Source organism: Anopheles stephensi, unplaced genomic scaffold, assembly GCF_013141755.1.
Source record: "Anopheles stephensi strain Indian unplaced genomic scaffold, UCI_ANSTEP_V1.0 ucontig26, whole genome shotgun sequence".
NCBI lineage: Eukaryota > Metazoa > Arthropoda > Insecta > Diptera > Culicidae > Anopheles > Anopheles stephensi.
The window spans coordinates 1-63,053 of NW_023405191.1; the positions used below are offsets into that span (position 1 = coordinate 1).

Genomic DNA, 63,053 nt, shown 5'->3' on the forward strand with positions numbered 1-63,053 from the left:
ATGGGATTTGAACCCCGGTTCTCTACTTTTCGAGTAATAAATCGAAATTACTTACCATATACGTTTTTTCAACTTCCTCTCTAATTGTTTTTTACAAAATAAACTCGGCTCCCGAAGCATTAAATTTTTTAAGTATACCTACTCGACATCATAACGTCCTGTTTGTCGGCGTAGATCGATTGCTACTTTTTGCGGTACGGCGTACGAGGTGTCGGGCTTTCTTAATCTTAACATCAAAAAAGCCGTGCCATAATTTCACCTCTTTTTCGATCTTCCTTTTGACCTACCGGGGCATCATTATGCAGCGTTTTTGCTTAAGCAGGAAGCAATATTTTTCGTACATTTACGCGCTAAAGTCACTTCAAAGTCTGTAGGTTTGCCGAAAAGGTAAGGCTGCTTAAGGCCGTGGAAAGGATAGAGAGAGAGAGAGAGAGAGAGGCGACGAAAATCTCGTTCGGGATGAACTTGTTTATGATGGTAATTATCGATTGAAAGGCTCTATCGCTACAGGATTTAGACCAAAGGGATCTGAGTGTCTGTCAGGTTGGCTTTCCGGTCCGTCTGCAGCACGCAACACGAACGGGACGTAATAGTCATCGTATATGTCTGTGTATGTGTGTGTTGGTTGTGTTTGTGAACCTGTCTCACACGATTGCACCAACCGGTGCAGTGGTTTTATTTTTAATATTTTCCTCCTTTTTTCCCCGACATTCCGTAACGCAAAGGAACGGGAAATGGTTAGCTCGCTTCCCGGCAGTGCCTAAACCGCCTGCTGATTTTGTTTTGAAAAATCCTCAACAATCCGACCGGTACCTATCGCTTCCTCTACCTGTGCCTGTCGGCCTTTTGGGATGAAGTAACAAAAACAGAAACCGGGAGGAATGGAACAGATAATCAACAAAGTCATCAGTCTATTGCGCTGACTGGGACTGCACGGGGACTGGCGTAAAAGGCCCTGCGGAAGATATGTTGAACCAAAACAAGAATGGTAAGCCAGCCAGCCAGTATCAGCAGGGCAGCAGCAGCGTTGATGGAGATGATGCGTGGCAATAAAAAAAAGGATCATCCGTTGCATGATAGATGGGCTGGGCTGGCGAAGCGGTGCCAGGTGAACGGTGAAATCAATTTACTTTTGGGCTCTTCAGGTGGCAAAAAGGGATTCGGATTGTGAGTGCCTGTGTGTGTGTGTGTGTGTGTGTGTGTGTGTGTGTGTTTGTTGCCCCGTGGCTCGGAAATGATTGCTCAGTTTTTTCTGTTTACGGTTTTGGGGTTTTTGGGTGTAGAAATTCTGTTCGGTCTTGGATCTTGGGGTAAGTGTGTTAGTAAGGTTTAATCCTTGGAAAGCAGCACCTAATGTTATGACTCAGAAACGAAGAAATCTTATTAGAAGTTTGACTGTTTAGTTTTGTTTGGCCATGGGAATTGTTGAGTGAGTTGGTCCGTGCTGAGAATGCCCTAGGAAAGAATTTTGAAATTGGAATATTTGTTTTTATAGCATGTGATATGGTTTTTATAGCCAATTTCGACAATCTGAACTTTTGATCATTTAAATTCAAATCTGATAGAGTATTTTTCGAGCTTCATTATTAAGGTTTCAAGTCATTTAAGTAACCTTCTTTATTTGAACTTGAAAAAGTTAAAGTCAGTAAAATAAACTTATAAAAATAACGACAACTTCGTCACGATCGTTTGGTGAATCAGAAGATCGGGAAAGGATGCGACATTTGAAAACCTTATTTGCATTAGACTACAAATTTGGGATGCATTCGAAAACGTTCACAGCACGAGATGGTTCGCTTCATATGATCAAACGCTTCAAGCCACCTAAAAGGTGTCCGAACGAAGGCCACACGAAGGTTTATATCGTCTCCAATATAGCATTCGAACAAAACAAAAAAAAACAGCATCCTAACACCAAACTATCACGCTGCTAATGCGCAGCAACCAATCTGCGCCGCGAGTTATGAGCCTGAACCAGTGAGCCGATAGCTTGGGGAAAATGCTTTGACAATTTTGCGCCTCGCACATAATAGCGAAACATTCGCGACAAACGATCATGGTCAGCACATGCAACTGATCAAACCGATCGGGTGACGCTTTTAACGGTCACTTTTAACTCTGGCTACTCGCCTAGATGATGCAGCGAGCAGCGTAGGCTATTTCTTCTGGCGGCTTCGAACGCTCTTCGGGGTGTAATATCGTTCATTAGTGTTTCACCTTGGACCGACGTACGCGGCGTACGAACGGGGGCCATTTTTACTACAGTGGCGTTGCCCGATATGGTGATGGTTCCAATTTGACCGCAACGCAACGTAACCTAACGGCCATTTGATACGACACAACACGGCGGCGTGTATTCACACACTAGAATGTGCGCGCGCGTGTTTAAACATTGGTAAAATACGCACGCAGGCGCCTCACTCTCTGAACACTCCACAGACCCAAAACGCAGTAGACCTGCCAGCTATCGGGCAGTATTTGTGTGTGTTGTGTGTGTGTGCATGGTTCTTTTGCTTGAGAAATCACCCCGTGTTCTTCACTGTTCTTCACTCAGACGATTCAGCTCACGGGCGATTTGTTGTTTTATTACCTCGTATGCTGCATCTCGTCAGGCACGGCCTGCTGTTATGACATTCTTCGCGTGGGGATTTTTTGTCATTATATTTCCCATTTTTTTGCTGTGCAATTGTGTGACGAACACGATGACGATTGCTAGTGGCCGTTTGAGCTGAGAGAGAGAGAGAGAGAGAGAGAGAGAGAGAGAGAGAGAGAGATGGAGAGCAAGTCGGTAAAGATGTTAGTAAAACAAAGCGAATAAACTAACGAGTAGAATGGATACGTTACGGTGCGTTACCGTTCGTAACGCAGTATGGTGCAAATAAATTTTGCGCTTGAATGTTCGGATGTTGGCATTTATTGTCTTTTTCGGAAATCCTTTCACAATCTTATTATAAACAGTAGACCTTGTATTCAATATAGTTCTACTGCGAAGTTAAAATACATGCAGCTTAAGCTTTAACTATTGACAATTATTAATTAATATTTAATACATTTTTATGCATGAGGACTCATTAAAAAAGGTATAAATCAGTCATATTGTGTTGATGATAGTAATTTCCCAAAGTTTTGTATATTTTCTTCTTTTTTATCATTACATGGTAGTATGCATCAGATCGATCTAATTTGATTGTTGTTTTAGTTTGAGTAGCTCATAATAAATAACAGTAAGATGCTCCCACCGTATGCAAATTATCAGCTTATTTGCGTAGATGCTCCAGTTTCGCTCAGCAATTGGAGACTTTTCTTAAAAAAAAGTTTCTCACCATACCTTTCATGATCATCACCAGGAGCTTTCTCTTTCCATTGTTTCCATGTTTGAGCCATGATTTTCTGACCGTTGTGTCTGATCCTGCTAGCAAGATCAGCGAAATCAATAGCTGTGATCTCAAACTTCTTGCGATTGTCTGGGGCTGTTTATGACCTTCCCAGTTGAAATCTTTAACCTCGAAACTTGCAAACCATGTTTACCTTGTCATAACATATTCGCTTTAAATTTTCAGGAGAATCTGTTGATGACAATTTTCCTTGTCTTCATGAAATGCATGGTATCAGTTACGGCTCTTTCTCTAATAATTTCTAGTTGAAGCTCATTAGTCAGTTCCCATTATTATCTAGAACTTAGTGAGAGTGAATTGTATTGTGTTACATTGCTGAACATTGTAATATAATCCCGTTATAATACTTGGTACTTCTGAAAAGATATCCACATTCGAAGGATGTTAATTCTGAATTATCTAAACACCTTCACTGCGGCTGTGAAGTCATCACGCCCTCCACGCCAGTAGCATCAATCAAGCAGCCATTGTTGATTTTTGCTGTTTGACCGGCAGCACACGACGGCACGCTGGCCCATGAACTAATTTCCGGTCCGAAACGAAAGAAAGCAAAACAACCCCGGTACCTTCGAACCGGACCCCGGACCGGACAGGTTTTGACGCGGGAGGTTTCCTCAATGAAAGCAAAAGTGACATCCGAAATAACAGGATCGCCTCCTTCTCCTCCCCTCCTCTCCTCGGTGTACACGAAGGTTTTTGTTTTGGATGGGGAGGGACGCAAAGGCGACAGGTAGGCAAACAGGTCTTTGGCGTGAGCGACATGAGCATGTGTGTTTTGTGTTTGCTGGCTGTGGTTTTGAACCTGTGAAACTGATTGTCCAGTTGTTTGGTGCCGAAGTGAAGAACGGTCGCCGATGACCCGTGCACCGTCGGACGACCCCCGGAGGCTAAACCCCGTGCGGAAGAACACAACACACACAACCCACGAACATCTAACCTGTCCGTCCGTTTTGGAGGTTCGGTCGGTTTTGCGAATGGCCGGGTTGTTGCGTTTGGGGCCGCTCGGAGCAGTTTTGTCGGATCCGGTCGGACCTGTTGTTTGGGGCTGGTGTACGTGCCGGCCAGAAGCATCATCGCTAACGTGGTGGTTGATCGTTCGCGATAGTGGTGATCCGAAATGTATCCTCACGACCTCGGGATTCGGGCGTCCGCTACTGGTGAAATACTGGTTCGTTCGATAATGCGGGCTTGCCTGCCTGTCTCTGTACATTAGGACGGCAAGATAAGATGGCGCGCGGCAAGGTAGATTCTTGGCGATTGCCGTTGCCGTGATGGCAACGTGATGAAAATTCGTCCGAAGGTTACCCCGAAGCGAGCGATCGTGACGCTCCAATATTGCGAATGTGCTACTGCAGGCTGTCAAAAGTGACATGTTGCTCCCGGCGGCTACCGTAACGTTTGTCTACGTTCTCGAGATCACTGATCGGTGATGTGGCGGTAATGGAAATTCATTAAAGCACGCAACGCGCGAAGAGGTGCGGAGCCCGGTTGTCAGAGAATTATTTCGCCGTGCTCCGAAAGACCTCCTCGGACTTGACGCTAAACAAGTCGAACGCTCAAGGTGACATCGGCAAACTTCACGAAGAAACGTAACGCTTAACACACAGCTTTTGGGTCGCCGTTTAAGCGGCTCGATTGCCGTTTTGACCTTTTTTTTTTCGTTCGTTTGATAAAAGTAAAACATAAATTAATCTTCAGCGTCCGTCACAAGCTGCGGCGGACGGTGGTGTGTGACCTCCGGTTTGTGCGGTTGCTGTTGTTTGCAAAAAGGCGCAACACAGCGTCCGCATATATTACGCACCGCGCGGTTGCGTCAATAAGGAAGCACGTAACCGTAACGCCGCACCCGACCCGTGCTGGAAAATGGTGCGACTTTTGGGATTTTTGAATGTCGCTTTTTTCGTAGTGGTTTTTTTGTTGTTTTGTTCGGAGAAGGCCACAGGTGGCGGAAGATGAATAAAACGCTGGATGCTGAATCAGAGAAGCGTCTTAAAAATTCCCCACTATAAAATAATCAAATCCATTCCGGTTCTTCATCCCCCGCCCCCCGCCGAGAGCTAGGGGAGAGGACACCGGTGGAGATTATGCTGATAGTTTGATGATGGCGAATGGGAAGGTAAATTTAAATTGCTAATCGAAGACTCCACTGGCAGCTTCGGCCGTATGCGTGTGTGTGTGTTTTTGGGGATTTGTATGAGACTTCGATACAGGCAAAGAGTTTATTTCGAGTTACCTATATTATTTTTTGTTTCGTTTTTGGGTAAATCAAACCGACGTTGGCTTTTGTCTCTTAGCCAAAACTCATATGAGAATTAATGGGCAATCGGTGGGTCGGTTTGGTGGGTCCGTTTCCAAGCGGAAGATTCGTAAAATTAAATACAACCCGGTCGTAAATTTTATCCCGCGCACCATGTTGTGAGCGTGTGCGGTTCGTTCTCCTTATCAATGTGATGCTTGCGTGAAGCTAAAGGATGAAGCGTCTTGATCGTAATGCCAAAAATAGGGGGAAGGAATAAGGGGAGGAAGGGGGGGGGGGGGGTTGGGGATGCTAAACGAATGTTTTAAAATAATTATTATTCCTTTAGCAGAAAACTTGTTTGAAACGAGCGAAGTGCCTGTGATTTTTGGACAACTTTGTAACCCTATTGGTCCGGTGTATCGATCGCGTGGATTCTATTTTTAGCAACAGTTTTACATATTTATAAATACGAATATTCATTTTACGCCTTTTTAATTATAGAACCTTGAAATGTCCTTGGCGTCCCTTTAGGGCTGCGTGCTCAAGGTTCGTCGCTTGTACGCATCGCATTGAAATCTTTCCCGTTTCCCGCTCGATCATGTTCGATAAGTGAAACCCACAACTTTTTCATTGATTAGATAAATTTTCGCTGCAAACAGCGTGGAAGCAGCGCGACAAATGGACACACGATGATGAATAATGCTTTTGCACGGTGGTATCTCCGGTTGACTATTTGCGCACCGCACACACTACTTCACTACAATATTCATTCACGATCACGGTGCGCAAACACCGTGGTGCGTTGCCTGTGATACGGGCGTGCGGGAAGCTGTTTGTTTGTAATTTCGAATGGGAGAAAAAATGTTGGGTTGGGTTCAATTACCTATGGGTAATATTGTCCGAATGCTTGGGAGAGGAAGATCGAGCGAGCGATGAGCTTTTGGATCGATGGGAAACTCGGATGACTGTTTGATTGCTTAGGTTTACACTCTGTTGGACATGCAATGTGTTGTCTATTGGATTTGATGGATTTGGAGATTTCTTTCTTTTTTAACTATACATTCATTTCACTTTATGTATCATAATCGTCAGTCTTAAATAGTTAAACGAATCCTAAGCATTCTGAAGCATTTTTAAAGAACCTCGTGCAAACATCAAATTAAGAACTTTTGTGTTTGCCAGTTTTATTCCTTTTTTTTGTATAAAATGTAGAAGAAGCTCCCCAAAACCACAAAGTTTCACATGTCACACGTTTTCTACCTTTTTATTCAGCCCTTTAACCCGCTCATAAAATATGTGCTTTACATGATGCGAATTAAGCAAGGGGGATTTCACACAAGCCACACGGAGAAAGATATAAATTCTGGTAACAAAACCGCGCATGACGCAATCCGTCGAGCTGATCTTCAACCCCCCTGACACACCGTGTTCGTATCTTCGTATATGCGCGCGCCCGCGTATGTGTGCTTCGCCATAGAAATGTCAACTCTTCTCTGGGTTGTGTGGCTGTTGTACGTGGTGGCATCGGGCTGACGCTTTCAGATGCTTAGACACGAAAGCAATCTGGCGAAATGTTTGATGAAGCATCGAGATTCATCCGATCGTCGGAGGATCGTCGGAACAAACGAGGGGGTTGGGAGAAGAGCACCGGGGGCTACGTGAACAATGCACAGCCACTGAAGAGGCTTTCGTTTGATTAGATCAATTAGAAGGCTGTGTAAATATTGGCCGTACGTTAATTAGTTTCTTCCTGCTGTTCGTGTTTCCCCTTCATCACGTGGTCGAACCCGGGAGAAGAGGCCAAAAAAACACGACGAATACACGGGTAGCATTTCAAATGGGGTGGGGGTTTTGTTGTTTAATCTTTTACATCTTGATGTTTGAGTGGGTTTTCTGGGAGCGGTTCTTGTGAGGCATTAAAGAAGAAAAAATCACTTCAAAGGTAATTGTCTTTATAACGTCAAATACATCTTAAACGACTGTGATTGAATATTCTTACGAAAATACTAAGATTTTCATATTTTATATAATTGTGTGGAATATTATAACTTAAAAAAATTGTTTAAATATTTTTCAAATTTTTTGATCGATTTTATCTTCCATCCAACTCTCTTAACAAGGCAAGGCTTCTCGGCGTTTTCTCGCCGACTTGAACAGCAGAAGAAAGGAATAACATCGTGCAAATGTGTGTCATTGGATCGCCGCTCGTTAGTGGTGGAGGCGGCGGATGAAAATTTAAATAATTTTCAAATTAAGCAAAACTTTGTTGCATGTGTGTGTGTGTGTGTGTGTGTGTGTGTGTGTGTGTGTGTGTGTGTGTGTGTGTGAGAGAGTGATGTCGCCGGTGGATTTCTTTCTCGCTGTGGAGTATTTTTGACAGGCTTCTTCGTAAGCCGAAATGGCTAGAAGATGCAGTTACGAAAGAGTGTTTGAAATCCAAAAGAAAAACAGGCATTTTACAAGCTTTATTTACTATATTTAGGCTCGTTTTTTAACTTAAGGCAATTTTTGTATTTACTTCTCGATGGAAATAAGGATCTCCACCAATCGATACTTACAAACACAACTACCACGCTTAAAGAGAACCGACCATTACCAAAAAATCCATCCAACTTTTCCAGCCATATTTGTTTGGCTTGATGCTGTATTATTTATAAAATGCACCGGCCGGAAAAATATTCACGAAAGTGTTCAAAGAAAGCTTTTTTGCGCAATTATTGACAGACATTCTTACAGCTGCATTTCACCGAAAAAAAAGCCGCATTAATGGTGCTGCTGCCGGTCAGCCAGCCAGCCTGCCAGCAGAAGGAGACCGGGAGAGAAATAACTACTCCCCATCCCCTGGCTGCACCCAGTCCCGTAAAATGTTGCATCATAATGACCCTGCAAAGTAAAATGGGGGTAGTAGCAACGCATCTCCGAAAGGATGCAGCAGGCAAGGCGGACGAGAAGCGGGCGAGAGCATTAAGAATGTTGCGCCCGGTGCCGGTGATCTTTGCCCGCTGGCACTTCCCTTTTTGATTGCTCTTTTTGATTTTTGAAGTGGGCATGTAATTTTAATAAATTGTTTCACCGCAAACCGCCGCCCGGTCCCGGCGTGTATTATCCTTCTCTACCCAAAACGAAGCTCGGTAGAGGCGCAGACACGCATCACGGACAACCGAAATTTGGTTGTGGGAGAGATCGGCGGTGGTGTGGGTTCGGCGAAGGGACCCGATAACAACGCGTCGATCGCGCGCATCGAGTACTTCGCTTTTCGTTATCCCATTAATCTTCCATTGGCGGCAGGCAAAAGCAGCCTTTTCTTTTACTCCATCCATTCTTTTTGGCTGCGTTCCCCGTTCGGGAGAGGTTTGGCGTAATGTTGAACCGCGGCTTTTTTCGATGGTCTTGCGTGGTGCTTGAGCATTGTAGTATGATGCGGGATTCAAGAGGGGCCAGAGAATAGCGTTTTTTTCGGGCTCGATCACCGACTACGATTGATCGGGACAATCGAGAGAGGGAGAGCGAGGGTACTGCTCGAGTGAAGTGTGCCGGGCAAGGGGATGTAAAAGATGTTAAAGAATGGACAGCGCACACTATCGTTGGCACGCATCGATTGTTGGCAGGCATCCTTTCGTGGCGTTTCGTGGCGATGGCTTATTGGCGTGGCGGGGAAGTATTCTCACACACAATGGATGGGATGCTTCAGAACGACGCGGCAACAACGTCGCCGAAAGCTGGAGAAACAACAAACAAAACGGGCACGATAGCTAGTTAAACACTGCGGGGAAAGTTTCCCGAAAGATCCGAAGCGTTTCGCGGAGAAGCACAACGGAGGAGGTGAGTCGCGCGGCACACTCAAAAGACAACAGGACGTGTCGTGGTTGGGTGACGAAGATTTCACCGTTGCGACATAATTGATTAAATCAATATTATACTTAAGCACCCCTGTACTCGGTATTGTTTTTCGGGGCGGTGTTGTGGCCTGATGACGAGCTATCGTTAATCGATGATCCTGACGTATCAGGCCCGAGGAGGTACGTAATTTTGTACCGTAGTTTTATGGCACCATATGGCAAGGGTTTTCAGCTTAAGGTGGCTTTATATATGATCGAATGCTATAAAATTCGGGTTCTTATACTATCTCACTTAAAAAGAAATGCTTGCAGCAATTAAATCTGCAGCATTTATTTTAATTTCTTCACCAAATTAAACATCCGCTCAGAAGCAGCTAGCAGGCCTTCCTCTACGGTCCCGGGTTCCTTGCAGCAAAACTGCGGCAAGCAAAAATCGCCCCCAAAGAAGCAATCGCTCCCTCGAAGACAAAGGACCGCTTGCTGACCTCATTTCTCGTGAGTTTCTCAGCGAAAACAGTTACCACGTACCAGGGGAGAAGATAATAATAACACGAAGGCAAAACCAAACTACGGCGTGTCCTCGCGCTGGGCCGGAGCGGATGAAGGCGGATGGATCATTAAATCGTTACACCGTCCATCCGCCGGCTCGAGGACTCTCGCGGTGTGTTGCGCCTAGCTTGCTTGCACTCCCCTTGCACGGCAACGAAGGGACCCAAGATGGTCCCATGTATGGTTGAAATTTCTGCACAAAACAATGCATTTTCTTGTGCGCGAGTGTAATTTCGCGGTGTCCTCCCGTCGGCTCCGGCCAGCACTCCGGATGGCCATTTACCCTTTTCGGAGGTTCCGAAATACATTTCTCTTGGTCGTTGCTGTTATCTGCTCCTTTGTTCCATCCTTTACTTTCTCAGTATTCTTCGCGATGTGTGTTGTTTTTTTGTTGTTGCTGTTGCCCTATGTGCCGCAAGCAAAAGGATGTAAAATGCATCTCCCTCGACAGCCGCCGTCCGGGAAGCGATATAAAAGGAACAAAAATGGTGGAGATGGGGAGATGTGTTTTTTTCTTCTCTCGATCTTTTCATTAATGCAACGTGGAGGATGTTGGGGGGGTTGGGGGGAAGGAAAAAGGGAAAACCGACGATTACATCACGCCGTCAGTTTCATTGTGTGGTCGGAGACGGAGTTGGTGGTCAGTCTGGGGTTTTTTTGGTTCGTTTTTGAAGCGGTTTGTTTCGTTTAATGTGTGGTAATAAAATGAACTTTTGTCGAAAAGTTTATTGTTCGTAGTAAACAAAAAAAAAACAAGGATATTTTAGTGTAGGAGAAGGATGCCAAGCTAAAACCCCGAGACAAAGTCTTAAAAATCATAATTGGTTTCGTAGAAGCTGGAAGAATTCTCAATGATGCATTAAAACAATGGAAAGACAAAACTTAGCTTTAAATTCTTACTTTATGGTAGTGTTTTTAAATTGCTTCGGCTAAGAAAACTTCAGCGTAAGCAGCGTTGCGCTTAACACGGTAGGGACTGGGGATCAAATCCCATCCGAATCTCTCCGTATGTAGGACTGCCTAGCCAATAACGGGTAAACTTGGTCAACGAAGCCAGTAAGGACACGCAAAAATCTCTCGAGTAGAAGATCCTAGGAATAAGAAGAAGATTGTTTTGTATGTTGTTAATTTTATAGCATCCATTTTTATGGCAGGCTTCTTTGATGAAATGGCAAACAAAGTTAGTTGATATGGAAACGGCTTCATATAGCAGGGAAATGAAATACCTTTTATTGTAATGTACTCGGATGATATTGTCATAGTAGCCGTTGATATTGTACGCGTCATTTCAGCGCTCGGTTATTTATTGATTGCCTGTTTTTCATATCAGTTTCCGTCCATGGATCATATTATTTCTTTATTGTTTTTTATTTCATTTCTATCTTTCTGTTTCATTTCTTCTTCTTTTGAGTGTTATGTATATGAAAATGCTATGTGCGATACTCTGAGTCATCGATTCCTTCAATTTGCCCTTGTGTTTTTAAGTTTTTGCGGGGCCATTGAGCGTTCACCTGTCTGGACGTCTATCTACCATGATCCTCGTAATAAAACTGAAAAAATCTTAATCAAATAAAGCTATAAATAGCTGCCTGAGAGTTTGTGGAGTTGTAGCACCAAAAGAGGCAGAAAGAATTATTTTCAACTATTTTCTTATTTAGTCAATGGAAATAGTAACAATTTTTTATTGTAAAACAGAACTGCACAATAAATATTGCTAAAACATTATTTTATACAGTATTAACCTTTACTATTCGCTTATGTTCCTCACAAGCAACCGCTCCACACCTTATTTCCTATAACGCCACAAAATGGCCTTGCCTTATTCGATTACTTGCCCTTTTGCCTTGAACCGGCGCTAGAATTTACAGAAAATTACATCTTATTCTTGCATTCTACCCGTCAATTAGGTTCTATCGTTGAATGGAAGCTGCTTCAAAAGAAGCCCAAAAGAAGCGAGAAATTTTACCGACTCACGAAGCCGTGTGATGAATCATCAACACCGTCAATACAAGCGTCTTCGTTACGCGTGAAGAGAAAATGGTCTATCCTAGCAAACATCCCCCCCCTCAAATAATAGAGCAAAAGAAGGGGGGATAAACCTAGTTTTTTGCTCACAATTAATTCTTCAATGTAACGCAAACGAAGCGCTATCGGGGAGAGAGTTATCCTAATTAAAGCGAATTATTCTAATGATCGCAATACCGCGCCACGCTTAAATCGCGTGATCGTACGAAAGCGAACAAAATCCCCGAAAGGCATGAAAGCAATTCCCCGTATTTGGGGGCACGTGAATCAGCCAGCACGTTGTTAATCTTCTGATGTAAGATTTGATGTGTCTGGGCAGACGGGTTTTTTTTTTCTTAGCGACTCGTTCTATTTATCTCTCCTCCACCAAGCTTATTGTTACGGTGATTAAAGTTTCCTTGTTAGCTTAATACCCCGGCAAACGAAACTGTTTGTTCGTTCACAAATTGCAAATCGCACTCGCACTCGATTCAGCATCGTTTTTTTGGCAACACGTCCGGAAAGAAGGTGAGCATCGTGGTTGCGCTACAGAAAATAGAATAATTAAACTCAAACGCGTAAATAACAGCAGTTGTGGTGAATGGTTGATTCATTGGAAAAGAGAATGGATATGCAAGAATGAATGAGGGTGTGTGTGTGTGTGTGTAGCTCAATAATTGGAAGCAGTTGGCGCATTAATTGGTAGCCCCGATTGTTGTGTTACGTGAATGATGGTCCCGGCCACTAATGCCGTCAGAATGTCGAACGGATCGGAGAGTGAATGGCGTGAAAATGGCGCCAAACCCATTCTTCCGTACCTGTTTGGAGCAACCTGTTTGTTCCTGGTTTTCGGTTTCTGTGGCACGTGGTTCGTACGGATTCGCGACGATGCGCCCTCTTGAACACGCAGCGCAACCAGAAAAACCGAAGTGAACTGCCAGAAGGGGTGGTTGGGGAGTGAGTTTTGTTTTGAAATTATCATTTCAAGTTAGACAAGTTTGCTGCCTGTGGTTTGTTTCGCTTTTTTGTTTGTTGTCGGTTGCGCTTGTTACTGTCGTCGTTTTCGCGCGCGCACTCTTAACCACGTGGTCGGCAAGCTTTGCGTACCGAGAGCGCCCTCTAGCGTTCGGTCGTCACAGATTGTCACGATGGGGAAGGCAAACGGGTTTTTGCCGTTAGATGCGACCGGGTGCGTTCTTGCGTGCGTGACACACTAAGCGGGGGCCAGTGTCGCCATCTGGTGGGATTCCGTGGGAACCTGCTGCGCGTTAGCAGCTGACACGAACTTTCGACTGGTGGTGCGCTTGATTGTTTGCAACTAAAACCGGCCAAACGGGCATGTGAGCGGTCGATTGTGACCGGTCTCGTGCGGCTTCGGGGAATCCGACCATGCTGTGGCCTGGCCACCGGTTCGTGAACCGGCTTGTTGTTTACCGGTCTGTTGCTTTCTTCTGTGCCAGCCGGGAGATTTGAACCGGGCCCTTGAACCGGACTCCGACCGGTCCCACGAAGTTCACGCGCTCGCACACACACAGACCGGTGATCTGCTGGTGGATCTGCTCTGGTGTGCCCTCCCGTCTGATGGAAACCTGTTTTGCTCCAATCGACAGAGTCCTTCGGCAGGGGTGTTCGGTGTGGTACCGAGGTGGTGGTGGGTTTGTTTTGTCTGGTGTCCGGTCGAGCGGGAGGGGGCTGCTGGGGGAACATGTTGAACGGGGTGTTTTGGTTTTGGGCGTTTCTGTGCGCCAAGTGGCGCTGATCGGGGTTTTTTTTTTCGTTGGTGTGGAAGAAACCGTTTGATTGTTTCCGATCCGGGCTGCGGATGCTGGCTCGTTGCTCGTTCCGGTTTGACCGGGCAACCGGGCGTCGATCGCTCAAAAAGGTTGGCCGGGGATTGTCGGATGGTGACTTATGGGGGTTTGTCTTTGCGAGACGCGTTCGCTAGACGTGATGTTGGCGACGGTATGAAGGTTAATATTAGATCATTGAGCATTGAGCTTCGTGTAGGCTTTAGCGAGCCATTTGCAGTAGAATGCGGTATTAGGAATACATTATTGGCAAGGCGATTATAAGTTTGATCCGGAAAGATGAAATTTAAATAAAAATCGCTTTACTCAAAATTGTCCTATGAAAGGATTAACGATATTAAAATATTGGCTATGAAGTAAAATCTTTGTCCTTTTAAAGTCTCAAAATGGACAAGATTATTTTACCCACATAAATTTATACCAAATAAAAAGAAAATAAAGTGTAGGAAAGGAGCATGTCAGAGCATGCAAGGAGGGAAATAAAGTACTTCTCAAAATATTTTCTGTCTCACTTTGAGCTAATTAGATCAGGAAAATTTAATATAACCAAAGAATGTAAATTATATAGAGTAATTTTTTTTTTCATTTTTATCTGCTAATTTTATATCCAGTTTTGTTTTTAGCTTAAAGGTTTTCCAACAGGAAATGTTTATACTCATACTTTTGCTACTTATACTTATTTGCGTTCATAAACAGTATGAACATTTACATAAATCAACCACAAAACCATCGCAAGTAATCCCAAACCCTGGATGATGTTTATCTTTATCATCGATTAGTATGCTAAAGTAAATTTACAACACAGTGGAGTTAAATTAAAGAGATTGATTGTGGGATAAGATTCCAAGGCAAGCGATTTCCCTTCATTGCATATATCGAATTTTAAACCCGCCGGTCATAAATTACTTTGCTCATAAAATGTTTCGAAAAAAAAAATAAAAATAATTGAAAACTAATCTGACATCGAGAGGCACCCTGGTAGGTTGGCTTCCAACCGATGCAGAAAATAAAACATAAAAAAAACCCGAGCAACCCAACGACCGCACTTCGGAAGCCCAACAGGTTGCGATGCATCGGTGAACCGCAGGTCGCCTCCCGACGCTATCGATTACACCGGATTCAAAGCTTCGGGGGAAGGTTTTGCACCGAACAAAGTAGTGTCGAGTGGTACAACCCGGCACTGCAATTCGATCGCGTGGAGGTGTATTTCGAGGATTTCGTTGTGGGTGCCGTGTAGACTGGGTGCACGCCCGCCACAAAGCCCTTCCGTGTGTGTGTGGCTGACGAGGGCGAGGACGTTCATCGGCATCGATCGAGCTCGGTGGCGAGCTAATTAGCCGTGGAAGTCGTTGAGCTGCTGCTGGTGCTGCCGTACTCGAGCGAGTGGGTAAAATGAACTCTCGAGACGAGAAAGGATCATTGTTTCCTTGGAAAACCGATCGTTTCGGTGGAGGACATGTTGCGGTTTTTGGGTCATGTTTTATTCTTATTTGGCTGATTATTTTTCATTTTTCTTTTTGTCGGTAGAATGCAGGAATGGGCGTGTTGTATTTATTTATTTTGTTATATTGTTTCAATAAGGTTATATGTATTTAAAATAACTTCTATTCGAATAAAGGAAGAATAGCACAAGGTTTGAAATTGAACTATAACATACCATGTAAAACGGGTCGTGTTAACACTAATCCAACCACTTAAATGCTTCCAGTCATCATCGATAAAGATGGCGTAATTAACTTTCCGCCGATTTGCATTGCTCAGCATAAAAAGGGCACAACGGCGGTGGTAACTACATTACTCATGCTCAGTATCATCCACCATCTCCCAGATGAGCCAGAAAACTATTGGCAGTCGATGATAGATTGCTCAATTAATGCATGCCCGTTCCTCTGGGCCGGTGTGATCTATCGGTTCGGTGCATCTAAGAGCTTTTTTCCAATTAATATTGGCCCTCGTTGTTCGTGCCGCCGCGATATGAACCGGGCACTGAAGGGGTTAAGTTGGCACGGTGTGTCCTTCCTCTGTATGAAACTGAGCTGTGTTACGATCTTTTTTACATAACCTCCGCTCCCTGTACTGCCATCTAATTGAAACCGTTCGCAAAAAAAGCCCTGGGGTAATTGTTTTACATCGCTAATTACACCGTCCGTCTGTACTTTATGATCGAGCGAGCGAGCGAGCGTGTGGAATGTATGTATTGAAAATCGCACGGAATATTATTACGAGGAATAAAATTGCAATGCAGTGCCCTACGCCGGGCAGTATGACGATTGGGGAGTGGCGATTGATTTGAGCGTTCTAATTCCCTTTTACGATCGTAAACTAATAAAAGGCTTTGGGGTTTGGTTTCGCGACTGTGTGTGTGTGTGTGTGATACGTAAGTTATCAGTGGGCCACTGTTTCCCTTTCGCCCCGGGGGTAAATCTATTGCTACACTGGCTACCGAGAGCGGAAATGAGTTGAACGAGGGTGACGGTTAGTATGTACCGGAGAGTTGAGTAATTTAATCTGAGGCGAAACAAAACGATTTGATTTATGCGTTATGTGGTAAGGTATGGTGATTTCGCTGCGTGGCTGCATATATTAGTTAAGGGATGCATTGAAAAGTAAACAATTTATAATGCAATTCTTGGAACAGGTTTGATTCTCGAGGGAGGATGCAAAGCTGTTGGTATTTAACTATATCATTTTGTGGTATTTATTAATAAGCATGCTTGTTACAAGCTTGTTTTTATCTGTCTTTTAAATGTGCTTAAAATTAATTTATTTAAAATTATGTAAAATTTAATGTTCAACATCTGCTATAGAATGTTGCATAAAGGAAATCGATTTGTCATATTTAATTCAACAGTTGATTTTGGGGGTAACAGACACAATCCTTATAAAATATAGAAAAATCAAATATCCTATGAGTTTGTTTTGAAAGCTAAAGCTTAAAAACAGCTGTGCCGGTCTTCATACGGCAGGACTGAAGATCAAATCCCATTCAAACCGACTTCTCACACGCAGGACTGACATTCCATCTAAGGGTTTTAAAGCAAGTCACAGGAAGCCAGAAAAAGCAGGCTGAGACCTTTCGAGGTTTAAAATAAAATTTCAAGTTAATTTAAAGAAGCAATCAAATTGACTAGAAAGTAGAGCAGAATAATAAACACAAACTGCATAAGACATAGAGATTTTTCGTCTTCGTCTGTAAACATGATCTTTGGTGGTTTTATTTATCTATTTAATTGTTCCATGATTTAATTACCCTTATATCAATAGTCGTCCTTGCGTACGATGAAGGAGACGGTCTGGAAAGGATTTGATATCGGTCATATCATGTTAGCAATCGTCACAATTTGCTACAGAGCCGATCCAAAGAGACATAGAGTGCAGAGAATTTAGAAAAAATCTGAATGAATTAAGATAATACATTTTATACGATTTATGAGAAGAATAAAGATTAAATTAATGTATTCTAACCGTATCACAATGATGATGCTTACCTTCATATTTGATCGATCGTCTAACATAGTTCATTACTGGTGCTGAACCTTGACGAGAATCGACTGACAACCTCTGATGTATTAAAACGAACGTAGCAGCATCAGACCATGAGACTATCCCAGTCAAATTAAGCAACTTTCATGCTACCTACCTTCACGGTTCATCCAATTAGCCCACAGAAAGCTCAAACACACAGCAGAAAAAATATAGCAATTTAACCTCAAACATTTTCGTGTAGCATGGCTTAGGTAACGTAACAATCTACGAACGAAGCGAACACATTGTTCCCGTCCAAATTCTTCCCCAACGGCGTGCCAACAATGTTCAAGATTTCCCGCTCGAAACCGTACGATCGTTCGTTCGTTTAAAATAGTCTTCCGATGCTGGGACTCTACCTTCACGGTATGCCAGCGGCCCGCCTAGTATCGAAGAAGGGAGTAGGTTGTATTTGTAATTGAAAGATTACCGAAGCACGATAACGTTTGCCCAACGCGGTTACGGTTCCTCCAGTTTCGCTGCTTGCAAGTGCACTTTAATCTGGGATGGAAAGAAAAACACAAACACACACAATTTCGACCTCAGGTGGGTGATAAACAAGAGAGAGACAAGAGAGAGAGAGAGAGAGGGAGAGAGAGAGAGAGAGGAACGTTGTTTGGTGTATGTTTTGATAAAATTATGAAAAAAAGGCACCGAAAACATTCAACCATTTACACCATTGCGATCGTTCGATGGCGGTTACATGCTATAAAACACACTGAAGTGGTGTGTGTGTCTGTTTCGCCTTCCCGTCCTGTACCATCTCTAATTGTTGCAGGATAGGAAGATAGGAGCAAGAACCTCCCGGTAGGGGAGGAGGGGGAGGGGGGGAGCCAACCCGGGGCGTTGAGATGGGTCACCGAGGTCGCGCACGGGTGAAGGCGAAGGCGAAACATGGTTGTTCACTTTATAGCTCCGCAATAGTTTGATTGAGTTAAGAGGTTTCGCAATCGTCTTTGGCAACTTGTTTGATTCGGCCCGGCACACGGCACGGACGTGTGGTGGAGGTAATGTTTTGCGCCGGGGATGGGGGGGATCATCGAGTGGTTCGTTCACTTCGCGCGCGCTGTTAATACTGTTAGTTGCATCTCGCCTGCATGACAGCTGCAGCCGGGGCTTTAAAACGCCTGTCTAGCGCTCAAACATTGCGGAGGTTTGGAAATATACTCAAGGTGGCAGGCCTGGAGGCAAACCAACTGGCAACCGTACGGCAATTGCGCCCCAAGTGTATGGGTCGTTGTGCTGTTTGACAAAATCGTAGCCCCCCCCCCCCCCCCCCCCCCCCCCCCCCCGAGGGGTTGCCAACAAGGCAACAAGTTATCCACCGGGCGTGCGGGATTATGCGGGATTAGAGGCCCCCGCTCCTCCATGATACAAACTTGCTTGATTTATTTCCCATTGCATACCAAAAAATGCATTCGGTGTGCTAAGGTGCAGGAGTGGGAGAAGTAGTGTTGGTTGGCATGGCTTACTGTATGCACTCAAGTTTTCAGATGAGATAAAACAATCCGTATTGGCAGTTAGCTAGCGGACGTTGCTTCTTAAATTCTTACCGTTGAGCACAAAACAAACAATGTTTGTTTTTCTCTCTTCTCATAATATCAAACTAAGCTCCCAATGTTCCATTGCCATGCTTCAACCAGTCTGATAAATGTTCATATTTTGAAGTTAATACGGGGGGTTTCATTTAATATGGCAAGCTCTTCAACCCTTATTGTACCAGAAAGGAAGATTGTTTTTCCACAGGTTTTTTTGTGATACTAAATGATTTGGGATAGTTTGCTTTCTTATACTTATTCCTTTTCACTAGAACCTCGGAAGGTCTAGGGCCTGCTATTTCTAGCAGTCTATGACTTGATTTTACCCGTAGTAGGATGGTCAGTCCTACGTACGGGTAGGCAATATGGATGGGATTTGAATCCCGATCCTGCCGTCCTGCGATGCTATGGCCTCTGCCACCGATCTGCCCCTGCTATATCAAGAAGTTTGCTTTATCAAATGAAAAGTTCTCGACGTATCAATTACCTTTAACATTTAATTGAGTCCAACCGAATGTCTTTTTTCGTATTTTTGTATCATTATAAAAAAAACTCGGTTAAAATAAGAGAGCAAGTAATATACAGCGATTTTCAGTTGATAAGGCAATAGCATCCATTTTTATGTCAGGCTTCTTAGATGAAACGGCAAACAAAGCTAGTTAATGTGGATTGATTGATTGATTGATTGAGTGAGTCATAGTACCCGTTGGTATTTTACGTATCTGCACGTACGCTAGGAGGTCGAATACAATATCAATGGCTACTATGACAATATCATCTGAGGACATCACAATAAAAGGTATTGGATTCCCCTGACGTCTGAAGTCGTTTCCATGTCAACTAGCTTTGTTTGCCATTTCATCTAAGAAGCCTGACATAAAAATGGATGCTATTGCCTTATCAACTGAAGAACCCAGTAAATGTGGATTGCAAAACAACCCCCATTCCCTTAATTACCCATTCCCAAACGAATAGATTGATCACACATTTCATGTAATATTCGTTCAATTATTCAATATTTGCGTGTCATAAACGTTTTCTCATGCAAAACACGAATAAAAAAAAACTTTAATTGCCTTTGATGCAGTGAAAAGTCGAAAATGGTACCATTATTCTTCAGGTTTTATAATTTACTGTGCAACACGCCCGAAATTGACATCAATTGAAACGTGAACAAATAAATCTCTCCTGTGTATGTAAAAGTGAGAAATTATTTCCATATTTTTCCAACCAACAGTTTTCGATGATACGTTTCCACAACAGTAAAAAAAAAAACGGTTGTGCATCGATATATCAAGCCAATACGACCCAATCACGGTGCCATATTAAGTTTCTCCTTACCAGCTTTTGCAAACGCCTTCCCTCCCTTCAATTTCATTGATGAGTTGGGCAATATGGTGATTTTACTTGGTGATTTTACTGCTTGGACGGTTTTTGTTGTTGTTGTTGTTGCGTTTATTATCCTTTTGCACGAATTTCATAACTGGCCGACGACAACCAACAGCGGACACTGCGGGGGCTTGTTTTGCGAATTAATTTTAATTAACGCGACCAGCGTACGTCGTCCGATGGGTCGACGTGGACCACGAACGCGCGCCACCACGGGTCATGTTCGCGAGAGTTTGGAAATAAAAATCAATTTGACAGCTTCATCGCGGTGGATTATCGGTGCACGGGGTTTGTGCACGAGATTTAAACAGACCGGACGGCCGCAAAACGGCTCATGCTTGCTGTGAATTTATTTATGCAGAAAGCGAGCGTGTATCCATGAGTGTGCGTCTCACCTCTGCAAGTCGATAATTTCTCTTGCAAAAGTCGCAGCAACGAAAAAAAAGGACGATGAAATTTCGCTACAAAATTAGCACACCGTACCAGAGAGATAACAAAAAGAAGAAAAAAAAATAAACTTTCCTTCTTCAGCCGCACTCTTAGTGGCTTGACGTGTGCGTGGGTTTATAAACGGTGATTCAAATGTCACACGGGTGCACATAAACGGGGCGGAAAGGACCAGCTACTCCAGCGAGGGCGGCGTGTAGGGGGAAAGCGTTAAAACGGACGCGGGAAGGATAAAAACGGTGCCAATTTGGAGAAGGCGGATAGTGATCAGCGATTTGCACCGATCGTGATCGCGATCTCGCGCTAAATGTCGTTGCCGTGTGGGTGGATTAAAAAATTACTACCTTTGCCGAGTGTGCAGGGGGATGATGATGATTATTGTCATTCGAGGGAAGTGTGAAAGGGGAAGAAGAAGGTGGTCGGTGCCCTGTTTCGTTTCCTTTCGGTTCCGTCAATCAAAATCGTTGTCGATCGTCGTCGAACGCCACGCAAGTGTAGAGATTGGTTTGGTGTGGTGCGCGCCTGTGGTGCGTTATTTTATTTTGAACAGGTCACCCTTTGCCGGTACTCGGACTCGGGGAAGGGGGTAGTTGCAAGGTTGTTTTGGTACGAGACACAAAATTTATGGGATCACAGCATCCCAAAATGGACGACAAAGAACCACTCTCACATGTGCCGGTCGCGTACGGTCGGTGCAACGGCGACGGTGGTGGTGAGCGGGGAAAGGATTTACGGCACAAGTGGCGTACAGCTGCCATTAAAGCGTACCAATTTCCGTGCGGCTCTGAGAAGCAGTGCCCGTGTGCGATCAAATTCAGCCAATTTTTGTCGCATGCGGACGTGGTTTTTCTGCGGAAATGAGTTGGTGCGCGTGCTGCTGTCACACCCGTCGTAGTGGCTGGCAAGTGTGTGCCCGGTCGGAAAGTTAATAAATTGTGTGCTGCTGGTCGCGTTGCACATTTGGTATCGCTAGAGGTCGCTCTTGCACTGTGGCATGTGCATGGGACATTTCGATCGTTGAAAGGGGGGCGAGAAAATATTAACGCCGATCATATTAGGTAGTTTATTGTGTTTGTGGATGAAAATTTGCATGTGATGATAGAATTAGTGTACTGAAATATTAACCTAAAAAACTAGGGTTTCGTATTGCTTTTCTAAGGTGGTAATATTTTCGCAGAAACTGTTTTAAACTTAATTGGCGCCCGCAAGGCGATGATTTTATTATACAGTGTGTAACGTAACTATAGGATCACCCTTTTTAATGTGGGTTAGCGTCCTTATAAAAAGCATTTTAGTAGACTATTTAAATTGTACCAAAATACAGTGCTGTACAAAAAATAAGCCGCAATTTAACTTTTCTTCATTTAAATATAAGCTCATGAAAGATAAAAATTCAAAAGGGAAATCTTGTGAAAATGACGTGTTTGATAAATTCAAAAATTATGATTTTTTTTTGTTTTTATAATACTCTGTTTATGATTTTGTTATTGGACTTCTGAGAATCTTGGAATCTCAGATTTTATCGGGGACTTTTAGATTACCTAAGCAAATATGTTTGTACGGTTTTTTACACAAACTGAAAGTCAAAATTAGGCACTGTCATAAGCATTAGATTTTATTGTAGAAAAATGCATTTTTTGAGTATATATACATAAATAACTAAAATATTTCATTTTTTTGAGCAGCTTTAGTTAACGATGCACTAAATATGGAAATAAAATATTTTTAGGCAATCATAACGATACCAATTTATAGAACCTTGACATGCTTTTTACTCAGTTATTCAGCTTTATATAGAAACTTTTTAGAGTTTTAGCATATTTAATTCTCCATATCTCCGCAGAACTGTGACGCGTTTAGCGAATAATTTATAAAAATGCTTCGGAATCATCAACTTCATGCTCGAAAAATCAGACGTTCATATAGTTATGACATGCACTGTACATTACTAAACATTTGTTGATTTTTTTTAGATTTCATATTCTTATTGCTCTTCAACATCTTACTCTCCCATCGTGCATGTGTATGTGGGCCGTCTTATCGCCCAAAACCCTTCCTTTCTGTCCCATCCTTACAAAGTTCGCATGCGGTGCAAGCGACAACAATCAAATTTGTCGTTTGCTGTAAATTCTTTCTCCACCTTTAGCCCGCCTTATTCCGTTTTAACGAACGGCTCAAACCAACAACGATCCACGATACACGAGTATCAGGTTACACCCTGTTGCCCGATGGACCTGCCTCGGACCTTGGTGTTTGAAGAAAAGTTAGCTCTCGCGTGGCTATCCCGCACCGTACCCTCGATCTAACAACACCGTTCCCGTTCCGTGTGGAGGTTTCAGGTGGGGGTTTTTAAGTGCGTTGTTGGTGCCATGTTAGGTGAAACGAAATTGTCCCCGTTCGTACTGGGCGTAAGCGAAACGGCACGGCACAAAAACCGCAAATGCGAAAGGCTTATTTTACGACCCTTGACCCCTTGGGCTGGGGGGAGACCCAAAGATGGTCTCAGTGAATCCACACGATCACCAGCTATCCACACTCGCACCAGGGATGGTTAGCAGAGCAGATTTAGTTTAAGTAAAATTAATTACAGCTTTGATCGATGATCTCCTTAGCAGGTGTTTTGCGAGCAGGCGCGGCGCTGTGCTGTTAGATGCCTTGTTCGATTCCTGCTCAATTATTCTTCCTCATGTTTCGGGGCCGATCCTGCACAGCCATTCCACGGTGCTTATGACGCTGATCGATGGTGTACGCCGTACGCCACCACAGTGCTGCACACATTATGCACTGACCACGGAAACGTAACGTGTAAGCAGCTTAGTGGCGTGAATTTATGGCAAAACATTTCGGTTGCATTAACCTTTCGGGCTCGCGCGCTCGACCGATGTGACATTGCGTCGTGTGATTCCTATTTGCGGATCATATTTTAGCGGATTTCGGTTCGAGCAAAAAAATTAAAACCATTTCTAAATGTATTCGTCCTCAAGAGACGGCGTGCCGCGTAGGGCGCAATTTCAGCAGCGAAATGACCGGCTTTAGCGCAGTTTAATCTATGTCCTTTACCTTTTTAGAAATGATGGTATTTTCGGAAGGCATAATTGTTAATTGCTTCCTTCGCTCGAGGACTCTAATGTCGCGCCGAAAACACACGCCCAGCGATCGTTGGACTGTGTACGATCGGAAACGATTATTCACCTGTCAAACTGGTCACATTCATTCATCGCCGAGGTCGTGATCGTGACGCTCTTTTTACGGACCCGGCGGTTCGAAAATTATTGCATGAGCGAAACGACGTTGTGCAACATCGCAGCCAGTCCCCTTGACTACAATTTGGTGTTTCTATAGCTGACCGACCGGGCAGGGCCCATCATCGCGACCTTTGCTGTGTGCCCGGGACGAAGAAATTGCGCCCTCCGAAAATCTCATCACGCCCTCAGGGTCTTTCGCTCCTTCGCGATCATGTGTGTGTGTGTGTGCTTTGGGGTCATATTAATGTCTCTCATTAGGATTATTGTCTTCTTGACGTAGCCCCTGATGCGGACTACACAACAACGGGACAACGGGGTTCGTTTCATGTCATTTCGTTGAAATCTTTCGTACGAGTGTGTGCGGTCTCGCTGGCATACATGGAATCGAATCTATTCCGTTCGAAATTGGACACTTTTGCTGGCTGTTCACAGGCTGTACCTTTTGCAAAACGGATGTCTCGCGGACTGTTTTCCAATATTTTTGTCTCTCTTTTTTTTTGGGTTCGCTACCCCCCCCCCCCCTCCCCCCCAAAACGTACAAGTGTTTCGCGCTAGCAATCGAGGTGAAGTCGAAGATAAGTGTATTGATTGGCACCTGTGACAGGCCCTGAAAAAAGATGGAGGGGAAAAGGGGTAAGTTTTCTCTTTTCCCTTCCGCCCGGTTCGGTTGAACGGCCGATTTTTCGATCGCGACAACGCACCCATCGCCGGTTGGTTCTGCCCTCGGGCCATTCCATATGCTGGACCCTGGTGGGCCTCGTTTTGGCCGGACGGTGCCGAATATGTGCAAGACGCGGGTACACTGTAGCGAGCCTAATGGGGTCAAGCCATTTGGGGGCGACCTCCTCCAGTGCACATTCGACGTGCCTGGTGGCCGTTAGGGTTGGCTTCGGTGCTGCAAGGCATCCTTTTGTCTGGGTAATGGTTGAGTTATCCGTTTGGGTTGGTAAATAGGAATAGTATTAGGAGTTTTTGTATAAAATGTTTTGATCAGTGACGGAAATAGGCTATCAGCTGAGACCTCAAGTCGTAAACTTTACCACAGATACCATGAATGATCTGCCACAGTGAGAAAAAAAAACTCTTTCGATGGAATGTGACGAATTCGATCAATCGTCGTCGTCTCCATTTGATTTAGTTTAAATTGCTTTAGTCCTCTGCAATCCTCTGTAATATCCCCAAACTAATATAGATGTTTTTCTTTTTTCTTCCAGATCTACTTTCCACAACGATGTAACGCAACACATTTCGAGAATGAACCAGAAAACCCGTCAGCAAAGCAAAAGAACAATAAAAAGTACCATGTAATCAACAGCACCGTCAACAAACCGATCACACAACGTCTTCCGTCCATGCGTCAGTGATTTACAGTCTGTGAAATATCGTGTAACGATTTTAACCTATTGTGCAACCACGAATCTCCATCTAATGATGATGATAGAAATGATAAAACTACAAAGCAATTATATGTAGCACGCCTAGATTCAACCGCTCGAAGCTTGTGCCATACAGCATACATCGATTAAGAAGTGATGGAAGTTTGCTGAAAATTGTTGCATACAAAACTGGATGAATGTTCAACTTTAACCGTACAAATGAATGTGTGCCTAATGTTTGTGATTTTCTGATGGAGCTGCTCATGAAACTTGTATCGTTTTAACCATTGTAAGTATCAGATATTTTTTAAATTAAAAATTGATTAGCTAAAACAACTTTTGATCTGTTAAATAGGGCAATTTTTGGTGCACTTTGCTCTATTTCAATGTAGGAGTGCCGATGCCGGAGTCCTAGCCCTTCGCTGGTATTCGATCGAAAAAAGCAGAATCAGTCCTCAAATTTCCCACAATAACGCTAGTTACAAATTGCCCTGGAATGTTTGTGTGGTCAAGCAGGAATCGCTCCCCGTGCTCCTGCCGGCCACCTAACAGCGCAAATAGATTGAACAATGGTGGAAATAACCGAACAATCACCATTATTTATTATACCCCCGTCTTTTTGCCGAAGGTGTGTCCATAATCCTTTGCCCGTGTTAACGTCCCCCCTCCCCCCGTCCAGAAAGGGCACCGTTTGCGGAGGACCGAACGCAATTCAAATGACACCGGGGCGATGGTGGTGGACCATACAAAGCTCGTAAATCATCGCACGATTGAGCGGTTGAGACGCGAGCGTAAAGTGAGATATTTATACGTTGTCTAACTCACCACCGCACTACGAGCAGTAGCACCGATCGTCATGTGGTTTGCGTTGATTTGCAATTCGCGATTAAACCTCCAGCTATGGGGTTTGGTAGCGTTGAAAATGATAACAAAATTTATAGGCTCAGCATACCACTGTCACAATTGGTTGGCTGTGCGGTGGAGTGAGTACGAGCGGGGAGGGCTGGGAGCAGGGTCAGATCTTCGCACCTTCAAATCCTTTAATCCGTTTTCCCATACCCATTCGCTTGGGCAATTAATTTTTCATACGTGAAAATGCAAAAAAAAACCTCCGATCGATCGTGTGTTGGTGGGTACAGTTCTCGGTCGCATGCATTGGTGAGGCAATAAATCTTACGCGCTCACCTTTCCCGCTGGTGTATGATAAGATCAGAACGAACCCGTTGTCCTCTTGTAGAAGTTAGCGTTGTTGTGCAAATAAATACATCTCTAACATGGTACTAGTATCGGTAGCTAATGTATCTCTTTCTTCCTATTTTTTGGCTTCTTTTCACAGTGTGATCATGACCTGCTGATGTGAATTTTGTGGCAAACAACTAGCAGCATTGTGAAACAAATTGAGTGCCAATCCAACCCGCAGGACTTGGAGTGAACTTTGCGTGCCAAACCGCACCGAAACTCGTGCAATAGAAGTGAGAGAAGGAAGAGCGAGAATGTCTGCATCACCTGAAATGCATCATCAGCACCAGCAACAGCTTCAGCAGGAAGCTAACGGTGCCGCGCCGTTGCAGGGTGAGCTAAAGTCTGCGAGTGCTGAAGGAACACCTCCGCCAGAGCTGGCCACTATGACGACCGTGAGCGTGCTGGATCTGCATAAGGATTATAATGGTGGTGCTGGTGTTAGTCCCGGTGGGGCAGCTACAGGGTCAGTCACGTCACCGCACACCATCGTCCACGATGGTGCCACCGATATGAGTCTTCCGGACGACGGGACGACGGAGAAGGTGTACGACAAGGAGACGAACACTGTGTACGTCTATACGACGGCTGCCGGGGCAGCAGGACATAAGCTAGCTGCGAATGCACATCACCATCAGCTGACTACGATCGTGCACGGTCAGCAGCAGCAACAGCAAATGCACTCACCGGATCAGCTGCATCCGAGCGAACATCACGCTGTCGCCGAACAGAATCTGCTCCATGCTCGACTGATCCAGCAGCAACAGCAGCAACAGTCATCGGACGAGCAACAGCAGCACTTGCAGCGAATGTCCCCGGTCGATCAACATCAGCAGCAACACCATCAGCAGCACCCTCAGGTGCACCCGGACGATGGTAGCATCATCGATGGGCATCGTTTGCTACCGGCAACCATCAATGGTAACGATGCTGGTGATCCACAGCAGCAGCAGCAGCAGCACCATCAGCATCCGCACCTCGGTCGAATGTCACCGGAGGAGCATCAGGGTGGGGTACGGTTGCTCGAGGACAGTCACATACAGCGACTGCTCGGCAATCAGGAAATTATCAGTCGAGACATCATAAACGGTGAGCATCACATCATAACACGCAACGAGAACGGGGAAACGATCCTGACCCGCATTGCCATCTCGACCGCTGACCAGCTGCTGAATCGGATGGATAATAGCATCATCTACACCACGACTAGCGGTGGTGGCGGTGCCGGTGGGGCAGTCGGTGTTGGCCCTCAGGAACAACTACCGACCACGGTGCTACAGTACGAGAAGGACGTGGAGGACAAACATCAGCAGCACCATGGTCATCCACACGCGGCACCCCACACGCATCAACCGCAGACGATCTACACGACGGCGGCCGGTGGACCCGCACCGGACCAGACGCAGACGAAGCAGATCGTGTACACGCTCGGCGGTGGTGAACCGAAGAACGTTATCTATGGTGATCCGAAGGCAGCTATGCCACACTTCGAGGCGGTTCCGGGTGCCGGTGGTGGTGGTGGTGGCGGTGGCGCCGCCAGTGGTCCCGGCGGATCGGGCGAGGAAGATAAACCTCAGATCGACTACGTGTACAACGAGGGCAACAAAACGGTGATCTACACCGACCAGAAGGGGCTGGAAAGTTTGTACGCGAACAATGAGCTCGGGCTGATCGACGGTACGCAGATTGTGGTGCAGGGCAATCTGCAGTACACGCAGCAGCAGGGCCCGGACGGTACGACCGTGTACGTGGTGTCCTCGGATATGAACCCGGAAGATATTAGCGGCCTTCAGCAAAGGTAAGTTTTGTAAGCAACTATATTTCGGCTTTGCTATTTAACGTTTGCAATTTGCACTCTCATCGCTGGGCTGCCGAAACTATGATCGATTGGACATCGATCTTGGCATTTAATTGATTTTGTTTTTGCTCATGGTTGCAAAATTTGATTTTGAAATTGTTCATCGAAATATTTTACTGTAACAAATCAATTTGTTGCCAGTTTTGAACACCGATAACGGTGAACGACTGTTTTACAGTGCGTAGCATGAGTGTAAGATCATTATTTACTTTCAAGGCTTTAACACTTTTTTATCGATTTTGATTGGTAAAGTATAACTTTTAGTGCAAGTAAAAAAGAATGGAATATAAATATCACTAAATGATGCCTATATATTTTTACTTCTTCTTATTACTGGGCACTATAATCTTGTAAGGGCTCGGCGTACCTTCTGTGGCTTGGTTTTACCCGTAGTAAAGTCGGGGTCACATGATGGACCCCGGGATTCAAATCCCATCCAGACCGCCTGCCCGATACGAAGGGCTGACTACTTTGCTACGGGTAAAATCAAGTCACAGAAAGCCAGAAATGGCAGGCCGAGACCTTTCGTGGTTGTAGCGCCACAGAAGAAGAAGAAGAAGCTCCCACATTCCGGGGCTTCAATTGCGGGTAAATAGAAGTCTTTGAATAAAATTTTTATCTTTGACAAACAAGTGCTTGTACAATAACGTCAAGAACTGTAAAAACTATTTTATGATGCTGTTGTTTTGTATCTGTAATGATTAAAAGCTGTGTAACCAATATTTGTTTTAATTCTAAAATAGCCATGTTCACTTGTTCCTGTTTACCTTCTCAGTGGTTTAAATATCAGTGAACTAGTTCACATCAAAACTGACCGAGAATATCGCTGTGTCTCGCGCTGAAGTTTAATTAAAGGAATGTGTGCACTGGAATCAACTTCCACCTGACTTCGCAATTGTAGCAATATCAATTACACATTTTAATGAACATCTGTTACCGCCGTTGCACTGTCGGATCGGGACAAAACCACAGGCACAGGACAAACCAATAAAAAAAAAAAGGAATATTTCCCCACGATCTTGCGATTGCGATAAAACTCACCCATCGGTACGATATTTATGTCATTAAGAGTTAATTGGAACCGCCGTACAGCAAAGCACAAAAAATCGACGAATCGATTCACAATCGACGCTAGAAAAACGCGCTCTCCCTATTTCTTATCTCTTCCCCATTTGATTGATTGTGAATTCATGATCAATTTCTCAGCAAACAAAGCCTGACGCGCACTGTGAGGGCTGCTGGGAGTTTCTTCTTCTTCTTCCTTTTTTTTACTACCGCGCCATGTCAGCCCCGCGAAAACTGGTGAAGAAGAGATTGCGAACTCGAACCGTCCAGTCGGTGGGGGCTGTGAAGGTCTGCGTGGCAATAAAGTGACACCATCGGGTGGTAGTGGCAAGCAATAGGGTTCCGCTACCGAAACCACAATTCACCATTTTGAGCCGGCCTCGGGTGCGGCCATACAAGGCAGCGCAGCCGATCGGGAGTCGTACTGCTCCCTCAAGGATGCAAGACCGTTCGGGTTGCAGCCTATGTGAAAGCCAACCAGAAGCATCAACCCCAGAGCATCCTTGCAGACGACGAATGGGATCGTCGATGGGCAGGGAGGCGAGCAGCACCAGAACGGTTCGCATGGCTTTTTTTTTCGTGTGGTATTGTTGAAGTACACACACACACGCACGCTCGAATGGGTAGGGTGGATGAGGGTGCCAGCCGAGTGGGAGGGAAAACTCCCAAGCACATCAACCACAACTGGCTTGCGAGCATTGACAACGAGATAATGATAATGACACAATCGCAAGACAATCGTTAACGATGTTATACATACATAAATTCCGAATCGGTCCGCGAGGACGATCGGTTGATCTTCATGGTTAGGGGCCGCTGGCTGGCTGGCTGGCTGGCTGGATGCGGCCGGTCTCATTACAAATTCATGCAACGTTTCTCGCATTTACAATCGTCAACGTTCTCATAATAACCGTGCGCTTGTGAATACTAATTCGATGGTAATTTAATTTCGAATAAATTTCGATACGAATTCACCAACCGGCTGAGAGTGGTTGCTGTCGGCCGTACGGGGTAAAGTTCTCGCTCCAACCTCAATGTTGTGCAGCGCGCGCGTCAGTGCTTCCGCTTTTTGCACGTTACATTTTTCATCGAATCATCAAATTGATTCACTTGCGTGCGGTTAGGGTTGTTCGTCATGTTTTACTCCTGTGTTGCTTTTTTTGTCATTCGTTTCATAAGGAAGGCCTTAATTTATATGCCCCAACGTCGTGTTGTCTGCTTGTCTTGTCGTGCTTGTTTTTTTTCGCTTCTCCCATCTCCTTCCCGCATTTCATTTGGAACGTTTGCTGGTGAAGCTGCGGGAAATGATTGTTTCCTCGCTGGATCAGACATTGAAGTCTCTTGTGTGCCTTTTTTGTGTGTGTGTGTTTGTTGCGCTGCATTCCTGCAACCGTTTTCGCGCGGAAGCATCGCTCGGTGATTTAATTTATGAGCATTTGGTTTGCATTCGGTCCGGCATCGCGGACAGATGGTTCATTCGGTACAAATTTTGAGCGCTTTCCTGCACTCGGCGAATGGACGGGACGGATAGGGGCGTGCAATGACAGTTCCCGTGCTGTCAAACTCTTCCGACAGGCTAGGCCTGGTTTGATGAGGTCCCAAGCTGATCGTCAATGGGCCTGCTGGTGGATTGAGTTTTGTGCAGCGAGGTTTTTGGCAATCATGAATGTGAGCCAATGTGCGCCGGTTGTTGGTTTTTGGTCGTTGTTCTTTTTAAGGTTGAAGGCCCCCCCCTCCCCCCTTGCTTGACAACCGAGCAAAAACGGTAGCCGAGAAACGTTGCTATTTTTGATGCATTTCAACGATGATGAAATTGTTTCCATTGCATTCGGATGGTTTGCGGAAGGACACAACAAAAAAACACACCGAATCGAATCATCCTTGCTATTCATGTACGAGATGTTTGCTCGTTGTTTTTGGGACGGTTAAAGTGTCGTTTATAAAATGCAACACAACCATGGTGAGAGGGATGGGGTGTGTAGGATCGGTGAGAATTCTGTTTAACAAGCCAAACGCAAAATTGTGTGGCAGAGGTAACAAAAAAATGCATGGCAAACTGTAAACGACCAACATGTGTTTCATTGAGTCATGCGTTGATCATTGATGTGAAATAAGAAGGAACCTGGCATAAGGGAAACCTGAGGCAATTTGTAATTTGTTAAGTTTACTGAAGCTCAGGACATAAATTTATTTTAATTAATTTTAATTGATAATCTACAACCCTACCATGGTATCGTCTCCCAATCCAGCATCTCAACCTTTACTTAGAGAGTCAATACTAACTTGAATCTCACGTCAGGATTGACGCGCCACAACGCCTGTTGGATGGAGCTTTTATGCCTGATGCTTAGACCCTTGAGCACGTCGATAATATCCTCCAAAACCTCTTAAGAGTTGTCTCGGAGTCTCGGACTGATCCCTCTACAGGCGAAAAGCTTAGATGTATAATGCTTAGAGCCTTGAGCACGTCGATAATATCCTCCAAAACCTCTGAAGAGCTGGGACTTCTACCTCAGACTAAAATCTTCACAGGTGATCAGCCTCGATGTCTAATGGTTAGAGCTTTGAACTCGTCTTTAATGTCCTCGAATACCTCTGAAGAGTTTCATACTTCTTCCTCAGATTGAAACTTCCACAGCTGTGCAGCTCTGGTTTGTTGTTCAGAGTGTGCTATTGATAGGCGCATAGTGATCAAGATCTAGCGGGCCGATGGCAACCGTTGATCAAATCCGATCCAGATCGCCTCCCCGTTTGCTGGACAGACTTTCCAGCTACGGGTAAAATCCAAGTCACAGAAAGCCAGAAATGGCATGGCCGAGACCTCCCAAAGTTGTAGCACCAAAGAAGAGAAAGAAGGTGTTGAATTTGGATAATTAGTATAATTAATTAATTTGCATGAAAATATTTTGAATTGTTATTGCATGAAAAATAAACAACACTTGACAACACTACGAGCAGAGAGTATAAACCAGACGCCAATGTAAGAAAAGTGAACTAGAGTAATTGAATTATGTACAAATCTGACGGTTGAATAAACATTACAAAAGCAACTTCCAAACGCATAACACATATTCAATTATCCGCTCCAGTTTTAGAAATTCCCAAATATCACAAGTTTCCTCCCTTCACGACCGGTGTAATTTATACATTTGGTCCTTCGAACCGGATCGGTGAAAGGAAGCATTACGTGCAGTGAAACTTGCAGCAGGACACTACGTGTTCACAGATTTGGGAATAAACGGCACTACGTACCGTTTATGTACAGTGGTGATTCAAAGTGTGATATTTCTCCGTTTAAACCCGTTGTGTTTTTCATTTCCTTTGGTTGCCCCGCTATCACGGGCAAAGGAGACGTTTGTGAAGTGTTCGTGAAGATTACATCGTGTCACGAACAAGGAACAGAAAAGCGAGTGTGTAGTTCGATCGGAACGCGTAAGAAAACCGACGCCACCCACGCCATTTCAAATTTGGCACCCATAACTGCAACGACACCCATTGCGTTTTCAAATTTGCGCCATTCGAAATTTGGTTTTGCGTACAAGTTGCATCCAAGTTACAGTGAGATTATCCTACGCGCCAAAAATTCAAAGAGAAAATGGCGAAACAATTAAAAGCGTTTCAACTGAAAAAACGCCAAGCTGCCGAGCTAATTAAAACCGTGGAACAGTTCACCAGTGAATATACCGATGATAGAGTGAGTGAAGTATCAGTGTGTCTAGACCAGCTGGAAAGGTATTACGAAGATTTTCTCCAGGCAAGCGCGAAAGTTTCGGAGCTAGATGAGGATGGGGCGGAAACGTATGTGGCGGAACGTTGCGAAATGGACACGCGTTACCGACGCGTGAAGGGTTTCCTTCTACGAAGGCAACCCTCGAACCCGGGTGTGAGTGATTCGGTGTTGATCGCGAATTCAACGATGAATACTACGGGACGATCGAGTGCTGTGAATGTGCGTCTGCCGAAAATCGAATTACCTACGTTTGATGGTGATTCTACCAAGTGGCTTACTTTCCGGGACCGATTTGTAGCTATGATTGATTCTTCCGCGGACATTCCTAACATCATGAAGCTGCAATATCTGCTGTCGTCGTTAAAGGGTGATGCTGGATTGCTCTTCGAGCATACCACCTTAACAGCAGATAATTACGACGTGACGTGGACTGCCTTGCTGAAGCGATACGACAACCCGCGTACGCTTGTTCGCGAGTACTACCGGAAGATTCATCACCTACCGACAGTGAGCCGTGAAAGGGTGGATGAATTGGCGCAGCTCGTGGATGAATTCACGCGGCACGTGAACGGGCTGAAGAAACTCGACGAGCCCGTTGAGTACTGGGATACGCCGCTCGCCAACCTCTTGCTGATGAAACTGGACACGGCGACCATCTTGGCTTGGGAAAACCATTCAGCACAGCACACGAAAGATAAGTACAAGGAGTTAGTAGATTTCCTTCATAGTCGTGTCCGAATCCTTAAGTCAACGCGTGAGTTTTCCCATACTGAACTAAATACGAGAACGGTGGCCGGTAGCAAAAAAATATTCGAACATAGACCAAGGTTGGTGGGTAACACAGCGACGGCAGGAAGAGCAATACCGCATATGTCAGCGCCACAGCCACCACAACCACCGTGCATTTTTGGTTGCACGGAGGCTCACCATTTGCGGGTTTGTCCGGAATTCGCAAATAAGGACGTACCCCAACGGCGGGAAATCGCAACACGAGAACGGCTGTGTTGGAATTGCCTGAATCGTCATCACCAAGTGAGGGATTGCCGCTCGTCGTACCGGTGCACTACGTGCAAGGCACGACACCATTCACTACTACATGTGAATTCAGCGGTGACCATGGCTGCGCAATCCGATGAGGAAATGGTTCTTCTGGAAACGGTCCTTCTCCAGCTCGTGGATGATCACGGCAACACGTATGATGCGCGGGCACTTCTCGATTCGGGATCGATGTGCAATTTCGTTTCCGAAACCATGGCGCAGCGCTTGCTAACACCGTTGTCAAAGGTAGACGTTGCCATATCTGGTATAGGGCAACAGATGCAGCACGTCAAGGGTTCCATTACAGCGGCCGTTCAATCGAAAGGGGCTGACTTCTCTACAACAATGGAATTTCTTGTACTGAAGACTCCGTCGGCAGATCTTCCAACCACACCGATAAACGTAGAGTCGTGGTTCCTCCCGAATATAAAATTGGCTGATCCTACTTTCCACGTCCCCGGAAAGGTAGATGTGGTTATTGGCGGTGATACATTTTGGGAACTACACACTGGAAGGAAGCGGTCACTGGGCGAAGGAAAACCATGGTTGTTGGAGACACCGTTTGGATGGGCGATCTCTGGGAATACTTCCCGTTGTTCTGGGCCCAATTTGCGGTTGTGTCACCTGGCAACCAATGAAGGTGACATTGCAGCTTCGCTACAACGGTTCTGGGAGGCTGAGAGCATTTTAGAAGGCCCTGCGTTGTCTTTGGAAGAAGACCTGTGTGAGAAGTATTATGCTTCCACGACTACGCGAAATGCTCAAGGTCGCTATGTCGTGTCGTTGCCGCGAAATGCCAAACCGGAGAAAGTCCTGGGTTTGTCAAGGGATATAGCAGATCGGCGTTTGTTGGGAGTTGAACGGCGGCTAAAGGCCAATCCTGTAATGGAAAAGGAGTATAAAAGGTTCATGGTAGAATACGAGCAGTTGGGACACATGGTGAAACTCACCGAACCTGTCGACGATAGTGAGCCGCACTGCTACATCCCTCATCATGCCGTGATTAAGGAGTCGAGTTCTTCAACCAAGGTTCGTGTTGTTTTCGATGCATCCTGCAAAACAACATCGGGCTACTCCTTGAACGACACTTTACTCATTGGCCCAACGGTACAAGATGATCTGCTCACAATCATCTTGCGATTCAGGAAGCATTCTGTCGCATTAGTGGCAGACGTGGAGAAGATGTACAGGCAGATCCTGCATTATGATAAAGATCGAAAACTGCTACGCATTCGATATCGGAAACGGTCAACCGAACCAATAGCAACGTATGAGCTACAAACGGTGACCTACGGTACCGCATCAGCTCCGTTCTTGGCCACTCGTACATTGCAACAAATCGCGCATGACAACAAACAGGAGTACCCCAAAGCCGTAGACCCGGTTCTGCATGATTTTTATGTGGATGACTTGCTGACTGGTGCAGCAAGTGTTTCAGAAGCCATCGAGACACGTAAACAGATATCATCGATGTTGGAATCAGCGGGCTTCTCACTAAAGAAATGGGCGTCGAACATACCGGCTGCGCTTGATGGTGTTCCAAGCGCCGATTTGGCCATCAAATCAGTTCTAGACTGGCAAGAAGACCAAGCAGTCTCAACACTGGGCTTGGTTTGGGAACCATCCAACGATATGTTTCGGTTTCGGGTGGATTTGCCAACCCCTGCAGAAGAGCTGACACGATGCCTGGTGTTATCATACACGGCCAGAATCTTCGATCCTCTTGGTCTGTTGGGACCAACGGTGATACTCGCCAAGATGTTCCTGCAACGCCTATGGGGATTGAAGCACGAGGGGAAGACGCTGGACTGGAATCGTCCGCTACCAGCGGAGATTCAGGAAGAGTGGAGGAGGTTCCACTCAACGCTCTATGTGTTACGCGAACTGCGAGTACCTCGATTGGTGGCACATAGCAATCCGGAAAGGCTGCAGCTGCATCTCTTCGCGGATGCATCTCAAGGAGCCTATGGAGCATGTTGTTACGTACGCTCGGATTCGACACGGGGCTCTACGGTTAGATTGCTAGCGGCTAAGTCCAAGGTGGTGTCCCTCTCAAACACACATTCCATCGCCAGATTAGAACTGTGTGCAGCACGGCTAGCAGTACACCTGTTCCAGAAGGTGATTCGAGCACTCAACGTTTCATCGTCGACGGTTATCTGTTGGACAGATTCCATGACCGTCATGCATTGGCTCAAATCATCACCTCGTCGATGGAAGCCGTTCGTCGCCAACAGGGTGGCGCAAATACAAGAGGAGACCCGAATTTCATGCTGGCGTCATGTTCCTGGTAGCGATAACCCGGCGGATGATATATCGCGCGGGTTGAGGCCCGAAGAGTTACTGCAGTGCGAGCGATGGTGGCAGGGGCCACGTTGGTTGTCCTACGGACAGGAAGAGTGGCCGGTGGAACCAGTACTCGCGAAAGAGAACGAGACGGACATCGAGGAGCGGTTAGCGGTGTCCAAAATAGTCATCACCTCTACGACGTGTGACTTTAGCAACATACTTTTCGCACGTTATTCCTCGTACGGCAAGTTGCGAAGGGTTGTTGCTTATTGCTTGCGAATCCTCTCCAACCTCAGGGCGAGCAAGTCAACGTCGATCAACAGCGTCAAGCGGAATACGGACATGAAGACGCTATTGAGTTCCGTTCCACCGCTTACAGCGGCGGAGTTGCAGGATGCGGAACTGAGGTTGTGTCAACGGGCACAACATGATTCGTTTGCGGAGGAGATGGACGACCTGAAACGAGGAAAGCTGGTGAGCGGAAGGTCGAGACTAAAGTGGTTGTCTCCATACCTCGACCCAAAGGGTGTGTTACGCGTCGGTGGCCGGCTTGGTAACGCCAACATACCAGAGTCAACCAAACATCCGATTGTCCTCGCTGCATCACATCGGCTGTCGACACTACTGGTCGAGAACACTCATCATCAAAAGATGCACGCGGGGCCACAATTCATGTTAGCAACAATCCGGCAGAAGTTTTGGTTGATTGGGGGCCGAAACTTAGCAAAGAGCGTGTACCATCGATGCCACACATGCTTTCGGAACAAGCCAACGCTGGTGAAACAGGCGGTAGCTGATTTGCCTAAGTCACGAGTGACACCAACGCGACCGTTTGCCGTCAGCGGCGTCGACTACTGTGGGCCGTTTTTGTTAAAGTCGACCGTCCGCAACCGAAGCCCAACGAAGGCATACATCGCGATATTCGTATGTTTCGCGACAAGGGCAGTCCATATCGAGCTGGTGAGTGATCTCACATCGACTGCTTTCCTATCAGCACTACGTCGCTTTGTCGCGAGACGTGGTAAAGTAGCCGAATTGCATTCGGACAATGCAACGACGTTCAAGGGCGCGGCACACGAGTTGCATCGCATCTATAGGATGCTGAAAATCGATGAGGGTGATAGGAGAGCGATCTTTGATTGGTGCGCAGAGAACGAACTGGTATGGAAGTTTATCCCCCCGCGTGCGCCTCATTTTGGAGGACTTTGGGAAGCGGCAGTTAAGTCCGCTAAAAGGCATCTGTTAAAGACGATAGGAGTTAGAAGTGTGACGCAAGAAAATATGCTTACCCTTCTGGCACAAGTTGAGCTTTGTTTAAATTCGCGTCCATTGATACCAATATCAGATGAGCCAACAGATTTGGAAGCACTAACCCCGGGCCATTTCTTGATAGGGAGTAGCATGCAGGCGGTACCACAAGTAGATCTTAGCAAGATTTCTCCGAACCGTTTGAAGGAGTACCAATTAGTGCAAAGGCAGATGCAAGAGATTTGGGCACGGTGGTACCCAGAATATCTACAGCAGCTACAGGCCAGGGCAAAGCACGCGAACAATACACCGGTGAAGCTAGAAGTGAACCAATTAGTGATCGTGAAAGAAGACAATACCCCACCTGCAGTTTGGCCAAAAGGGCGAATAACAGCTTTGCACCCAGGAAAAGACGGTGTAGTGAGAGTAGTAACTTTACGAGTGGGCACAGGAAAAGAAATTGTTCGAGCCGTCAGCAGAATCGCGTTACTACCCAATCCAATCGAACAGAGAAGTTAGAACGGAAGAAGGATACACGTGGGAAATAGTAAACAACCGTTGTTGACATTTGGGACGTCAAGTCAAGTTTACACGTCGATCACATAGTTTCATGCATTTAAAAGAATTCTCTTTTGGTGGCCGGAATGTTGAATTTGGATAATTAGTATAATTAATTAATTTGCATGAAAATATTTTGAATTGTTATTGCATGAAAAATAAACAACACTTGACAACACTACGAGCAGAGAGTATAAACCAGACGCCAATGTAAGAAAAGTGAACTAGAGTAATTGAATTATGTACAAATCTGACGGTTGAATAAACATTACAAAAGCAACTTCCAAACGCATAACACATATTCAATTATCCGCTCCAGTTTTAGAAATTCCCAAATATCACAAGTTTCCTCCCTTCACGACCGGTGTAATTTATACAGAAGGAGATCGAGATCTAGGACATTCAAATAGTAGGTGTTTGGAAGGGACTATTTTTTATTATCGACACCTTCACATTTTCATTTGCCACCGTAAAACGATCCAGTTTTCCATTGTCGGAATGACACTTTCGGGTTGAATTATGAGCTCACGGTTCACCACACGTGGCCTAACAGTAATGCCCGCTAGAGGTCCACAAAACTGCAGCCCAACAAACGACCAGCAAAGTGTGTGGGAGCCGGACAGTTTTGTTCGCTTTGTTCCGGCCGATTTGACACGGCACGGCTTAGATTGCAACCAAACGAAAGCCTCTACCAACAAAAGCCAATGCATCTCGCGAACGAACACGCGAAGCAAATTGCTTTTCGGTTAACCTTTCGGCGCTAACGGCCAACTAAAGCTCCCGGTGTTTCCCCATGTGCGGAAGCATCATCACAAACGATTTGTAAGCGTGGCTGGTGCTAGTTTCATTTCCCCACGAAAAAAACAAAAAAAACGCCGAGAAGTTTAACTTAATAAATCACCGGAGGACGGCTCATTCGAAGCCACCCGCGCGTCCTGCCAGCGCAGCCTGCCCAAAACAAAGCAGCCGAGTTTGCCAAAGGGAACGTAATTTATGGGCTGAGGAAACATAAATTAGATTTACCACCATTAAAACGTAACCATTACACGAGCCGGTAGTGGTCGGTACGCGATTATGGATCTGGAAATGGACTCCCAAATGCGCATGTTTCGCGCTCGGCTGTTACTAGCGAATTTACGATGCGGTACCGGGGAGTGACAAAATGGCCCGTGGTGGCCTTGTTTGCTGTACTGTTGTGCGGCTGCATTGCAAGTAGATCCATCTTGCATGCTGCTATCTAAACGGTAGAGTTTTACCCGATTCAATTGCAGTTCCGGAGAACCTAGTCGGGTTTAGTGGCGTCCTTTTACATTTGGCGATCGGCTCCCACAGCTTGGGGAGCTTGGGAACGGGGAGCTAGAACTTGGCAGCAATGTGTGTCAACGTGCATGCCTCGGGTTATTCGATAGACATCTATTAGCTAATGTCAATCGTATGCAAGGTTAAGTCCGTCCTGCATAGCTACATTTAATATTCATTCCTTCAACCAAGCAGAGCAATATTAAGAATTCAGTTTTAGTATTGCCGATGACCATACTTCTACAGATTTTGCTTGAAGAATTTATCGACAGCTATCAACGTGTTATATAAACGAATGATTTATCAACATACATCCTCCAGGTTGCACCGGTTACGTCCCATAATTGCGTCGGCATTGCCCGGTCGCTTCGATTTATTGTTATTAGTTTTTACGATTATTTTAATTAGACATTAGCTTCACGTTCGTCTGGTGCGGAGACGTTACCCTGACCAGATCCGAAGGCTGATCGATGATGTGACACGGTGATCACCAAGAGGTGTGTACCTCGGTCTGACGTTTCGTTTCGACATTTGATTGGGAAACGTGTAAACGCTTCAAATCCTTTAAACGAGCTTCATATTAACGGCGTTGATTGGTCTTGTTTAACACGGTTCATTAAACTATTAAAACGCGCAGTACGCCGTTGCACATGCGCACCGTGGAATGCATGTAAGGTGGCATGTAAAAATGCTGGCCAACTCGAAAGAGGGAGTGCACAAAATCTGTTGACCACGGCTCGGCTCGCGCACGCGGATCGCAAAACCAAAACTCTGCACGGCAGATAATTTATTGCGCGGTCACTTGTCGGTTTGCGGTGAAGCGAAAAAAAAAACACCAGGCAAACTGCCGTGGCTTGACCGTACCGGTTGAGAAATCGGTACCGGTGCCAGTGTGCGCCAGAAGCTGCAGGGAAAGAGCTTTCGTTCGGGCCGTATGCCGGGTGCGTGGACAATAATGTTCGTACGCGACGCTAAAGTCCCATTTAGGACATGAAAAATAAATTAAATTTTACCAACCCGAGAGCCCCCCGTGTGTGTGCGAGCTTATGGGCGCCGGTGTCCGGGGCTTGATGGGTGCCACAGTCAGGCGCTCGCGTGATTGGTGGTTTTATGTATCCGGCTGGTCGGTCGGTTGGTTTAGAAGCGCTTAGACGTGGCCGGGAACGCTGGCAGGGCAGGATTATAATGTAATGTGTAAGGTGTAACTTTGTGGCAGCGAGAAAAATATGGTTATGTTGCGTTGTTTCTGTTGCTTAAGAATCGTGTCCAACGAGAGTGTTTGTCCGTTGCATTAAAGACGGGTGTAGAAAAATGTTAGAAGTTTGAATATTGCTTTTTTATAATGAGAGCTATTACAGAATTCGATCGAAAATCTCTCTAACAAATATTTTCAGACATGATTGATAAGAATTCGGTATTCTGAAACTTTGTTGGAGAGTAAACACTTTTATCGACCTCCATCGATTAATTCTCCTACAATCAAAAGGAAAAATGTAAATATTGGCGTTTATCGTTCTGTTATATTGACATTGATGTTTATACAAGAAAGATAGATGAAAGAATTGAGGGTCTAGTTGAATATCGCCTATACTAGATTTTTTAGACCCCAAATGGCAATTGGATTTATGAAGTCAAATGCCTACCATGTTTTTGTAAATGTTTTTTTTTTTGTCACAAAACCTACGGATATCTGTTACTAAAACGATTGTTAAAGTTTAGTGAAATATTAGTCGCTTGCAAATCAATTCCGCAATTAATAACATAAAAAACAACGAATGAAATGTACAAATTCGCCTTAAATATTCTACGAAAGGGACGGCTCGGTGGAAGAGGCGACAATGGCACCGGTCTTCATACTAAAGAACTGGGGTTCAAATCCCTTCCGGACCGTTCCCCCGTATGAGGAGATTGACTATCCAACTGCGTGGTATCACCATTAAGTCTAAAAGCCAGAAATGGCAGGCATGACCTAAGAGTATAAGCGGTCGTTAGACCAAGAAAGAAAAAAATCCTTCATAATAAGTTAGCTTAGTTTTAAATGCTTCAAAATCACTTGGCCACAAATTGCACACATTTTAAAAAACTTTCTAGCAATTTCATCTTCTCTTTTGAGTTTTGTTTCAAATTAAAAAAATATAACACTACTCTAAACAACCATAAGCCACTCTTAGAGTAAAATGTTTGATAATATTTCCCCAACCAGTGAGATCACAGTTTTTTTTATAATGTGAGTTTTTATTTGCTTTTCGGTATGCAAACTACAGCGAACAGCTAGAGGCTAATTTTGGGATGTGATAAAAAAGCACTTTTGTTGATTAGGAAGCCGTTAGAATAAATATCCCTATTGAAGATTTTTTTCTCTAACGTTAGAGTTTGGCATTAGCCCAGATAATAGCTCAGAATGGGTAACTTGTATTATATTCTAAGCAAATTATTCTATTGTAAGTGCTTTGTAAATTAAACATACTTGAATAATAGACAAATAATGAGCTCCTAAAGTACGATAATCGAATCGAATGGCACAGCCCGCTCGGAATATACCTCAGTCACCGAGCTGGTTGTTAATAAAACAAACACGGCCCGCACGGTTTGCAATGACACTCCGCATGGAAGCATCGCTCGCAGGGGAAGTATCAAATAAAAATAATCATGCATTCTTAACGAGCAGCAAGATAAATCGATGCACATTTGTTACTTCCGATTAGTGCCGGGAACTCCATGTTTCGAATGGCCCAGCAAACCCTGGACGATTTGTGTGATGGAGGTGAGGAACAAAAAGGCAGGAGGAAGTAGCGCGAAAAAAAACAACATTACTTGTAATGATTTCGTTTAAGTGGCAACTGAAAGGGGAGGGGGATGCAGCAATTTTCCACCCGTTTTCCAACTCTTACCAAGAGCTGTGTGTGTGTGTGTGGCTAGTTTGTGTTTTGTTTTTCCCACCCTGGTGCAAGCAAGCACTCCGGCTCCTGTCACTTGTGGCCGCCCTTAAGGGATCTATGCCGCAACGGGAATGGTACGAGGGCCCGGTGGCACCTCGGGTTAGGACGATCATTTATCTCCGAATGCAATTGCATTCACACACACACACACACACACACACACACACACACACACCGAATGCAGCTTTTTTGATTTGGTTTGTTAGTGTGCTGCTTCAGCTTACGGGACGTTCGGGAGGTTATCGAGTGCGCTTGGCAGCAGCAGGGTGGTCAGATGAGCGAGCTGTGCATTAAATTGTGTTGATCGATGCTTTCGATTCATCTTTCCAGGGTAGGTTACTGAGCGAGTAAGGTAGTTTGCGAACTGCAGTTAATATATTTGATGGAAGAGGAAGAACACGAAGTATAAGCTGAGACAGCTTGCGAGACCTCTCGCGCAGAGGTCAAAGTGAAAGGATTACATAGCGCTCGAACGCTTTCTATGGTTGTAGAATTTGAGCCGTGGCAAGATAAATGGATAATGTAAATCTATTATCGTGGTGCGTGCTTTTTTCCGTTTCTAAATCGCAATGAGCGCACTTAAGGTTGTTTTTCCCACAGCTGTGCCGGGAGGGGGGTTGTTAGCCGGGTCAGTAATCTAGCCAATCGTTATTATTAATGTTTAGAGCGCTTTATTTATTGCAATCGAAAAATATGAAGCGCTTTACTGCATCAAAGTTTGAAGCGTCATATGAAGTGATTGCTTCCCACATTTTGCATATAAAAAGCCGACCCACCGACCCAACCGGGCCAATCCATCGATTAAAAGATAACGAAGCGGAATGGTTATGGTGGCGTTATTTTACAACCCGGCAGACCTTACAATCATCCCCAATCGACTGCACCACCGAAACCATAGGAAAGCAGGAGCCTCAAATTAACCGCAAAACTTCCATCAATGGAGACCGCATCATCATCATCATCAGCATCATCAAGGCGGGAATCATAATTACACAATCGACGGTGCACGGCGAAATGTGAGATGTGGTGTGCGAGGATTTTATTATCCTTGGGATCCTTTTCGGTTCGGTTTCACCGGCAAACCAGTGTGGTTGATTTGAGGGGCTTTTATTTTTAAGCAATCGTGCTGAAGTTTCGTACCAAAAACATTTCAAAGTCATTCCCGGTTTTTGATTCGTGGTTGACCGCAGGTACTTTGATTCTGCGAACGGTGGAAGCATCGTGCTTATTGTAGTTTTGTATCAAATCGGATAGATATTACTATTAACCACTGGTTGATTGTGTAATTCAATCCTTTAATATCGTTTTGCTATTCGTTTCGTGTTTAATTTCTTTATTATGCTTCGCGAGTGTGGTCATTTGCTAAGGACTCTTCCTGAGGTATTTATTCATTTTGATGCAATTTTTGTTAGGTTTCTCAATGTTTTAATGGATTTTTTTTCTTGGTTGGTTGTATGCATTATACACAATGTAAGAACCCTTTTACCACTAAATTTATTTTATTTATTTTTGCTATATCCTGCATCTATCTGCACCTCATGACTCCCGGAATATAAGTCCTCATTAAAAACAAGCTATAAATAAGTAAACTATTAAAAAATAAGGCTACCAACGCAAGGCAAATAGTACGCATAAATAAATAAAGGGCATAAAAAAGAGCACACACATCGCACTATCGATTAATATCATCGTACATGCCCGCATTGATGGTCCGACTGCTGGACCGAAAACGCCTTAAATGGAGTAAAAGGTCCCTGGGTGCGTTCCTGACTTAACATGAGCTTTGCGAACTCCGATTATCATTTATCGTTTCGGCTCATAAAGACACTTGCCTTCGGGGGAGTGTGTGTGTGATTTTTTTGCTCTCTCTCCCTTTCTGCACGCATATCATGTGTAGGAGCCTCAACAAAAAAACACATAAGTAAATAAACAAGCAAAAAAGTCCTTCTGACCATTCCTTTTTTTGTTGCATAAAAATCAAGCGCTCCTTTTCTCGCTCATTTCCCGTGACGATCTCGCTCTCTCGCTCTCGGCAAAAGTCGATCAAACGCCCGTGACCATCATCATCATCAGCGCGTACGATAACCAAATCGGACGGTGGAAATATGTTGTTAAAAGTTAATTACCAATCGATAACTGTCGCCAGCGGCCCTGCTTGAGCCACGCCACGCCGGTCGAGGAAGACCGTGCAAACCTATAAAGACATTGGTCGATGGGTTGAGAAGCAAAAAAAAAATCACGCAAACTATATACAAAAACAGTGGAAAGGATTTTCGACCGAGAGATCGCGATCTGGTTTCGGTAGCGAGCGGCGGCGACCGTAAGTGATACGATTTCGGCAAACGATACGGATCAAATGAAGGAAAAGTGGTTCCGAAAGGTGGGCAAATAAAGATATGGCTCAACGGGTACGATGATAGTTCTGTGGCCGGTCGTGGCTCTTTAAGGTGTTTTTCGAGACCTGAAGTATGTGGAACACATTTTGCGACTTTTGCGAGCGAGCGAGGGTCGAAAATTTATGGTACCCCTCCGAAACCGTTACTCATTAAAGAAATCGATCCAATCGTAAAGAAATTGAAGCGAGCCGCAATAAATGCTTTATGAAGGCTGCGTTTTTAAGCAGGGAGCCCACTTTGTAAGGACTTGTTGTTGATATTGAGGCGAAAAATGGAGCAGAAAGCAGTACTTTGTTTCGATTAAATTTAAGTAAAATTTTGAGCTATTTTTGATAAGTTTTATAAATGCTTATATTCCTTCCTTTTGTCCAATTGATCAAACGCTCTGCTACAGCCAAGGTAGCTCGGTTTGGATAGGAATTTCGCCCCACTGCGAAATTCCCCACCAGATGTCTTCCATCGCAGCACTTTATTTGACCACCGAGAGGAACATAACAACGAAAAAAAAAAAAAAAAACTTTTGCACCTTCCGGAGTAATTCGTCGGGTCTGGCTGGCTGTTGGTGTTTGAATAATTCATGAGCTTGCATCCATCCAGCATCGATCGAGCGCAATTGTCCATCCGGATCGCATCCCGAGCGTCGACGCAACATCGATGGTCACAAAATGCGTGAATGCAAAATGCGACATTCCCGCTCGGTGCGATTATGGTGCGCTGTTGCATGCATGCCCGCGTATGCAACGGTTTATCTGAGCGAGCGCGCGCGCGCCATACAGCAACCATCCCGCGATGCTGGGTGTGTGTGTGTGTTTTCCTGGAGAAAAACAAGCGGGGCCCGGTGGAAAGTGTTCCGAGATTCCCGCACATTCTGGGAATCACGATGGATAAATTTACCATTCACTATCCCACCCCTCCGGTTGGTAGCGATTTTCAATCGATGCGCGAAAATGGTAATTGACCATCATCGGCGGTGGTGCAATTGCACATCTTGGGACACAAACATAATCGTCAGTTTTGCCAGTTTCGGACTGCCGGTTGGCTTCTCCATTGATGGCGGGCGGAGGGGGAAAAAAAGAGCCGTCCAATTTTGGTCTCCCGTTTCGTTGGTGTGTCTTCCCGCCAGAGTGGACAACAAAAGACTCCCATCGGTCGGTAGGACACGAACCTCGGGGAGGCTCGTTTTGGTGGAGCAGTAGGACATCTGTGCACAAGTGCAGATTATTTCTTCGCTTTACGGGTACGGAAGACACTTTGACACTCAATAACCGGGCTCCGGGACCGATCTCGGTTGATCTGGCGGTGTTTGCCTTTCGCACGGCCAGTCAGCCATTGTTTGCACGGGGTGTTTTTTTCTTTGCTGTGGCGTTTTTGTGTCAGCATTTACGCGGTTGAATAATTTAGACATTATTTATGAAAGCTTACTTAGCGGACGGCGTTTATGGTCGGTATAAATCAAGCGATGATGGTGATGGCGGGATAAATGGATTGTGTTTTTCCCGGCTGCTGTAGGAAAATGATGTTGAAGAAGGTTGTTGAAGACAGATTTTTTTTGTAGGAGAAAATAGAAGTTTAGTAGAGTACTTTTTTAGAAGCAATGTCACAACCAACTTCAAGAACTAGGTTGCTTATCGAAGTCTTCAAAACTGAAAGGCGTTCTGAGCGTTGTGTAAATATGTTGTGTCTTCATGAAGAGATTCTCTATCCCTTCCAGATGAACCCCTTCGAAGGGTCCAGACCCCTTCATCAGTCGAATGGGAACTTTCTTTCCAGAAGGTCAACGTTTCAATTCCACAGCACATCACATCACATATCCTTTGCCAGCATGGCATGACTGATGAGCTCATGGGCCAACCGTATGGGAGCCCATCAAAACATCCTTACCCGTTTTACGGGAAACTCCATTCATTTAGCGCGTAAAGAGATTCCTCAAGATAAATGTTCTCCACCTCATCGCTGTTCGGGACAGATTTTAGCCTCATGTTCAGGAAGGGCCTGAATAATGAAGGGTGGAGAAAAATAATTGCTAACCAAGCGCTCAGCAACCTTTGGCGGTCAAGGTTTTTCGGTCCCCTCGCGCGCGGCCGTCCATCCATTGGTGCAAAAGGCCAACGTTTAATTGAAAACGGGATGGGAGGGCGTCAATGGGTTGCTTCGCGAGAACGATCAAGGTGATGGGCACGAACTTCACATTAGGTTTAGTTTGGCGGAGGGTTCGCCAGGCCTCACGGGTGGATGAGATGCGATTATGATGGAGGTACCGAACGGATACGGTGGGATGGAATCGTTTGACGTGTGGTTTGTATTGAATTATAGGCTAGGGCTTAAGCTTATCTCTTGCCGGGATTTACTGGCCCGGTTCCTGTAGCGTGATAGTGTAGTTAGTTCCGTTTAACAGACGATCTGTTTGATACAAGAATGCTTAACGCTTCAAAGCTTTACTACTTTTGTTTGTGTGCTGTGCTTTTTTATATTACCTCAATAAGAAGGGATTAACTGCTGAACTCGGCCGAGTGGCAATAAAACTGTACCCGTGCACCTGTCTCGAGGGTTTCGATCGTCATCGACCTTCGTTCCGTGAATAAAATCCCGCAAACGCGGGAGATGAATATCGTAATCTGATGATGAAAGTTAATAAATTGTGCCAGAAGCCATAAATGTGTCCGATTATCGGTGGTATCGAGGTCACCGGCGGCACACGATTTTGGGCAGAATTTCATCAGAAAAGCGCAACAGTTCGCTCGGTCAAGATTTGTGTGGTTGATGTCGATCGGTCATAAATTAAGCACACAAATATAGTTAGCTTTCCTTACATCAGATTCAAAACCATTAACTGCACGAACTTGGCAGAACGTAAAGAACGGAACCAAGAAGTAGCGAGAGATATAAAGTACCTGGTGACCACATCAACCATACGATGTAACGACATGCCAACAAAACGCCAACAAAAACACTGGAATTGGTTGTGGTCTTTGCTCTATAGCTGGTGCTGGGCGATGAAATTTGAAACCATCGCAAGCTTTGCTCGATCTCGATTTGCGACGCTCTTTTTTTTTGCCCCATCGGTGCAATCGGTGCTAGGACAGCACACTGCGACAGCACATCCGATGCAAATTCATTGCCCGCCGGCGAGGCCATAAATTTTGAGTGCAACCGATAACACGAACCGACACTGCGTCACGGCACCAGCCGCGGAACCGTTGCTGGGCGCGCATTTTCTTGTGGTGTTGCATTAGAAAGTGATAGGGTTGTTAAGGGGTTGGGCGTGTGTGTGTTTGTATTGCAAAGAAAAGAAGGACAGTCGGAGAATCAGAGTGAGAGGTGAGAGCAAGTGTCCCACACACCCGAACACCATTGGGATATGTGATATACTAATTTGAATATTTAACGAGCGAGACCCATTGCTTCACGGCTTATGATGATGGTCCGATGGCCTAACGAAGAAATAAAGCGATCGATGCGCGGAGGGATGCAACAGAGAGAAAGCCTGCAACCCGTGATAAATTAGATAACATTGAAGATTATCATGTAATGAATGTTGGGGGGAATGTCAAACGGTTCCAAATGACAGTTTTTGTTGATTGCCGAGAGGGGTGTTCCCTTTTTGTTGTTACGATTTATCTCAGCATTAGGCAAATGGTGCTTGTATTTTTTTGCATTGAAGTCTGTGAGCTTTTACTTGCTAATAATTTATGTTTAAAAACATTCCAAATGGAATTGATGAAGGATTGTCAGACAAAAAAAAAAAACGACAAAGCTGGAAATAGGGAAATTGTACATGAATTTTTCGAAAAATGATTATTTCTTTGATAAATTAACAAAAAGCGTAGATCTTAAACAAAAAAGAGCAAAAAACACACAAAACGTACAAAACTTTTGAAAGAGGTGTAACTTGTTAAAAAACATAATAAAAAACCTCATCAATTTTGTGAGAAAAACGGAAAGCTAAATAGAACAGTAGGAATGAGGAATAAACGAGAGAAGAAAAGTAATCCATAGTGGCAAAACATTTGAAAAAACCAACAATACACTACTGATATAAATTAACACCAAAAAAGCTTAAGCAGAAGTAGAACAGATCAATAGAAGGAATGAGAGATTTAAACAATTCTATATTAAACAATCTACTATATTTCAAAAGATAGAATAATCAAAAAAAAGGAGAAGAAAGAAGAAGAAAAAGAAAAGATAAGTAAGATGAAGAAAACGAGACATAAGAATAACAATAAAAGATGAATGATTTTTATAAAATATTTAGGAGAAATTGGGTGTATAATAATTGAGGGTATTAATTTGAAGTTCATCTGTACCACCATCATTAAGTTATTTATCAAAATATATATACCAAGTAACCTTTCCTTTTGCGCATTGAAGCCTCATCCTTGGAAGATTAATTTAATGAACCGCTCTTGGCGTGTGCAAAATTTCATCCAGCATCTCCCCAAAGCTTTCCTAACGGCACGGCGGGGGGTTCGATAAGCTTTTGACATCTTTGTTTAACGGTTCACACCTATAACGTCCTCCCTCGCACCCACGAGGTTATGCCTTGCATCCGGCTTGCAAACCTTTACTTTGTCCCCGGGACGGTGGTGGGTCATCACCATCGCAGGAGGTTGCGCGCAAATGCAGGCGCAAAACATCATCGTCGTGGTGTTGTTTGCCCGAGGTCGTGGGAGTACTGCCAAGGGGGCATCGCGATTCGGTGCGACCTCGTACGCCCAACTGACACCTTCGGTGTTTGTGTGGCTCGGTGTGCGTGTGTCCAGCGGGTTGGGAAAATCCGCGAAGGAAATTAATTACTTGTCCCACTGGGATCATCCGGTGGGCTGGAGTGTCTGAAGATGCAAGCGAGGAATGTTGTGTTGTTGATATCGTTTGTTTCGTTGGAAAAAAAAACAAATCGATTGGCTCGTTTCACAGTATCTGGAACTGATAGAACTGCCACAGAACCGATATTTGTGTTACACGATAATTCGTTGTGATTTATTTGGATGCGAATTTAAATGTCGCTTAGAACGCCACATTGGGGCTTGTGGTTGTGGTCGTCAGATTTATCACCTACCCGATTTTGCTATTATGACAGTTCGGGTAGGTGATCAGTTCAGGCAAAACGAGGATCGCCAATGGTTGTTCGAATTTATTCTGCCCATCGGACAGGTCGTCCGTCCGTTCTCCTCTCCAGGGAGAGCAATTTCAGCGAATGTGCAAATCTAACGGAACCACCATCATCAGTTTAGCATCGAATGGCATTCGACTCGAGTTGGAGTGTTGTACTATGGATGTGGGACCCCTTTTCTCCTGGGGTGACATTCTTGGCCGGTGGAATTGTGGTAGAGCCGATGGCATAACTTTTCACCACATTTCCTCGTCGATCGATCGGTTGATGTACGACGAATGGATAGGTTCGCAATTGTCCCGCGAACGTCCTGCGGGGCAATTGCAGTTAATGTGGAACATAAATCTTTGCCAGCTGGGCAGCAACGGATTTATGCGATTGATGCACACGGTTTGCTGATTGCAATTGAAATCAATCCCTGTTTGCCAGTCATAAACCGTTTAATTGCGGATATTTGTTATACCGTGAATAGAATTTAAAATATTTAAAATATCTCTATTATAGTAAAATTACAGTTAAAAAATAAGCAAATGACCTTAAGAACAGTAAATTGTTTAAAAAAAATAGATATAAAGCAAACACAGGCAAGGTTGGCGCCTGTGAAGTTATTATCGCGTTGTCAGCATTATAATATCCTCGACGCTCGGTGCGCATGCGGGCAGAAAGACACAATAACTAAAAGAAGGCCATTTTGTCTCACCATTCGCGGATCCATTTACTCATCCGCTGTCTCGTCCAATCTTCCACGCGTGTCCTCCCCTTAGAAACTGCTGGTGTACAATTGCCGGTGAATGGATTGTATTATTATCGTCGTTTATGGTGGGCTATCTTGTGTGGTGGGACTTTATGTGACGAAGCCGGGGACAAGGATGCCTGTTTTTTTTGTTGTCACTATTGTTGCCTTTACCACTGCGTGGAGTCTGCACGAGTCATTTTGCATATGGTTTCTCCGTGCGTTCGCGCAAAAAACTCTGTGTGTGGAACGATGTGTCGCAAGGTAACGCCAAGGTTGAGTGTGGCAAAAGGTGACAACTGCTGGCGGCTGCTGGGTTGTTGCTGCATGCAGGAGATGCAGCCAGGGTTATTGTACTTCCGGATTATTGCTTTTCCGGCTTTGTTGGCTATTGGCGAAGCGTACGGAGATGGGGAAGGCCGGTGTGACTGCCAGCAACCTTGGTGCACTTGCTGTTGGCGTTAATAATGGGTCGCAAGTGTTTCTTTTTTGGTTGGGATTGAGAGGATCATAAAGGAAATAGGTTAATAAGTATGGGAAGGAAACGAATCGTCAGTAATTTATACTAATTTTAGAGTAATCCAGACGTCTTAAAACTCACAAAAATGGGACAACGTGAATGATGAATTATGGCACAACAATTCCGAGCCAATAAAAACCGTTTTGGCACTGCCACTTTTTTCTCACACGTCTCAATGACCTTTTTCGACCAGGCGGCTTACCGTTTTTATTTTTCGCCTGGAGGGTTAGGATGAGCTTGTAGTAACGTTTACGGCCAACCCCGTACGAAACATTCTAAAGGTGCAACATTCTCTCCTCAAAGGACCCGGGCAAGCCCTTCCAATGCTAATGTGATCACGATCTCACATCATCCTCCGTTACGTGGAGGTTGTCCGAGGTTCAGCCAAAAAGCAAAAGCAAGGAACCCCCCCCCCCCCAAGCTTCGCTTCTTCTAAACAGCGGGCGTGTAAAGCTGTGTTCTTCGCTTATAAAGGCTTGAACAATGCCAGCCAGCCGGGACATCGATTGCAGCACGCACGCCTGCACGGCCGATCAGCGTGGAACTGTAGGCATTGGAGTAGCCACGGTGCCAGGCCACGGAAACGTCGACGTCCAGCGCCGAAGATGACCGTGCCGTGTCGTGAGCTAATGTAATAAACCATTCGAAAACAAATAGTATCTCGTTTCCCCTTTCCCCGCAGGCCTGTCCCGCACTGGGGAAGCATCCGGGGCCTCCTACATGCTGGCAAAGTTTTGTGGGGGGGAAAATAAGAAGAAGAAAAAAAAACCGTTGCAATCATGCTCGCATGACATGCAACCGAACCACACGCCGGGCATATACTGCATGTGAACGGCGGATGGCCAGCGGAGGATTCTTCCTGGCTGACACATGATGCTGGTAAAGACACTTCCTGCGGGTTGCATGGGTGGGATGTGGGGAGGGGGGGGGGGGAAGTAGGGGGTGGGGATGGACATGCGAAGATGAGGCCCCCGGTAAGCTTGTTGGCGTAAGTGCGAATAAAATCAAGCGATCTGATGGCCGGGCGCTGTATTTATTAGACGGCTAGAAAGGCGAAAGCCTGGCAGGGTGATGTCAGTGGTGCTAAGCTAGCCCCCCGCTGCGTTTCGGGACACTGCTGTACAGTAAATCGTACCGTCGACAACCATTTTGATAAATCACTCGCTGCTGGCCGTGTGTGTGCTTGTAGAAATGTAGGTTAAGTGAGCATGGTATGAACTCATGACATGTGCTGCAAACTACACGGGACGAGAATGTCCGGCGTAATGTAATGGTTACGGACTCACATTGGGGTTGAGTGAGAAGTAAGGATATTTTACGAGGTATTTGGCAGCTAGCGTTTTTTTTCACGGGGTCAAACAAACGTTGTACAGCTCTCGAATGTTAAATTATTTTAATGTTAAAAGTAGCTGATCTAGGTGTCTAATCCTTCAGTGTGCAAATTTTCAAGAAGAGTTCTAAAGTCTAGGTGAAGTAAATCTGAATGAATATTTGAAGTCTTTTAAGTTCTTATTTTCATTGAATAGACAACCTCAGAATTATCCACGCCGTACAGTCCTAGGCTTGTCGGAAGGTAGAGAGGCCAATAATTTGGACAGCAATCTCACAGGTCTCACCTTGTTTACCATGGGATGTCACCTACCAAGAGGTCTCGCCTATCATGAGACCTTGTAGTTCAAAAAGTCTTCGAAGAACAGGGACAATTTCTTAAAAGGAACCTTATTGTCCGAGGGTCCTAAATGGTTTCTAGTACAGTACAGTACTAGAAATATTGGGAGTTAGAGGAACATTAGCTCTATTTATTGTACCATTTGAAGAGTGCAGACAAAAATAATTTACACAGCTCGCATTCTAGGTAAAGAACAAATCCTTACAATGTATCGCTCTGACAGGCGCTGATACCCGTCAATTACAGTCGCGTTGAAAATGCTGAGCTTGAGATTGAATCACAGCCGCTTAACAATCTGGAACCAACGTACGCATTATGCATTCGACAAGCGCAGTATAGTAAAATAATCTGATAAGCTAATGCAAATGTAAATACCTCCGGCTGGCAGACAGCTATCTCGCCTCGACGTTGGGCTGGTGTCGGCGGGTGGGTAACTTCCTGCCGGAATACGGTGCAGCTCCAAGCTTACCCGACTGTAGCAAATGATGAATAAACTCCCCGTATAGCCGTGTAATCCGATTGGCAATGCGTTGAAGGTTATAAGCCATTCGTATCGTTTCCCGGCCCTCGTACGTACCGCTTCCTACCAATATAAGCTTGTAGCAACAACTTCATAATTGCTAAAAAAAAAACTACAAATTGGGCGGCCAGTTGTAAAAATGTAGTTACAGCTACAAACTTTTAACTAAACTGCAGGCGGCACCGCACGTGTTCCGGGGTTGGGGTGGAATTCAACCTCTTTTGTTTGAAGCCCGTGGTGCCGCCAATCGACCAATGTAACTTTCGGTAACGGATTTATTTGTGGCACCAACACAAACCAACCGGAAAGAGCGGCGGAACCGGTTGCAATTTCTTTTAAGGCTGGAATTTGTTTACGATTGCACTTAGATTGATCCGTGCGGGTTGGTACTGTGCGGGCTGGCTACTTGGCGCCTTGGTCGGCCGATACTATTCAGGATACCAATATTAAGATGTTATGGAAATGATACGAAACGAGTTTAACCGTGTGCGCTACACAATCCAGCACCTAAATCTGTTTTACGGCCTTTATCCGGGTTGGGTGGTGGTGGTGGTGGTGGTGGAGTGGAGTGTTGGGACCAATCCACAGATCCCTGATCGAACGTTTTATTTTACGATCCACTTATGAATAAATCAGATCACAATCGAAAGGTGCAAGATCATAAAAATATGTGGATGTGTGTTCACGCCCGACCGATGCAGAGCGGTGTGGCTAATCAACCAACTACCGTGGCCGATTTTGATCCACGGTTGCTAGCCGGGGGAAAGTGTTGGATGATGGAAAGCGCGTCGAATGTGGTGTGGTGGGAGGTTTGTGTGTGTGTGTTTTGTTAACATATGTAAAATGTGTCCAAACGGGTAACGGTACCATTTTGGGACAGTTTTCTCACGATGATTATGCTTGAAACAAAGATGCAGGGAAAATAACTCAATTAAAACTTTACTTTTTTGCAGACAATTAAATCACTATTTGGAGTATTTAAAATATTTTGTATTAGCTTGTGTTCTCCTTGTTAATAGAAATAATGTCTAAAATTACAGGGGTTTTCAGACGTATTTGTGAGAATAACATTGCATATTGCAGAAGAGCATCAATTTATTTTGAATTACTTGCAAACAGGTGATTCTATATAACCTTCGAGAAAATATGTTACTGGCTTGTGTAAATAATATAAGGAAAAATTTTTACTACATTTTTTCATCAAACTTCAATATTTTTTCAAGTATAGAAACAGCACTAAGGCCAATCTGGACCCTCTGAAATGAAAGAGAAAATTTATTTAGCGAGCCCTGTAATTTTGATTCATTTGATCCTTTAAATCTTATTTTATCTTTTTTTAGGATAAATCTTATTTATTATGTTTCAATTTTGAAATCGATCGCAAATCACATTTGAAAGCTTTATTGAAACTCAAACCAATTTTAATTCAAATGTAGCAGTCGGCACAGTCGTCGAAAGTGACATAAATCAATAAACATATCAAATGCAAAACGAACCATACCAACCCTTCGCAACATTCCGTTGATTGTTTTGCTCTGCTTGTTTGTGTCTGTCTGAGCGCAACGCATTTCGAAAGCTAGCATTTCTTATCGGACGGATGGATTTATGGCCGTCATTCATCTTTCAGCCGCAGCATGGGATCCTTTACGAAATAAATCTTCCCCCGTGCGCTGTCGATCGAGATTTCGAGAAAAAAAAAAACAAACACATCCCTCCAGTCTGCGTGCTGCCTATTGAACGAGCAGACAGGAACGGCTAGAGGTGCATTCCGTTAGGCTGGCGTTGTCATCCGTTCGTCTACGGGGTGCAGAGTTGCGTCTGCTGCGCGCACCTAACGGTGACCACCGGGAATGGTAATTTTTAATCACCACAATCACCAGCCAGCCGCGGCTAGCTTAACCATTGGATTATCTGCGTTATTACGCACGGGCTCCATTTCCCGGGATGCACACTCCGGATGACACTGGCGCAGGTGCATACGAAGGATGAAATTGGGTTACGGCTCGTTTTCCACCATAAACCTCCTTGTTTGCTGTATTGCTGCTTGCGCGATGGCTGTGTTCCGGACGAATCGTAGGTGAAATGAAATCTTAACATCGTTCCGATCTCCGATGTGATTACGATTAGTGCAGCAGCTAGCGATCGCGATCGGGAGGGAGCAAAAACGCTCGGTGGAATAAATTGAGGGCGCACTGGGAGTTTTTTTTCTTTACGACGATTTTTATTTATGGTTATAAAACGTTTATGGAACCGTTCCCATTTCTCTGGGCCGATTGCACTGTCTTCCTTGGGAGGACCAAGATGCGGACGATTTAATCTAACTGATCAGCAAACGATTCTATTCATTCTCGAGGGGCTACGCTCGGTTTGGTTCCGAATGGCCCGATCGGCATTTTCGCCGGCACGGTTCGAAACGGGAGGAAATGCAAATGTTATTTGAACTTTGCCGCGCACCAGGACCGACTTCGCGAACGGACCGTCTAAAGAGAGTGCTGCGCGTACTTGTCGTTGATTTTCCTCGCGCTGCGTGTTCACCTGTGGGCATTGGTTCGCCGGCGGGAAAGATGTGGCCCCGATGAAGGCTTATGGGCAATCAAATTGATATAAATTATAACGATTATTGCGTTCGGCGACAGTTGCTGTTAGCTACTGGGGTCTGCCGGATGGTCTCAGGATTGTCTTAGGCGGCGTTCTGTGCTGTGTGTGAATAAATTGGTCAAGCGCATGGCAGTCACTAGTCTGGTGGAGCACGATGCAAATTGTGAAATTTTATTTATTTTTCCACATGGTACTGCGAATGGCCAATTCTAATTTCATGCTAATTTCTCTCTTCTTCTTTACAGGTAAGCGAAGGATGTAAACTGTGCTCAATCAACCCGAGCAAACGATTCATCTCCAGACCTAGCGTGTGAGTGGTCAAGGCTTTAAGTTTTCACAATCCTTCTAGAATCAATCTGCGCCATCGTTCTCAAATTCCAAAGCGATGCGCATCCACCGACCCAAAAGGTCATCTTCAAGGCCATTACGCCGGCGGAGCGTTATGCTGTTAACTTGTGCGCATCATGAGAACTTCTCCGATGCTTGGCCGTTTTTGTTTAGCTTTTACGAGCCTATTTGCATTTTATAAGTTTGCTCGATAAGCTCGTATGAGATGCTGCTGTTGTTGGGGCCGCATACATTTCCATATTTATTTCGCTCCGACTGATTCGTTTCGAAATTTATGACATTACTACCATCATACTTTATATCACGTCGTATCACGGGGCCGGGGGCAATAAATGAAAATCCTTCCATTCTACCACCATTCTGCATCTGTGCAGAGTGTGAGCCGGTGTGCTCGTTAGAAGCGATGAGCTGCTACGAGAAAAGGAAAGACTTCAATGCGCACACAAGCGGGTAAAGCGCGCACTGTTTTCCCATGACACTCAGCCCGCCAGTCAGCCAGTCTGTCAGTCGGGTGTTCTTAATGGTGAAAACCGATCGATCGGTTGTCTCCTGTCGATCAGCAATTAGTCAGGCACCACCTGCACGGTTACGGTTCGGTCTGTTCGTCACCTGTCTGCCGGTATTCTCAGCACTGTGTCACGACAGTCGCAGCAGCTACAATCATCATCAGGGTGGGGAACCGTGCTGGTAAATAGCATTGACCTTTTAGATGGCGCTCGATGACGAAGCACTTCATTCCCTCGCCTCGAACCCTTCTTCCCTGGCCCTGCTCTTTTTTATGAAAATTAGCAACAAATCACATCATCAACTCAATCCATTCTTCGTCATCGATACGAGCTGTTTAGCAAACAGGATTATTAGCTGCAAACACCGTTCCATTTGCGTTTCATTTGCAACCACAGGCCGGCCAGCAAGGGTTAGAAAATGGTGTAAATAAATAAAACGGCTCAAAACCGATCGGCCAATCGGCGTAGCGCATTGTTGAGCTGTACAACAATGTCACAAATCACCACCGGGATGCAACGGGCAAGCGACCATCCGTACGCTGTCCCTACGCAGACAATTAAAATGTTTGATAAATGTTTGCCATAAAAATATTTTCTTCGCATCGCACTTCGGTTTGTGCAGTAGTGAGCTTGTGCGCGGTGGAGTGGTGCTTAATGTCCACTGCGAGAGAAGGAGCTTAAAGCGGAGCGACATTAGCAGCCAGTGTGAGTTTTTGTGTCCGTTTTGAGATTAAGCAGTAGCTTGTGCCCTCCAGAGCGAGTGGTTCTGACAGGGTGTCCTGTGACCGGGGGTGCGTTATAGATTATCATTCAATCACCTTTGCAGACACGATGATCAACGATGGAACGATGCGATCGAGATTTTTTTCTTCATCCCCAAGCTGATTGATACATTGCCAGTGGGAATGAGCGGGCATGCAATCAATTGCATTCGCTTTGTCAGCATTGAAATCCGTTCTAAACACAACATCACTGACCATAATAGAAAGGCCGAATGGGAGAGATAATCTTTCCCTGTTTTTTTTTTGCTGTGGAATGTTTGAAAATTGCTCCGATAGCTGATCGGGTAATTGAATTCCTTTAGCTGACCGTTTTCGCCTGACCCCCTCCTGGCATGCTATAATTTTCTCATCAATCGGGCGATGACGGCGCATGCCAGGGTGTTGTAACCGTTCGTCAAGAAAGGGGGAAAGGAAATCTACTCATTTTTCCAAACGCGTCCCTGTAGGAAGCAAGCACACATAATGATCCGACTCCTTTTACGGGGTCTCTAGCACGATAACGATTGGGCCGTTGGGTTTGAGGTACATGATTAGCTTTTTCGCCTTCAATAAAACCACCACTTTTGTGGTGGTCTTTATTCCCTTTTTTTTACGCTTACGCGATAGAATACAACTTAACGTTCAAAAGGAACCGAGCGCGTTTCTTTTTTGTTGTTGTAAACACACCTAAATAGCCGAGCTATTTATGATCCTAAGAGAAGGAGAAAAAGCCCCCTTCTATCCCGCCCAGCTAAAGTGATTGATCAAATAATCTGCTAGGCTAGGCGGTGGCCGGTTGAATAAACAGGAGCACTTATTGCACTTATCTTCGGCGTGTTTGGCATGCGACATGCGACTAACGGTCCGTCACGCAACAACGGGAAACGCCACCCGAGCTCACCGATGCTGGCGGGTTTTCTACCACGAGCCAGCAGACCTGCTACTAGCACTGGATTGGGTTTGGATTGGATTGGATTAAAAGCAAGTAATAAATCATGATTAGCGAGTGTATTGTTTTGAGTAGTTTCTATCTATTCGGAACCATTCTTGGCGAGGGCATTTTTTTCTTGCTGCTCCGCTGCGAACAACCACATTCTTGATTGTAGTTAAACAATTTTGTATGTATGTATGTTGCTAATGGGGTTCAAATTCAAAGGGAATTGTATTGATTATCGAACTGTTTTGTATGTATTGTTAAGCTGTTTCAGATTGTGGTTATGTGTTTTGTTTAGATTTTTCTTCTCTTCTTTTAATTGTATGTAATTTTCCCTTTGTTTTTTTTTTGTTTTTTTTTCATACTTTTCCTTTAATTTTTACTTTTTGTTTATCATTTTTTAGTCTTTTTACTGTTTGTTCACAAATTCTTTTTTAGCGTTTGTTCTTTTTATTATATTCTTCTCGTTTCGTTTTGATTCGTTTTAATTATGTTATTCGACAAGCTGTCTTCTTTCTTAGTTTCTTTTCTTTTCTTTTGCATTCTCCCCTGCACGATTGTTCTGTTGTTATTACCACTTGTTCCGTGTCCCATCATCGTGAAGTTGTATAACTAATGGGCCAGCAAACGCTTTGTGAAGCACATAAACACCTGTTAAAATTGCGTTGTCGATTTGTTTTTTAACTCAATGATTCCCAAACTCCCATCCACTTTACACACACACTAACCCTCCATCGTAAGCTAATTACAATAATCCATGCAAATCGGCAATTTGCAAACACGATATCGCCAGTACCGGAGCCCGCCCGTAGGAACGGAAATGAAGGGAATCCGTTCTGTGTGTATGCGTGTGTGTGGTTGTGCTTTGCCGAATACAGCCCTTTTGTGCGATTCCTTTGCGTTCCAGCGTTTCTGGCGCCCTGAAATCTGGATTCCCCTTGGAGAGGGACAGAGAGCGTGATCGTTTCGCTGTTTTGGGCGAGAGGGCTAATGATGCTTGGCAGCAGTAGCAGTCGAAAGCGACCAATTCCCAGCCTATCCCGGCCCTGTTAATAGCCAAGTGACGAGTGTGGTTGTAATGACAAAACCGTCGTCGCGAATCGAAACGCGCGTTCCTCAAACTCCCTCCGGGGTTTAATCATTAGCCGAAGCGATCGGGGGAGAGTGAGCAAAACGGGTTGAAGGAAAATAATGTTACGAAAAAAAAACATATTTATATCCATAGCGGTACGGCGTTCTGGGTCCAATTTTTGCACAAAAAAAAAACGGCTTGCCATTGCCTTAACGCAATTCCATTTCCCGCTCAGCACGGGGCCCCGAGATTCCCGAGACGACGCACCCTGGAATTACGTTTAATTAAAAACCCATTCGAACCTCATTAATAACCGATCGGCAGAGCATTCCCGTGCGAGGATGCGAGCACGGCACCTCGAACTGTGGTCACCGCCGCCACCGACGACGGTCGAAACCGAACCGACCGGCAATTATTTCGGTCCTTCATTTAGGTTTACCGGGACTGTGGACCACTAGGGCGCAAAATTAAGCCACAAATTTTGAATATACTTTCTTATTGCGAGAGCACTTACTTTGTTTTGTCGAATTGAGAGAGAGAGGAGGAAAAATAAAACAAAAACCCGCTTCTTTAGCTGTGGTTTGATAGCCAATTTTAACGAGATTCATGCGCCGGACGTCGCAGCCATGTAGCCGGCGCTACGAAATAAATCATTCCGAAAGCTTCTGACAGTCTGACGGTGACCGTGTCCTGGCGTCCCATGAGTTTCCTTTGGAGCTGTTGTGTAACACTCAACCGGGCCTGACGCTCACTTTTCGAGGGCGATCCGTAGCCGAAGCATCCCTTTTCCTTTCCGTTCGATTTTACCAAAGGTCTCGACCGGGAAGAAGTGATTGTACGTGCGTCGTACCGATCCGGAGAAGAGTCTGTGTGTGTGTGTGTGTGTGTGGATGGAACGTTGTTGGAAATTGTTATTAAAACAAAACCGGCAAAACAGACGTTCACTTTGGAAAGTTCTTAAGAAGGGAACTTGTTACGGGTTACGTTCACCGGCGATCACACTGGTCACCCTTTTTTTAATTGTGTGTGTGTTCAGGTTGATCCAATTAACACTTTCATTATTGGTGAGTGTGAACGCACTTTTCCGAGTATGGTACGTACGATCTTGCGGGCGTGCAGCGGAGATTTTAAGGTTGGGAATGTTTCGACCGCATCTAAAGATGCAGTTAATGTGTTGTGTGAGCAGCCTTGACTGTGCTGTCATAACCTGGCATGACAGGCTCGAGGGTGAGAAATGCATGCTTTGGCCGTTTGCATTTACAAAAACCTTCAAATGTCACTCGAATGTAGGTTGATCGGATGCTTCCAACACCTGCTTAAGTACGTCAAACAGCAGCAGATGAACAGTGATTGATTATCTGGACTCGGACTGGGCAAGGAAAGTGCCTCTGCAGCATCGGTGTTATTGGCTTATTGTGTGAGTCTTTAGTTTGTTTAATTTAAAAAATTGCTGTATGCTTAAATTATTGGTTTAAATTTAATTTTCCAGCTCATTAAACTCTTTCGATCAGTCAGCGCATTTTCTCTGCATGGTTCCGTTCCATAAATGTGTCCCGGTTGCAGACAGCCTCCGCACCAATATAGCTTAGCATGAATATTCATCGTCACATGCTGACCGTTACACGCCTAATTCAGCCACACCGGAGAGAAGGAATTAATTTTCATTGAATCGATCGAGACGCGCCTTAAAATTTGGTGGAAACCCTGGAAACCTTGGAAAAGAAAGCATAATGAAGCGAAGTGTAGCAAACCGATGCTTGAACGCCAAATTAACCAAACCGACAGCTTGCGCCCGAAAATGGGCTCCAAACACACACTCACACACACACACACACACACACACACACACACACAGGAACCCCTCGTATTGATTTGAATGAATGAAGCCCTCGGGATGGGCTGCGGTAGCGCATAGCAATATCGGGTCCCGAGGGAGTACCAGTACGTCTGCTTAGTGCTAATTAAGTCCGATGTTGGCAGGGCTCGATCGATTCTATTTGGCAAGCGTGTTCTGCCGTCGTCCGTCGGTGCAAAAACGGACAAAACGAGCCAAAGCATATTGAGCAGCAAGCAACAACAGCAATGGGGAACCCGGGTATGGCAGTCTGCGAACATGCATGCTGCATTAATTAATCACTTATATGGCGAACGCTTAAATAATATTTAATGTCCTTCGCGACTGCTTTTGCGAGATTTTCGCTCATTATCACCGCAGCTCCCGCGGGTTTGGCGAGAGCAAAGGCAGAAACGCCCGGAGGAAGGTTCGCCTTGCTACCCTTTATCAGCGGACGGTGGATGGCTGGTGAGGTCTATACTGGAGGACGCGGACGGAGTCTCTGTTAAATATTTCTGTGAGCTGTATGCGTGTGCGAAGTGCTCTCAGTCCAGAGACTGAATTCTGTGGGCGATTCGATTGGTATTGGTGGTGTTGGGGGCGAGCAACAGAACGCCAGAACGATTGAGTACGTTGTTAGGCATTTCCCTCACAGGCTGACAGGACAGGGGTTACATCTCTACTTGTCGCTTGATTTTTTCGTTTCCTGCACACTGTCCTGCGCTTGTCTGCAAACGTTTTTGTAACACTTTAGTACGCATGGGGATGCTGCAAAATGCGAATCAAAAACGTAGAGCTTCCGTTGAAACAGGGACGAAAGACTTCAATGCTGTGCGAGTTGAGTGAAGCGACGAACCTCGAGGTGAATTGTTTCTTTCCTCTCTCTCTCTCTCTGTGTTGTATATTTTGACGTAGGTCGTGCCAAAATGAAAGTAGTGAAGCAGAAAATGACACACTAGAATGAAATCAAAGGGAAGCACGCAAGCAATACCTTCTTCGTACCGAGGGATGCGTTGTCCTGCAGAAATTGAAATACATTTGTCAATCTTTGGCCCCAACCGGGCTCGGCGAGCTCTCAAGCATTCTGCTGCACGGTGTTCCTTGCACTACCCTTTTCCCCGTTTTCGCCGTGCGGGAACGCACATCGCCCCATCACTCCGATCGAATGTGTCGGTCTGTGCAGGTGCAAAAACGTGGGTTTTCCGCTGGAAGTCCGTGTTTGGACCAAGAACACACTGCGCAGCTAGGGAAAAAGGAGCAGAAGAGAAGGATGAAAATACCACGTCCAAATTCCGTTGACCGTTACAGTGCACGAGGAAGGGAAAAAAAGGTGGAATAGAAACGTAACAGCATGTAAAAAAATCTTCTTCACATTACAAATAAATCTATGTGGAGGACAAACGTGAGATGAGCAACACAGTAGCAGCAGCAG

The 63,053-nt window shown here is 45.0% G+C and overlaps 2 protein-coding genes across 3 annotated transcripts; both read left to right on the plus strand.

The window, feature by feature from the left end:
* Positions 1–25,196: 25,196 nt before the first annotated feature.
* Positions 25,197–56,483, plus strand: LOC118516281 (homeotic protein female sterile-like). Its single transcript, XM_036062120.1, has 3 exons — positions 25,197–25,643; positions 26,691–28,391; positions 56,412–56,483. Exons 2-3 carry the CDS (start codon positions 26,848–26,850, stop codon positions 56,413–56,415), a joined length of 1,548 nt encoding a protein of 515 aa, XP_035918013.1. The 5' UTR covers positions 25,197–25,643; positions 26,691–26,847; the 3' UTR covers positions 56,416–56,483.
* On the plus strand, positions 32,565–38,562 carry LOC118516280. Of its 2 annotated transcripts, none has more exons than XM_036062118.1 (2): positions 32,565–35,319; positions 35,974–38,562. In XM_036062118.1, exons 1-2 carry the CDS (start codon positions 33,112–33,114, stop codon positions 38,338–38,340), a joined length of 4,575 nt encoding a protein of 1,524 aa, XP_035918011.1. In that variant the 5' UTR covers positions 32,565–33,111; the 3' UTR covers positions 38,341–38,562. The 2 variants fall into 2 exon arrangements, with proteins under 2 accessions (XP_035918011.1, XP_035918010.1); XM_036062117.1 differs by having other exon boundaries at positions 32,565–35,067; positions 35,647–38,562.
* Positions 56,484–63,053: the final 6,570 nt, after the last annotated feature.

What these genes read in the sequence shown, in the direction of transcription:
- LOC118516280 (XM_036062117.1), top strand. Translation starts at nt 33,112, where the DNA reads ATGGCGAAACAATTAAAAGCGTTTCAACTGAAAAAACGCCAAGCTGCC. An exon ending in AAGGTCGCTATGTCGTGTCG is followed by an intron (nt 35,068 to 35,646) that starts TTGCCGCGAAAT and finishes AACAAACAGGAG; the next exon opens with TACCCCAAAGCCGTAGACCC.
- LOC118516281 (XM_036062120.1), top strand. Translation starts at nt 26,848, where the DNA reads ATGTCTGCATCACCTGAAATGCATCATCAGCACCAGCAACAGCTTCAG.